This window comes from Mesoplodon mirus, assembly GCF_964341445.2.
Source record: "Mesoplodon mirus genome assembly, contig: SUPER_3_unloc_1, whole genome shotgun sequence".
NCBI lineage: Eukaryota > Metazoa > Chordata > Mammalia > Artiodactyla > Ziphiidae > Mesoplodon > Mesoplodon mirus.
The window spans coordinates 4924675-4996763 of NW_028295818.1; the positions used below are offsets into that span (position 1 = coordinate 4924675).

Consider the following 72089-nt stretch of genomic DNA (forward strand, 5'->3'; position numbering starts at 1 on the left):
TTCAACATCTCCCTCTGCAGGACCCAGCCTTGCCCTCCCAACCCGCCAAGGTCAGCAGGCAACATCCCCAGTTAATCACCAGGTGTGGTGAGATATCTGGAGTGGCCTTGGTACCCCCCAGTTCAGGCCTCCTGGGGAAAGGGTGAGGAGGACAGAGGCACCGGGGCTTCTTCTCATGCAAGAAGACAGCTCACTTGGCCCAGCGCTGCTGCGTCCCTGTGGGCACGCGGTAGCCCTGGTATCCAGTAGGGGACACTGCAGGATCCACACCTGGCCGGGATTTTCCCAACCCCTGGGGACCCCTCAGCCTCTGTGGAGCCCCACTGAAAGGCCTGGGTCACCTCATGGCACCATTTCTCAACCTGAGGTTCTATAGATTTTTCATAGATGTGTAAAAATTGAATACAACACACACAAAAAATGAAGGCAATTCAAGGCAATGCTCATTTAGGATGAATTGAAGGACCAGGATTCCAAATTAATTATGACCTTAAAATTAAATAACAAATACATCTGGTTTTATTACACTCTGAAAGGCAGTGTCTTCTGTAAACTTTTCATGTTGGGATATAGCAAAGCTATAAAATTTATGATTCTATTACCACAGCATCAGGATATTTTTATTTTTATTTTTTTTCCTTCCCTCTTGCATCTCCCTCCCTCCCACCCTCCCTATCCCACCCCTCCAGGCGGTCACAAAGCAGTGATCATCAGGATATTTTTTAATTAAAAAGCACTGGCAAGTTTGGCTGGGGTGTTAAAGAAAGAAAAATGAGTATTAGGGGAAAAGGGAACATTACGGTTCTCTGCCCACTTCCACTGTGCTGGTCTCATGATGGGCCGTGTTGTGTGTGGGCTGGAGGGACAGGGTCACTACTCCCACCTGTGTCATCAGACCTCCCACTCCTCACAGTGCCCAGGTGAGAGGGACCCACACTTTTCACCCTGGAGCCCCAGGGCCTCCCCTTTCCTCTGCATCACTTTCACTGTTCAGGGGACCAGTCACTTGAACGCCGCCCAGCCAAATGCCCAGGTTAAATCGCCCCTGTAGGACATCTCTCTCTTATACCAGAACACACTTGGCAAAGAGCAGCAAACAGGCCTCAGTGCCCTGAGGATGTGAGCCCTGTGGATGTCAGGGCCCAAAGTCACTTCCAGGGTCTGAGTAGCCCCCTGGGCCCCACACACCGACCCCAGGGAGCCCACCTCCCCACTGATTCCAGTCCCTGCCTTTGTGTGGCAGGTTCTGGTCTGACACCTGTGAAGACCGTGACCTGGAGGCCTCAGCCTGAGACTCAGAGGGGATGGAGCTTGTGCAGCGTCTGGCAGCTTAAATGAGACACGAGGCCTAGGAAGGAGGGCCGCCTCTCTGCTCCCCCTCCGCTCCTGGGTCAGCTAGTGAGTGCCGGTTACTTCCTGTCAGAGCTGTACAGATTTAGCATTAATTTTAGATATATGTTTTATTTTTAACACTGGAGGCTCTTACATCAAGCAAAATTGATCTCCTCCTTGGTTTATTTTTTAAACATTTCTATGTAAAATAACACACAAGTATAGAAAAGCACTCTCCGCAAAGGGAGGGCTCAGTGAATTACAATGGGCGCTCCACTCTGGGGAGCAGTAGTTTTTCCCTCTGTAAAAGCCCAGATGCTTCTGAGAAGCTCCTCTCAGCTTCCTTACTCTGGCCCCAGACCTCGACAGCGGAAATCCCAAAGGGACTGGATTCTCCCAGCCCTCCAGCGCCCTCCACTACTTTCTGATTGTGCTGCCACACTAATTTTGAGTTATTTGTGTGTAAATCACTGCACTTGGAATATACACGGAGTAACTGATTTCATTCTTAGAACCGAATAAGTTAGCACTTATTCTTCTCCCCTTCTACAGGGGGCTGTGAGGGTGCTGGGGATGTCCTGTGTATTGAACTGGGTGTTGGTAATAGATGTGTTTATATTTACAAGACACCATAAAGCTCTACACTTAAGATCTGTGCCCTGTACAATACACCAAGTAAACTTCAATTAGAAAGAGATGCAAAAAAATTTCCCCGCAAAACAAACTTCAGGCCCAGGTGGCTTCCTCTGATTTCTACCAAACATTTAAGACAGAAATGATGCCCGTCTCCTACACACTCTTCCAGAGAACAGATACAGAGGGAACACACCCACACTGCTTTCATCAGACCAGGAGAATACTGATGTCATACCAGCAGCAGATATTACAGGACAGGAGAAATTACAGGCTAAACACTTCTGAATGTCAATGTCAAAATCCAAAAGCAAATGTTAGCAGTCTAAATCTAGAGGTTTTCAGAAAGGAAGGAAACTGGGATTTCATGGCAGTATTTCCAGTGGTTGATGTGGACAGGATCACTGGGTGTTTGCGTGGAGAGAAGGGACAGTGCCATCGGGTTAGTGGAATGAACATTTGGTGACAGAGATTGGGAGGGCCTGGGTCATCCTCAGAGACAGTCCTGGGATGGGATCTCTAGGCTGTGGCTATGGAGGGGTCCCTCTAGGAGGACATGGGCCTCTCTCCTGTGCCACTGCAGGGTCTAGGGATGGATGAGGAGTTTGTAGGGGCTGGATTTTGATGAGGAAGGATGAGCAGGGAAGGTGCGCCCTCAGAGCCGGTGCAGCCACGGCCCCTCCCCAGCCGGGCTGTAGCCCAGGCTACTCAGACAGTTGCTCACATCAATAGTCAGGCGACAGTGGGGCACGCCAGCTTCACCCACTAAACCACCAAGCACAGCCCAGCAGGCCACTGTCCTCATTAATCAGCACTAACTGTGCATCCAGGGCTGGTTGTTGAAGACCAAGCTAATTTGTTAGAGATGTGCCATGTGGGCAGCTGGCTTGGAGAGACCAGGCCTCTGGGCCACGTGGAGACAAGCCAACCACTGGTCAAACCACCAGGAGGCTCACCCGGTGTGTGAAGATGCTGAGGGAGGAGGGTCGTAGATGGGACCCCCTGATCCTTCAAGGGACCCTCTTTCAGGGATATTTAACAGCTGTGGAGTCAGGGATCAACATGTAAGGGAGGCAGCTGGATCAGGCATGGGCCCTCCTGTTGGCTCAGACCCCTCCTGTCCTTGGAGCAACCATGGGGCAGGCAGGAGGATTGGGGGGATGGAGGGAGGGGAGCCCTGGGCTCAGGAGTCCAGGGCACCATCTAGAGGATTCAGGGGTTCAGTGATTTCTGTCCCAGGGAACCAACTACATTCCTGTCCCACATCCATCTGTCATCAGCTTTGCGACTCTGGGAAAGTCACTTAAAATCTCAACATTTTAGTGCCATGTACCATAAAATATGGATCACAGCACCTGCCGTGAGTTCCCCACGGGGCTGATGTGGGGATCACAGGAGATGATAACAGATATTCTTCACAAGCTCTAAAGCATCACACCCATAACCTTCCCTGCTCCCCTGCCCTGTGGCATCCAGGTCCCCTCTCTGGAGGCAACACTACCACACTTCTTGCTTATTCTTCCAGACATTTACTATTTGAACACTTAGGTAGCACTTATGAAGTACCCATCATTTTTCGTCAGGGTCTACCTGATTTGTTGTATTAAGCTTCATCATATAATACTAGTAAGTGGGCCCTATTAACATTTCCATTATCACAGAACAAGGAAGTGAGCACAGAGGGTCTGCATAACTTTCCCAGGTTCACGTGGCTTCTGGTATGATTTGAATCCAGACCATCAGGCACCAGCCCCCACTCTGTTGGTCACTGTGCTGTGCTCCCTTTCTATATTATCTCACTAAATAAAGTCATGTCCCCGTGCAGTCAGCCTGCTGGCTAGTTTAAGTGCACACCACATTGCAACACCCTCTTCTCAAGCCCAGCTTTGATTCACTTGGCTCCCCTAAGAGGCTGGTGAACAAAGAGAACAGACGTGTGACCTGGGAATGAATTGACACCTCCTCATGGTCTTCTCCCAGCAACATATCAATAGTTCTCTCAATTTTTCTTGTGTTTTCCAGGATCATGACTTGGGTACCAAGAAGAAAAGGAAGATTATAAAGGAATCAAACACAGGATGCACAAGAATACCTTCTGCGATCAAGATAATCTGTTGGCCATCCGCAGCGGTGGTTCAGACACATCAGAATCAGCATCTGGCCAAACAACAGGGTACAGACACAAATAGCACCCCCACTAACCACTCCACCGAAGGTACTGTGGAAATAATACCAGTAAGTAGATTCAGGAGTAATGGCTGTAGTTTGTACAGCAGAGCCTGGATCTGGCTGAGGGAGGATTGGGCAGGGAAGGTGCCCACTCAGAGCCCATGCAGCCACTGCCCGCTCTTAGCCAGGGCTTAGTCCAAGCTGCTCAGATGACTGGGCAGTTTCTAGTCAGTGAGACCCTGGGGGGCTGTAAACTTCATCTGTTAAGCCACCAAAACACCAGCCCAGTAGACCCTGTTCCCAGATAATGAATATTAACTGCTCATCATCCAGGTTTGGTCAGTTGAAGATGATGCTAGTTCTCTGTGCAACTGTCATGTGGGCAGTTGGTTTGGAATGTCCTGGGTTCTGAGTCGTTAGGGAGTCAAGTAGACTACTGGTTATTCAGGGTGGTCACCTGACCACCAGGAAGTCTCACTGCAAATCAGCTGCTAGAATCCAGTGCTGAGGGGGAAGGGAGGGGAGATGCACACATATTTGGATATCCCGCTCCATCAGGGGGTCTTCATTTGGGGGAAAGGCATTGTATTTGGGGTCAGGGATTGAAACGTAGAGCCAGGAGGTGGGTCCCGATTTGAGCCATTCTCTTGGGCCCGGTACCTCCTCCGAGTATCAGCTGTCTCCCTGCAGCATCCTTGGGGCAGGAGGATGTGGGAAAGGGAGTGAGGAGAGCTCTTGGTTTGTGTATCCAGGGCATGATCTCATGTCCACGTGTTCAGGAATCTCTATCCCCAGGGAATCAACTCCCTCCCCTGCCTCAGACCCATCACTCCTCAGTGTTGTGACTCTGGGCAAGTTACTCAATCTCTCTAAATTTCAGTGCCCTGAACCGTAAAATATGGGCCACAGCCCCTGCTCTGTCCACCCCACAGTGCTGATGTGAGAATCCCAAGAAATAACAGATTCTCTCCACTACTGAAAGTTGAGTATTGACGTTTCTCACTATTATTGTTGAGGAGTCTGTTTCTCTTTTCAATTCTGTCAGTTTGCTTCACGTATTTTGGAACTATCTTGTTAAGTGCAAAATGTTTATAATGTTTCCTCCTTGAGAAATGGACCCTTTTGTCACTCTAAAATGTCCTTACTTGTCTCTAGAAAAAAATTGCCATAATGTTTTTTTTTGCCTTATATGATAAAGCCAGTCTAATTCTCTTTTGGTTAATATTTGCTTGATATACGTTTTCCCATCTTTTTTCTTTAGATCTCTTTGTATCTTGAATTTAAAGTGCAACTCTGTAGATGGCATATAGCTAGATCATAGCTTTTTATCCATTCTGCCAATGTCTGCCTATTGGAGTCTGTAAACTATGTATGAATACATTTAATTTAATCACTAATCAGGTAGCATTGAAATCTGTCATTTTGCCATCTGTTTTCTGTATGAGTTATATCTTTTTGTTCTAATATTCCTCCATTGCTGCTTTCTTTTGTGCTGGGTATTTTCTAGTGTACCAATTTAATTCCCATGTTGTTTCTTTTACTATAGATTCTGGGTTATAGACTTAGTGGTTTCCCTGGGGACAATTAACATCTTAATTTATAGCATTCTAATTTGGATTAATACCAAATTAATTTCAGTGACTTAAAGAGACTTTACTCATCTGTGGATCTGTTCCATGTACCCTTCTGTATACTGTTATTGTCATATAAATTACATATTTTATACATTGTGTGTTCAGCAATGTAGATTATTATATTCTTGTAAGTGTCCTTTTTAAGCAGATAGAAGAAAATAGTACATTGTTTATATGTTTGTACTATATACATCTTATGTACTTATATTTACACTTTCTTTTATATTTACATATGTAACAATTTCTTCATGTAGATTTGCGTTACTCTGTTGTCTTTTCATTTCAGCCTAAAGGACTCCATATTCCTTATAGGCCTGATGATAGCAATGGATTCTCTCAGGTTTTATTTATCTGGGAATGTCTTAATGTCTTCTTCATTACTGAAGGGCATCTCTACTAGAGAATTCTTGGTTGACAGTCAATGTCTTTCAGCACTTCATTTTTTTTTTTTTTTTGGCCACGCTGCAGACAGCTTGTGGGATTTTAGTTCCCCAACCAGGGATTGAACCCGGCCCCTCTGCAATGAAAGCGTGGAGTCCTAACCACTGGACTGCCAGGAAATTCCCTGTTTTAGTACTTTTACTACGTCATCCCACTGCCTTCTGTTCTCCATGATTTTTAATGAAAGTCGACCCTTAAACTTAGTGGGGAGCCTTTGCCCGTGATTAGTCACTTCTTTCTTGTTGCTTTCATGATTCTCTCTTTGTCTTTGACCTTGAACCATTTTATTGTGATGTGGGCTTATTCAACTTGATGTCCATCGAACTTCTTGAATATTGATTGTGTTTTCCATCAAATTTGGTGAGATTTTGGCTAATACTTCACATGGCCTCCCTTTCTCTCTCTCATGTCTTTTTGGGACTCTTCTTTATGCATGTGTTGGTATGCTTGATAGTATTACCCAGGTCTCATAAGGCTCTGTTCATTTTTCTTCCCTATCCCCCCCTTTTTTTAACTTACTGTTCATCAGACTGGAACTCAGTTAACCTGTCTTCAAATTCACTGATTCTGTCTTCCTCCTGCTCACATCTGTTCAGCCCTATTGTGGGTTTGTGTCCCCCCAGTTATATATTAAATCTCTAATACCCAGTACCTGTGACAGTGTCCTTATTTGGAAATAGGGTCTCAAGTTAAGATATGGTTATATGGGATTACTGTGGGCCCTAACCCAATGGCTGTTGTCTTTATAAGAGCAGGGAAGTTTGGATACACAGACACAGAGGAAAGAAGGCCCCGTGATAATGAAAGCAGAGATTGGAATGATACAGCTGCAAGACAAGGAAAACCAATGAGTTCCAGAAAATACCAAAAGCTAGAAAGAAGCGAGGAAGAATAATTTTCTAGATCTTTCATAGGGAGCATAGCCGGGCCTACAGCTTGACTCCAGACTTCCACCCTCCAGAAGTGTGAAACAGTAAATTTCTGTTGTTTTTAAGACATGTGGTTGGTAGTAATTTGTTACAGCAGCCCTGGGAAACTAATCTAAGCCCCTCCAGTGAAATTTTTAGTTATTACTGTCCTTTTCAACTACAGATATTCCACTTGGTTCTCTTTTATAATTTTATCTTCTTTATTGCCATTCTCTACTTCGAGGAATATAATTTTCATACTATTGTTTAGTTTTTAAAATATGATTTCTTTTAATTCTTTGAACATACTCAAAAAATGTTCCAGGGTTCATAGCAGCACTATTTACAATAGCCAAGACATGGAAGCAACCTATATCTTCATCAACAGATGACTGGATAAAGAAGATGTGGTGTATATGTGTGTGTATATATATATATATATATATATATATATATATATATATATATATATATATATATATATATATATATATATATATAATGGAATAATACTCAGCCATAGAAAAGAATGAAATAATGCCATTTGCAGCAACATGGATGGACCTAGAGATTATCATATTAAGTGAAGTCAGACAGAGAAAGACAAATATCATATGATATCACTTATATGTGGAATCTAAAAAAAATGATAGAAGTTAACTTATTTACAAAAATAGACTCACAGACATAGAAAACAAACTTATGGTTACCAAAGGGGATAGCAGGGGGAGGGAGTAGAGATAAATTAGGAGTTTGGGATTAACATATACACACTACTATATATAAAGTAGATAAATAGGAAGGACCTACTGTATAGCACAGGGAATTATATTCAATATCTTATAATAACCTATAATGGAAAAGATTCTGAAAAAGAACACACATATATATATATATATATAAACTGAATCTTGTTGCTGTATACCTGAAACTAACACAACATTGTAAATTAACTACACTTCAGTTTTAAAAAATGGTTTAAAAAATAGCTGATATAAAGTATTTGTCCATTGTCAGGAGTTTCATGAAGATACTGTCTACTAGGGCTTTTTTCCCCTTGTGTGTCAGCCTGTTTTGGGGGGTGGCGAGAACACCCCCAGGCTATGTGATTCTCTCGCCGCCCTCAGTATATTATCATACTAGCTGCTATGATTTATTACCATGACAGCACACGAAGCAAAATAAGCTAAGGGTAAAAGTGCATGAAGGAGGTCCAGAGGAAACCAGGCACAGGCTTTTAGGAATCCTGCTCCAGTGGAGTCACACAGGCACACTGAACTCCTCCAGCAAAACTTGTGACAGCACATGTGAAATGTTGTCTTCCAGGAAACCTCATTAGAGACTGTGTGCCCAGAGGTTGTTACTGGGGGCTGGTCATTTAGTCATCCTCTGCCTAGCACATACCTAAACTCAAGAATTTCAGCAGGAAAGAGATGTTCAACATAAAGCACAGTGTTTGCAACAACAGCTTGGGCACAGTGAGCCACTTTGACTGGAGAATGGTGGGGACTGTCTTGATTCCAAGTTCCCAGTCTCGAGCCAAGGGCCAACCTAGCAAGCAGGCCTTTCTAAGGAAAGCAGTCTCAGCCCTACTATGTCAACTCTTTTCTGGACCACGTAGGACACTTTTTTTACTTTCTTCTTTTTTTTGGTGGGGGGGCATAAACTGGACATTTAAATTAATATCACATGGAAACTCTGAGAATCAGATTCTCACCCTTCCCCAGGATTTGTTGTTATGCTGTTTTTTTGTACTTGTTTTTTTTTTTTTGTTTTTTTTTTTGCAGTACGTGGGCCTCTCACTGTTGTGGCCTCTCCCGTTGTGGAGCACAGGCTCCGGATGCGCAGGCTCAGCAGCCATGGCTCAAGGGCTCAGCCACTCCGCGGCATGTGGGATTTTCCTAGACCGGGGCACAAACCCGTGTCCCCTGCATCGGCAGGCGGACTCTCAAGCACTGCGCCACCAGGGAAGCCCTTGGTTTGTTTTTTGTTTTGGGTTTTTTTTTCTTTTGTTGTTTTTTTGCTATTGACTTTTCTGGGGGAATTCACTAAAGTGTATTCTGTGTCGTGTGTGACCACTGTCGTCCCTGTTTGGTTACTTGGTGGTCATTTGTTGACTGGATAGAGATTTCATTAACAGCCTGGAACCAAGAAGTCACCCAATCTTTACTGAGGGGCTCTGTGAGCATGGGGATTTTTGTCTTAACACTCAGCCAGGCAGTGGAAATCCCCACCTAAGCCTTCACTTCCTGCTTGTGCAGAATGGCAAGGTCAGCCAGAGGTGAGAGCTTAGAACCTTCCCAGGTCTTTCCTGAGCATGTGCACAGCCCTGAGTATGTGAGCCAATTCCTCATAATAAATCTCCTTCTATCTCTTTTTGTTTCTCTAGAGAACTCTGACTAGCTCAGGCTCCGCATGACCTCTACAGCCAAATGCATACTTCTTAGAATGTGTCAACTTTACAACATGGCTGCACCCTTCCTTCATCTCATCCAGACACATCTAGAGTCACTTCTCCTGACCCTGTCCCTACCGCCATCTGCCACACTTAGGCCCAGTGCAAATTCTATTATTTACTTGGATGAACAACCAAAAAAATTTTTTTCTGTTGTTGACATATGCTGTTACCAACACCTAGAGCATTTCCCCCCTCATTTCTCCTTCTAGCTCATTTCCATAAATCCTAAAGATATCACCCTCTGGGGTCAGGTTTCTGTGTCCTAAATGCTTCCCCCAAGCCCAAACCCTCACTGGGGATTTAACTCAATTTGTGCTCCCAAGGCACCCTTCTAATTCTCACACCGTTGTGTTCAGGGACTGGTAGAAAAAGGTGAAGGTGGGGCTTTGGAGGCACAATTGAAGAGACTGACATCCAAAAACATAAGCTGTGTGAGAGCATTACTGTTCTAGCGTTAGGGACCCCAGGAAGTGGCCAATATATGCTGTAATGGTGGATAATCCACAGGACTGAAAAATTAGATCATTGCATGGAATTGAAAGATTGTTAGGAAGAAGTTGGGTAAGTAAATGTCCCTTTAGCTATTCTTGGCATTAATTGTTTACAGTTCCTTTATGGAAAAAAATCGGAGGTTAAATAAACATTTAACCTAGCTCCTCTTCATTAATAAATACATGTAATACACATCATCAAGTAGATCCCAGTAGGTTTAGAACTGTGCTGCATATAAATATTTTTGAATGAGTAATTCTAAACATCCTTAACTGGATTTATTGAGTTTTGTTGGCAGTCCCAACTTTAAAAAGCCCCTTCAAGTACCCAATATTGTCTACTCCATATCTCCTCAGGGATCCATTGCTCCCCGATGCTCTGGGCAGCGAGTAGGTAGCCTGAAGCCCAAAGGTCTTTCTCTCACTTCCCTGTGGACCTTGAGCACAATGCAAGCACCAAGCTGCTGTCCCATGCTGAGCACTAATAATTAGCCTCATCTCCAGGCTGGAGACCAGAGAGAGAGAAGCCAGTCTGCCTTGACCCAGAGCCCACGAATCTCTCTGTGATTCCTGAGAGTGGGTTAACATACTTGTGGGTCAGGAGTGTGAGGACACAGCCTGAGTGTTGCTGCAGCCAAGCTGCTCCCTGGTTGCCCACATTGTTGCTATTTCCAGTACAGGTGATGGTGGCCATCTGTCCTGGGCCCTTGGATGCTGAGGGTGGCTAAGTCAGCCCTGCCTGGGCCAAAGACCCTAGAGGGAGAGAGGGAAGAGTGAGCCAAGTGAATGAGGGTACAGGGCAGAACTGAGGGGTCCCCCACAAATATTCCACCCAGAACAGGTCAGCCCTCACCTATGCAGAGAGGGAGGAGAATGATGAGGAGAGGGGTGCAGGTCATGGGGCAGGTGCTCAAGAGCTGTGCTGCCTGAGACTCCAGTGGGTGCTCCCCTAAGTCTCTCTTATTCTGAGGCACCCATTGGAGGAAGGAGTTCCTACATTCACATGTGTCCCTGTTCCCCGACACGCTCAGCCCTGGACAATGTCTCTGTGGCAGGTTAATGGCCCCTCCAAAGATGTCTATGTTCTAATCCTTGGATTCTACCCAAATGTTGCCTTATATGGGGAAAGGGAATTAAGGTTGCAGATGGAGCTAGGCTGCCTATCAGCTAACATTAAAATAGGGAGAATATCCTGGATTATCCAAGCGGTCCCAACATCTTCACAAGGGCCATTAAAAGTGGAAGTGGGAGGCAGAAGAGTCAGTGTCAGTGGGATATGAGAATGACTCCGTTGGCCATTGCAGGCTTTGAAGATGGAAGGGGGGCCAGGAGGCAAGGAATGCAGACAACTTCTGGAAGCTAGAATGAAGGAAACAGACTCCTACAGCCTCCAGAAAGGAATGCAGCCCTGCTGATATTTATTTTAGCCCAGTAATGCCCACATCAGACCTCTAACTCAGAGTCAGGAAATTCATTATTCTTAGATTATATATTATATTGCTGCTTAGGCCAAATTCATTCCTAAGCTACTCAGTAACGTGAAACTTAGGTACTATGATACACTGGAGAAAGTTTATCTATAAGCCTTTGGAACAATAAAGCTTTCTCCTAGGAATATATTTTGTTTGTTTTGTTTTTTTGCGGTATGCGGGCCTCTCACTGCTGTGGCCTCTCCCAATGTGGAACACAGGCTCCAGATGCACAGGCTCGTGGCCATGGCTCACGGGCCCAGCTGCTCTATGGCATGTGGGATCTTCCTGGACTGGGGCACGAACCCGTGTCCCCTGTATCGGCAGGTGGACTCTCAACAACTGCACCACCAGGGAAGCCCACTTTCCCCTAGAAATATTTGATACCCAGTTTCCTTCATCTAATTTATAAAGGACTAGTAGGCTAATAAAGTCAGATGGTGTCCTGGTCACAATATTTCTATTCATCTTACAAAAGCAACAATTTTTTCTAATCAGTAGATTAAGAAGCCCAAGACCATATTTTTAATAACGACTGAATTCAGTGATTTTAACATGAATACCTTTATTGAATCACATTTTAAATTTATAATTCTAGACATTATAGTTTTGTGAATAAATAATATTTGTATTGCATTTATAAGAAATGTTCAGAAAGTTCTCATTACTTTGAATTTGTTCCAAGTGATTTTTGTAGCTCTCTAGAAATGTACTACCATAAATGTATTATCATAAATCAAATTCTAGCTTTAGAAAAGAATGTGTTATCTTTAATCATGGAGACCATATCCTATATTATATTTATCATTATTAGCAATACAGCTAGGTAGGACGTTACCTGGATTACAGTATATTTAAAAGAATTGTTTTAATTTTGTTTCTTATAAGATGGGTTCAAATTGCAAACCTAAATTGATTAACCTATAATCAAAGCAATTATATTGTTTTTAAACATATCCTTTTTGATGTATTTGAAGCCCCCTAACTACCCCACCTCAAAAAAAAAACACTCTAGGAGTATAAGAGAACAAAAGTTTCACATATTGTTTTTTAAATAAATAAATAAATAAATAAATTAATTAATTATTTTTGGCTCTGTTGGGTCTTTGTTGCTGTGTGCGGGCTTTCTCTAGTTGCGGTGAGTGGGGGTTACTCTTCATTGTGGTGCACAGGCTTCTCATTGCGGTGGCTTCTCGTTGTGGAGCATGGGCTCTAGGCGTGTGGGCTTCAGTAGTTGTGGTGTGTGGGCTTAGTAGCTGTGGCTCGCGGGCTCCAGAGTGCAGGCTCAGTAGTTGTCACGCCCAGGCTTAGCTGCTCCATGGCATGTGGGGTCTTCCCAGACCACGGCTTGAACCCGTCTCCCCTGCATTGGCAGGTGGATTCTTAACCACTGAGCCACCGGGAAGTCCCTCATATTGTTTCTTAAGTCTATTTAAAGATAGTTTTAAGTGGAGAGAGAAAAAAAATGTGTCTGCTTTCAGGAAAAACATGATAGCTTCATTTAAACAACTTATTCAAGACTTTCTTCTGATGATGATACAGCTAACACAATAATGTCACTCTTAGACATGCACAAGAGAATGAATTAAACAGAAATGCTAACAAAGCCCTTAATTTACCTTCTTTGTGGAAAAAGTGACAAAATATTACATTCCTGAGCCACCAACTTTTAAATCGCAAAGCTCTCCTTACTGCAGCTCCACCAGAAAAAATTCAGATTCCCATGCAGGTACAAAGAACAAACTATTTCATACATAGGTTGTTTCTTTCATACAAAATATTACACACAAATAAATTCCCATTTAATTTTGCCACTTTTATGTCTTTGTTGTCCTTGAGAAAAAGGATGTTACAAAAATAAAGTAGGTATGATTTTCCAAGTAGAATTTACTTGTTCATAGATATATATATTCTCCATGTGACTAATGACCAACCTTTTTAAAAAAATTTATTTATTTATTTATTTATTTATTTTTGGCTGCGTTTGGTCTTCATTGGTGTGTGCAGTCTTTTCTCTAGTTGTGGTGAGTGGGGGCTACTCTTCATTGTGGTGCACGGGCTTCTCATTGCGGTGGCTTCTCTTGTTGCAGGGCATGGGCCCTAGAGTACGTGGGCTTCAGTAGTTGTGGCATGTGGGCTCAGTAGTTGTGGCACATGGGCTTAGTTGTGCCACGGCACGTGGGATCTTCCTGGACCAGGGCTCGAACCCGTGTCCCCTGCATTGGCAGGCAGATTCTTAACCACTGCACCACCAGGGAAGTCCCCCAACCTTTACAATTAGAGCAGCATTGCTTGGAGTACAGAATATTCAGGCATGTTTAATCATAAAGTCCTTGTAACACATTTGAGAGGTAAATTGTAAAACAAAACTCTCACTGTCAGTTCTCCCGCCTGGAGAAGAGAAGCCTCATGTTAAGTTAGTGGTAGTATTGAAAATAGCATAACACACTTGGAGTCTCATCCATGTCCAGTCAAGAATGGTTTTAAACTCTGATCGTGCATCTAGGAAAAAAATTTCAGATGTACAGATGCAGAATGAGAAAATAAATTTACAAATTGTGGTTTTCAACATCCCATCATGCTTTCTTCTCTATGTTAAAGGTAAAAGAGACTTTTGACAGAGATCCATGTGGTTCTTGGTGAAGACTCTGGCCCACCAGGTAAGCCAGCTTATGGGCATAATGGCAAGGAGCAGGAACTCGGATGATACCCTTTAGGAGAAAGATCAACTAAAAATTTTTTTTTACCTTTATATCTACTTTCCCTAAGTTTAAATTTTTATGGATATCCAAGGTTCAAAAAGTAGATTCAATTTTGAACAGTTTCACAGATCTGAAGGAAAATCAGTATCAAAAAATACCATAGCCATTATGGAGAACAGTATGGAGCCTCCTTAAAACTAAAAACAGAGCTACCATATGACCCAGCAATCCCACTCCTGGGCGTATATCCAGAAAAGATGAAAGCTCTAATTCAAAAATATGCATGTACCCCAATGTTCATAGCAGCACTATTTACAATAGCCAAGACACAAAAGCAACCTAAATGTCCATCAGCAGATGAATGGACAAAGATATGGTAGGTGTATACAATAGAATAATACTCATTCATAAAGAATGAAATAATGCCATTTGCAGTAACATGGATGGACCTAGATATTATCGTACTAAGTGAAGTAAATCAGAGACAAATATTATTTGATATCACTTACATGTAGAACCCAAAAAATAGCATACAAATGAACTTATTTTTATTTACAAAGCAGAAACAGACTCACAGCGACAGAAAACAAACCTATGGTTTCCAAAGAAGAAAGTGCAGGGGGGAGCAATAAATTAGGAGTATAGGATTAACAGATGCACATTACCAAATTAAAGAAAAAGAATACTTACTAAAAAAGTGTAATACATGTGGCATAGTATGTAAGTTAGACTCTGTACTGCATCTGGGCTCAAGTAAAGCATGTCATGGATGACATTATAATGAGTGGGAGTGCCAGTGCCAGTGCCTTCTTTCACAGACTGACTCACAATAAAAAAGTCATACCTAGAATTATAGAACATAATTGGTATCAAGCTTATTTTAGAAGAAAAACAATGTAGCAAACCTAGTCTTTGAAGTAACAATTTACAGAAATCTATGATACAGAGTTTCCTTTATATTTAGAAGCCTGGCTAAATTTTGAGCAATGATTTGCTAAAGCAAATCCACAAAGGACAGTGAAATCATTGACAATAACACTCATGGGATTTAAACTCACAAGCATATGCACTGATGCCTAGAGGCAGCAAACATCAAATTATCATGTTCGACATGGTCATAGGTAATGTGATTCAGAGATTTAGGGAAAGATCGGAATATCCATCTCTGCAAATCACCAGAATATATTCAAACTAAGTTATATAAGTGGTAAGGTTAACCAATTTATTGTAAATATTGAATGTTTATGTCATTTTATGTTAATTGTACTTTTCATTTGCTTTGTTTTCTTCAATCCTTTCATGCCTTCTACTAGAAAAATCAATGTTTCTGCCTTCAAATTTAATTCATTTCTCCCTATCAGTTGGTATGAATGTCCTGTTTTATTTCTTGCTGTGGTTTTGCATAACTTTCTTATTTGCATAATTCACTTAGAAGTCTAAAGTTAACCAGAAGTTCTAGCCTTCTTCCTAACAACTGAATCATAGAACGATCAATAAATATTTGTCTGTTTTTAAAATTCTCTGAAAAACAAAATGATTGAAGACAGAAAAAATTATCATCTAATATACCTATCATTTTTAACCTTCTTTAGGTCAATTCTTCCTTTCTCGTCCAAATCATGCAAACCTTAAAAAACTCTGTTACTATTTAAATAAAAAGGAATCTTTAAAATAAAGAAAGATGGCTTACCATTCCATCCTAGTCACCTCTAAATCAATAACTGTTCCTGGAGATGGATTGTCAAGTCTTCATCCTTTTCAATAAAAAATCTGATGTTTGTTTCTTCACCACGATGAAAGTTAGTCTGACACTTAAAAGATTAAAATCAATGTCACTCTGTTTGCTTTGCATTATCTCAGAAGCATTCAGAGTGTCAAAAACAGCCCACACATAGGAGCCATTAAAAGGAGTCTGCAGATGGTATCTCTCCACACACCCCAATTTTACTGTCTTAGCTCCAAGAGCCTGATTCAGGAAGTAAAGGAGGAGGTTTCTATTCATAGCCATTCAGATCCTAGGGGAAGCGTCCCTTCCTCCCAAAGTCAGGATTACTAGTACTGTCTGTGCTGGGCGCCAGGCTTCACTGACAAACAGGTGAAGCCAGAGAAGGGAACTGAGAGGAATCCCCAGTCCTGGGACGTACAGAACTCCAGGATAAAGGATCTGGATAGTACAAACCATTGACAGGCTATGTTCATGGATTTTTAGGAATATCTGAGGTTAGCAAGCCCTCCTCCATCAAGGTTTGGAAGGAGATTAGAAAAAGAGAAGAATCATGCGGTTCCATATGGGGAAACAACCTGCTACTGCAAGGCTTCAGTTCTGCTTTCTCCTCTGACATGGGCATGGAACACAAAGTGGGAAGGGTCTGTTTTTTTCTCCCCACCCATCCACTGAAGCCCTCTGTATCCAGCTTTCCAATTCACACATCACAACTGTTGTAGATATTTCCCCCTGCCCCCGGAAACTAAAATGTAAAGCTTACAAAATCTGCACTTAATGAGTAATATACCCACTTGTGTCCTCTGTAAGCATTTTCTAAGTAGGACTCCATCTGTTTTAGTTCTTGGTCAATCAGTGCTTGAAACTGTCCATCTCCCACTCCAACTCGATGCACAATGGTAGAATGTGGCAGAGATGAATTTTGTTCATACCAGAGCTTCAAGGCAGCTGAAAGGAAGTCAGAAACACATATAAATAAACCATAACTTGGAACAAAGTGGCCACTGTTTTTGACAACTTCTATGTTCATTTGTCAACATGGTAGCTTTCAGGACACTGCTTAAATCTTCAATCTAGTCCATACTTAACAACAGTATGAAAATTTTGAGCCAGATAATTCTTTGTGGTGGTCAGGGACAGGGAGTGTTGCTGTCCCATGCATGGTAAGACATTTAACAGCATCCCTAGCACTCTATCCCCATTGTGACAATGAAAAATGTTTTCACTCATTGCCAGATGTCCCAGGTGGGGGGACAGTATCTCCACCAGTATAGACTCAAGCCCTCCAGCTTCCACCAGGCACTGACTATGCAAACAGGTTGTCAGCCCATTGACAAGCTCCTGCCCCGATTGCTGGATGATGCATTGAGAGAACCACCTGTATGGAGAAAAATAAGCCATTAGTTTGGAAAACAAGATTAATTCAGAATCAAAATGATGAAATTAATCCATGACCAAAAAAAATTCACTATCAGTGGTTGAGGACCCAATTAAAGATCCATTCTTCATCCTGCTGTAGAGATCCAAGTATTGGTCTCTTCACATATCTTAGGCATTTTGTAACATTTTGCATGCACACAAAGAGTAAGAATGGAAACATTTGTTAACATTAACTACAAATTATACATGCTTTGAATACATATGACTCATATTGTTTCAGCTCCTGGGGAATTCCACAAAGTGCAAACCCAGTGTTTTTCTGGAGACTCCTACTTCTAGTTCAATGTCTTAAACAATGGTTCATCCATATGAATCTGCTTTGGAGGGAGCAGTTTGCTTCAAAACAGTAATAGCTATTGTGACCACTGCTCAATGTATCAAGTAAAATCACCTGTTTGTCTAGAGTTTCTATCCCCTTATTGCGTTTTTGTTTACTTCAGAGTATTAGGATGACCTGATAGGGTATGATGTATGTTTGCCTCTTCATCTGAATCTGTACTCCGATGGATGGGATCAGGTATTTTGGCTTTACATTTTCACTGCTGCATTCTCAGTATTTACACATAGCAAGTGCTCAAAAATATCTATTGCATGAATGCAAGCTTAACTTTTTACCTATTATCACAACATTTTCTACTAAAAAAGGCAGAGTAAATCCATGTTACTGTATTTAGAGTATGACTGGAAAAAAAAGATCCTTAAAGGATACTGTGGAATTATACTTGGTGGGCCACAAACAACATTGAACATAGTGGTGGTTTGTGACTGTCCCACATACCATAATGCACAAGAGAAGAATATGCAAACCCATCTGCACTATGGGTTTTATTTTCTACTCTAAGCACAGAAAAAAGAAGGTCCCTGGAGAAAAGGAGAATCATAGGCTATAGAAGCACATCTCCTTATTCAGGTACATTATATACAAATGTATGAAGACAAGATCTTATGATACCTACAGGCCACTAGGTATGTTCCCATAGGTGTCTTCACCCACGTATATCCTAAGTGCTTCCTCATGTGTCCCTATGCAGAGGCTCACTGATCAAATCCTGCGGTTGGCAGAATTCTACCTGTCCTCATCCTTGGAACTTGTGAACATACTGAGATCTAGCCCCTGTGATGATGTTATATGGCACAGTTGACTTTAGGATAAGGAGAGTCTCCAGATGGATGATATCCGACCTCATGAGCTCCTTTAAAATCAGCAAGTTTTCTTTGGCTGATGACAGAAGAGGAAGATGGAGAGATTCAAAAGAGAACAAGAGCACAGTGTGAATTGGCGGGTTGGAAGTTGGAGGGGAGGCAAGGAGCACATCAGAAGGAATGTGGATGGAAAGCTAGAAGCTGAGACTAGCTGTAGGTGACAGCCAGCAAGGAAGTGGGGTCCTCTGTCCCACAATCACAAGAAAATTGGCTCTGCCACATCGGCGTATGCTGGGAAGAGGATCCCAAGCCTCCAGGTGAGAATGTGGCTTCTGTGACACTTTTAACTTAGCCTTGGGACTTCCCTGGTTGTCCAGTGTTTAAGAATCTGCACTTCCTCCTCAGGGGGCATGGGTTCAATCCCTGGTCAGGGAACTAAGATCCCGCATGCTGCGCAGTGCAGCCAAAAAACAAAATCTTGGCCTTGTAAGGCCCTGAGAGCCACGCAGTGCCCAACATCTGACCCACAGGACTGTCCATGGTCATGTGAGTGTCGTCTTAAGCTGCCATATTTTGTCATAGTTGTTAGGCAGCAATAGAGAATGATCAGAGGCTTCCATACAGAATGTTCTGGGAGCCTGACTTTGCCAGAAGATCAGGAGAGCACATCTCTAAGAACAACTTGCCCATGGAGCTTGCCAACAATGTGTGTTAGGTCCGCCTCTCCTATCTGGCCTCCAGATAGCTCCCCACTAAACACTGTCTGCCAAAGCTTACCCACCGCATCAAGTCTGGATCGATGCTTGCCACAAATCCTGCGACTGACTTCCGTCGATGTACAATACCATGGAAACAATCGATAATGATGAACATTGCATTCTGCAACTTAAATTTTAAACCAGGTAGCAGCTTGAGTTAGAACACAAAGCAAATTTCCAATTAAATAGGACCTTAACAAATTCTACCAAAGACAGATGAAAGCAAGAGAAGGCAACAAAATCCCCACGTACTTCTATATCCACCTTCCAGAGGGCACCTCCTAGCTTGCAGTTCATCTGTAGGGAAATCTTTGTAGTGATGGTCTCTCTAAGGTCCGTTTCAACACACACTGGCTTGGAATCGGGTAACTGACACACAGATATCTTTTTATGCCTTCATAAATTTCTTTATTTTCAGTGGGCAGCAAGAAAAGGACCTTGAAAGAAAGCAAACATGACATTCCCCAAAATGCAAGAACACAGTGATGTGAGAAATGGATGCGTGTCGAGGAAGCTATATAGGTGGAGCACTGACAAAGTAGAGACTATTTATTAAATAGATATCTGAATCCATGAGGGTGAAGGGTCTAGAATCACACTGCATTCAACAAGTGTGAGTGTGAGTGTATGGAAGAGACAGGCTGCGAGACAGGCATTTGGCAATATGCATCGATCCTTTAAACTTGCAAAACCCTTTCATCCTAGTCATTCCATTCCCAGGAGTCATTCCATTTCCAGAAGTTTATCATGAAGTCAATATGGGTGGGTTAAAAACACAGACTGATCTATACCGTCCTCAGGACAGTCACCGTTGATGGGATGATGGCTCTGTGTGGGCACTTCCCAAGCATTCTACTTGATTCACTTAATTCTCTCACCAATCGACTGAGATAAATACTATTATCTGCCCCCACCAGCAAACAAGCTTGGGGGCTGTTATGGAAACTGCCTGATTTACAAGCAGCAGAGCAAGTTTCCAAACCCTCGCCAGGACCTTCAGTAGGACACTGAGCAGTTAGGAAGAGAGGCTACTGCTTGCCTTGTTTCTGACTAATGGGAAAAATCATCAGTATATTCTTTTGAACATAATGATGCTTATAGAAGTTTTTGGCAGACGTTCTTTATCAGATTAGGATAATTCTTTTCTCATTGTAGATTAAGTGAGTTTTTCTTTTCACATGAAGAAGTATGAGATTTTATTAAATGCATTACCTGCATGGACTAAGAAATATTCACCACACTATAATTCACCACACTAACCAGTTTTTTTGAAAAATATAAACAACCTATTTCGAACTTAGTGGCCCACTCTAGCCCATGGTGTTCTCCTAATATTTCCTTAACCACCAGCAAATCTCTAATAATGAACTCTTTTTATTCCTAGTGTTGTTGAGACTTACTCTTTTTCTTTATTCTTGACAGTATCTAATTTTAACTTTTCCAAAGCTTTAGATTTATTTGCAGATTGTTTTCTATTTAGTTTCTCTTTTTACTGTTGATTTCATTCATTCTATTTTACTTTGGTTGACTTGGTTCTTGGTGCATTAAAATCCAGACTTCATTCCCAGTGTATTCGTCAAGGGCTGTTGGTCTCATTTCTAGTTTGCTGTGTCACCCACGTTTTGATGCCTAGTACTTATTTATATAGTCCCTCGGTTGTAAGAGTTTAATAAATTTCCATTATTCTCTCTAATATCACTGTTACTTAAAAAAATAATGGTTTCTTCAGGTGTACGTGGTTTAATGATTTCTAATTGTAATGTACTGTGGTCAGTGTATGTGGTCGATAGGATCCTGGTCCTACATTATTTGGCTAGGTTTCTCCAAGCCCAGTGTGATCAGTTGAAGACAAAGACAAAATGAACTTATAGATGCACTTTTAAAGAGCACCTAATCTTTTGAGTCCATATTTTATACACACACACACACACACATGCATGCCCACGTGCACGCACACATCTCCCTGTCTCTCCTTCCTCTCTCTCTCTCTCTCTCTCTCTCTCTCTCTCTCTATATATATATATATATATATATATATATATATATATATATATATATATGTGAGTAGGTTAATAGGTCAAGCTTTTAGGTACAAGTTTAAAATCTTCTAGATTCTGTTTTTTTTTTAAATCTGCTGATCTGAGTTTCCTGAGAGTGGTCAGCTAATATTGTCTCCTAAAATTTCAGCTTCTGGAATAGCATGGACCTGTCTCCTCTTAAGAGCTATTCAAGCTGATGAAGATATAGAAACATGCCTGTTTCAGGCTCAGCCAGTTTAACAAGGCAATAAAGAATGATAGGATTAAGATAGGAGAGAAGTAGGGACCCAGAGAGGTGATCCCAGCAACTGAGGCTGCATTCTCTCCTGAGGTATCTGTCCATCCCAGTAAACATGGCTGAGAGGTTGGGAGGCTCTGAAAAGACTAACAGCCTCTCCTCAAAGAGGGAGAAGGACAGAAATCAAAGACCAGGTCCTGCCAAGGAAAGGGTACTCGTGTTAAATCTTGAGCCTACCACTCTAAACAGATTCGATTTATAATACTATGCTTTAAAGACATGAAGCTATGAGAATGTTCCAGCTGATGGTGGGTGTGTACCACCTTGGTATAACCATTTAGAAATCTGATTAGCAGCATCTAGTGACAAGGAACATTCTTCTCCCAGGTACATCCCAGCAGAAATGCATACATATGAGCACTAAAGACAAGTACAAAAGTAGTCATGATAGTAGTCATGATTATTTGTAGTAATAGCAAAACTACAAATATCCCAAATGTTTGACAATAGGATGCATTAAGTTAAAAACAATGGGTTACTATCTAGAGCAAGAGAACAAAAAACTACAGCTACACCCAACAAAGATAAACCTCAATGCTGAGCCAAAGAAAAACCAACACAAGACTGAAGCCACATGGCTCTTTAGGTAAAGTTCAAGAACAGACAACATTAAGCTATGGTGATAAGAAGTCAGGGAAGTAGTTTCTTTCGTAGGATAGTGAGTGTGAAGGGGACAAAGTGAGCATCCAATGAGATTAAAAGATTATGATCCATTAAATAAGAATCCATGAGTCTGTGTTTACATAAGTAAGAATGAAGAGCTCTTCCTTATAATAAAATATCAACTAATAAATATAGAAGGGATATTGGAAACATAGACATCACTATTTGGTGAGACTATGTTAACTAACAACTGTTTCAGACAAGAATCCTTAATGGATGCTAAAATTAATGAGTGAAACTTCAATGAGAAACAGAACATTTGCATAGTCTCAAAGTGTCGCACCATAATAACTTTAATCAATTACAAAGGGATAAAACAGTAACTTTATAATGGTGAAACCTACCAGACCTCAACTTAATCAAATGAGCAAAATTACAATGACCAGTTAATACAGCAGAAACTAACACAACACTGTACATCAACTAAACTCTAATAATGATAAAAAATTATTACATGGAGAGCTGATGACTTAAACCATGAAAAGAAAAAAAAAAGACCAGTTAAATCAACATCATGGTCTTCCAAATATGATGGATTTAGTAAACCATAGAATACTTCTGTGATATTCTGCAAGAATGCATTACCTGAATCTAGTCATAAGGAAATGGGCAAACCTATATTGAGGATTGTTCCATAAAATAACTGGCCAGTACACTTCTAAAATGTCAAGGCCATAAAACCCAAAGACAGATTGAAGATACTTCCCAGATTAAAAGAAGACTGAAAAAGCCTGTTGGTTAGATGCCTCAGGTGACCCTTGATGGACCAAAGAATTTATTTTGCTGTAAAAAGGAATGATTGGAAGAATTTGGATTAGGGGTATAGATCAGATAAATGGCTCAGGAAAAAACATATATATACACATGTAACTACTATGAATAATGACACGTGTATATATATACATATATATGTATATATAGTGAGAAGGAAAGAATGATTATATGTAGGTAGATATAGAGAGGGAGAGAATGATTATAGGAATGTGCTAAAATTTACTGGTTGGGAAATCTGGATGATGGTTATTGAGAGATTTGTACTGTCTTTGCAACTCTTCCTGTAAGTCTGAAAATATAAAGTGAAAAGAAAAAAGTTTTAAAATATTCAGGAAAATAGATAGTGGAGGTTTTAGATTGGATTGGTGTGTACTCATTTTTAAACAGAAAATTTGTAAAAGATTCTCTATTTAAAATAACAGGGACTATGTTCACAGTTGCCATTTTTACTGCCAATATCTGATTTTGAGGAATAGGTTATTAATGTTATGTGTAAGAGGGCTATTTTTATTCTTTTAGCCTTAAATTATTAATACAGTGCTAGATTGCTTTTCCTTCCTGGTTTTAAAATTGTCTATAGTTTACCTATGCTTTTATTTCCTCTATTTCTGCCTTACTCCACCAGCTCACACGTTTATAGGAATTAAATTCTTTACTATTCCCAAACTATGTGAGTACTTATGAACTCTTGGTAGTGTTACCACCAATTCATATTAATATTTGGGAAGTTAATGTTTAATTTGGGATATAATATAAATATTTGACTTGATGTCTTCCCATCACATTCAGTGGATTACCTTACACAGCCTGGTTCTGGCCCCCACCCAGCGCCACACAGCGTTTGAAATTTGTGAGCCACATGGCTTCACCCCTGCTTATATACGAGAATTCCCCTCTGTTCCTGGTCTAGGGAGACTTACATTTGTGCCAGAAGATGTTTTACACATAATTTCCAGTTCCTATTTTATTGGTCATTCCCAGTTGTTTGGAATGCATAAGATTGTAGGCATGCTCTCCCCACCATTTGAAAAGATACCTTAAAATATTTAAGGGACTGCCCTGAATAAAAGATATTGTTCCAAAAAGCAAAACTAGGATAAATTAGTAAAAGTGGGGCAAATTCCCATTCAAGTTTCAGATAAACTTTCTTAAGAGAAATTCCCACAATTAGAAAGGCAGTCTTTCACTTTCTAGGCAGATGCTAAATGAACAAAGAAAGTCATGTGATGAGTTGGGATGCAAACCACCACCAAGGCCTCTTGAACTCCATTCTAACACGTGATGCTTTGCTGAGTCCCACCAGAGGCTTCCTTGACCTAGCTGAGCATTTAAGGCTACAGCACCAGAGAAGCATGAAGCATGGCATTCAATCAAAGTAACAGGAAGCAAGACACAGATTTAAGAACAGGATTTCAAAAGTAAGACATTTCATTTGAGTATAATAATGGCTCACAGAAGGTATCCTTCAGAGTAGCCTACAAGGTTGCTTGGTAGAAGCTGAAAGGAGAGGAAAGTCTAGGCTCTATGGAAAAGACAAGAGGAGGAATATCCTGGTTTCAGGATCAAGAAACAAAGATCCCTTTTAAGAGCATCCTGGGGACTTCCCTGGTGGTCCAGTGGGTAAGACTCCACGCTCCCAATGCAGGGGGCCCAGGTTCGATCCCTGGTTGGGGAACTGGATCCCGTATGCCACAACTAAGAGTCCACATGCTGCGACTAAATGACCCTGCATGCCACAACTAAGAAGCCCACATGCCGCAACTAAGACCTGGCACTGCCAAGATAGATAGATAGGTAGATAGATAGATAGATAGATAGATAGATAGATAGATAGATAGATAAATATAAAGAACATCCTGGATGATGAGGGAAGAATGGGAGATGAGTTTGGGAAAAGAATCCAAGGAAGAAAGGAAAAAGATGTTGCTTTAGTAATTCAGATACAACGTAGTGACAACAGATGGGAGAAAGGAAAAATCCCAAGAAAAATACCAGACAAAAGAAAGAACACTTACTGGAAGAGAACAGATCATAGACTTTGCAGGTTACAGCTGGAGAGAGAAATGATGAATGTGTGCCTACCATAATCCATATTACTTAATATTTGTATGGTGTTTTTTAATCTGAGACTTAAAAGATAATTCTAAGTCCTCAAGCCTAAAAGAATGAGCATAACATGGTGATATTAAGTAGTAGCTTAAACCCCAAAGTCTGTATTCAGCTACATTATAGGGGTAAATTTATATTTTCTGGCTGGTTTAGGAAACCAATGGCAACATCCAAATTCTAAAATACATACAAATGCAGCTCACTAAGGACGGGGCACACATCAAATAGACACTTACAATCTGTGTTTTTTGTGAAGCATGTTTTTCAAAGGTGCTTATATAAGAATGGACTGTATCATCTGCTTCAAGCCTAGAAAATAAGTATTTCATCTATACTTCAAAAGTAATGAACAGTGAAACATGTCACATTTTATACAGCCAATGAAACATGATATAAAACAAGGCAAGATAAACTGCCAAGGTAAGTATTTCAGTTGAAGGTTTTTAAGACAAAAACAAGTTCAATTTTTGGAAACAAGACTGGGAAGTAGTTTTTGCTATTCCCTCCTCCCCCGTCCACTCATATCAAGTTGCTAATTCTCATGTCTTCAAGATGTAGCCCAATAGCCAGAAATCCATAGATCACAAAAGCCTGATTTAATATGTGTGGGCTGGAGCAGACTTTACTTTTTTGCTTACACACTTTCAGAGTTTGGATAACGTGACAGATTCCTACAATTTAAGAAGTTTTTCCACTTTCAAATTGCCAGCAATCGATTTTGAAATTGTAGATAATTTCTGCTCTACTTACAGTTTTGCATTTCTGACAATTATGCCCATTTTGGGTGTGATTTTCTGTAGATTCTGCTGAAAGGTAAGGGCTGTTCCATAATTTCCCTTAGTGTAGAGTATTAGCCAATGATCCAGTGACATTGCTCTAAGTACAGGTACCCTTGTGTTTCTTGACCAATCTTCATTATGGTTGTCAAACTGGAAGAGAATTCCAAGACATGGTATAAAACTTCATTAAAAAAAAAGAAAACCAACATCATCTAATATGCAAAGGCAATTATCCATTTACAATCCTTTCCACTGTAAATCTGTGCTATCTCCCATTGAAACATTACCATTTTAAACTTCAGCCATGACAAGATTTTTTAAGTACTTTAAAAATAAGTTTATTATAACTAATGAATACAAAAGCTGACATGTTTTCAAACATGTTTGCAAAAAAAGTAAAGCCCTCCCTTGTTACCCCTCCCCACAAGATACAGAGTAAGAACTTGGACAGAGTTTTACATGAAATCTAAACATGAAATTCTCATTTGTCAGTTGATCCTGAAAAGCTCCAACACATTATATTCTAGGTAAAGGTCCATTAAAATTAAGAAATCAACAAACCACTTGCTTTCTACTGTCATTATAATGCTCATTCAAAATGCTGAAGGACAAGAACAGGTAACATAAGATTGCACGTGACAGATATTCAAAGTTCACGGATCTATGAAATCACAAACAACTGAGATGAGAATCCTGGGGTTGGAATTAAACGCTGACTTAAAAAGGCAGTCCAGGTCTTCCCTGGTGGTGCAGTGGTTGAGAGTCCGCCTGTTGATGCAGGGGGCACGGGTTCGCACCCCGGTCTGGGAGGATCCCGCGTGCCGTGGAGTGGCTGGGCCCGTGAGCCATGTCTGCTGGCCCTGCGCGTCCAGAGACTGTGCTCCACAGCGGGAGAGGCCGCAGCGGTGAGAGGCCCACGTACCGCAAAAAAAAAAAAAAAAAAAAAAGGCAGTCCAAGGAAATCTATGTACATTGTAGTCTTTCACATCTGGTCTAATGTCAGCTATTTTTCCTTAAGATATAGGTTAGTCACACTAGAATACCATGGGTTATTATGATTTTAGGTATTTGACTCTTAAGGATACATTTGGAAGATCATTTTACTATGAGAGAATGTGCACAATACTAATAAAGATATAATACAGAGTCTACTATATGCCAAGCATGTTACCTGTATTCTTATTAAATGATGGCTTGTCCTCTCATATGGAAATGACAGGTAGTCTGAAAACAGCAGTCATAGTTATGACATGACCGAGTTAGTTCCCCTTTGGGTTGTTACTAATTTGACCCAACTTTGACGTGACAATTCTGCAGCTGTCTTACAATTCTTCTTCCTTGATGAATTCTTACATCTTGCAAAATTCTTCCAGAAAAGAATAAAAACTCTGTCTCAAGTTCCAAATTCCAGTCTCGAAGCTCATTTTGCACAGTATTATTTCTGAAAGAAAAAATATTTCCACATGCTCAAATCCAAGAAAATATGCAGAGGCAATTATCCATTTGCAAAACACAAGTCAGTGTTCCTCTCATCTAAAGTTCCTTATTGCTTGTGTTTTGTGTCAAGATGCTACAGGTAAACTCCCTAAGACTCAATCTTGTCTTTGTTCTCACATTTGTGCAGACACTTAGAATCTATTTCATTCTTAGCCCCTCTTGGCCTCCTCTGACACTGCAATGACAGAAAAAAATAGAGTTGCACCTCCCCACTCCCCAAATATCACTTTCTTCCCAATCGTCACTTTTTTTTTTTTTTTTTTTTTTTTTTTGCGGTACGCGGGCCTCACACTGCTGTGGCCTCTCCCGTTGCAGAGCACAGGCTCCGGACGTGCAGGCTCAGTGGCCATGGCTCACGGGCCCAGCCGCTCCCCGGCATGTGGGATCTTTCCGGACCGGGGCACGAACCGTGTCCCCCACATCGGCAGGCGGACTCTCAACCACTGTGCCACCAGGGAAGCCCCAACTGTCACTTTTTAATTGAAGAATCTGAGATGCCAAGTGATCCACACAGGTCTCCACTTCACACACACAGAAAAGTAGCACTTACCCTGTGCAGCTTGCAGGATCTTAGTTTCCTGACCAGGGATTGAGCCCAGGCCCTCAGCAGTGAAAGCATGGAGTCCTAACCACTGGACAGCCAGGGAATTGCCACGCACTTACTCCCTTAAAGCATCCATGAATGTTAGCAATTTATGCTGCCTTCTACCTGGATCCATCCTCATATAGGTGGACTACTCTCTCATCATTCTGTAGTCTTTATGCAGGTCATCCGTTAAGCCTTAAAAAAAAAAATCCGAAAGATAACACTCCAAACTAGCAAGAATAGATTTCTATTAGAGAAAACTTAACTGTTGTATCCGGAAGAAGAAGAAAATCAGAGAGAGCAAGTCTGGGTCATGTGGAGTCTTGTGAAAATCCTGTAAAGTAATATTGGTGACTTTAAAGAAGGGCTCTCTTTTATGAAAATGGTATAAATCCACAGTACCTGTCAGGTGGCATAGCTCAGGAACCAGCATTATAGGTTGATGGAGTGTGTCCTGTCGGCTCATTTTCCATTTGCCCTTGGTGATCAAAAGTGGCTGATTTAAGGTAGTGACCACTGTACCACAGTGCTGTTCAACAGAAAAACGAACACTGGCATGCCTATTAGCAAAACCTTAGTAACATCAAATAAATAGGTACAAAAGTGCATTTTCGGATCACAAATGGAGGCCTAGAGGTGTGGTGATATTGTTTCCCCCAGTTTAAGAAAGCCTCCAAAACACTCTTAATATTCTCTTAATTTGATGTCCCAGGGATCACTTATAAACATAGATGGCCAAGGAGAGTAGAACACCCACAAAACATAATGGAATCATTGTGCTACCCTTTTTATTATAGATGTAGATGGGTGAGACTTGTGTAGTATGTTTTTCTCACCACAGTAATGCCTTGAAAGTTTCTAAAACATATTGAGAATTTTCAAGAGGATTCCTCTACTAATGGGGGACAAAAAAACCTGGCAACTTTTTAGAGTGGCAATTCCAGATCTATTCCCAACATTCCTCTTACTTTATTTCCCCTAAACCCTTAGTCTCTGCTTCCAGTAGGGAAAGGCATCTTCTAAGACATCACATACAGAAGTTCCTATCCCTAAGGCAGCAAATTCTTGTACAACAGAGTGACTTTACTCCCCAACACAAAGTGGAGATTCTTTGTAGATCTTCCTAAGCTGCTTATTAGCAAGGTCCTCATCAATAAGTTAACCACATGAATTCTGGTATCATCTGTCATTTAAGCATCTGAGAGCTTCAAAAGGAGTTCCAACTTTGGGCAAGAAGACTTCAAATCGAGGTTTCATGGCTCTTTTCTTTTCAAGCTGGGTGGCTACTATTAATTCTCATGCTATTGTTGCAGATTATATATTTTTTCCTTCAAGCACTGTAGTTATTTGAAGGCAGCTAAGATTCACCCCCTATTTCCTTGTCCTAGACCCTTCTTTAAGGAGGGCACTTGTGCAGGTATATACATGCATGTAGAATCATGGCATCATTTTAAGCTTCATCCACAGCTCCTATCACCCAGTTTATCAAAGCCTTTGGACATGCTCTTCCTCCTATAGAGAACTTTAGAAATCACACTTCCCATTTCTTATAGCTTTTGTAAAAAATAAACAAACCTCTAGGGAGGGTGGGAGGGAGATGCAAAAGGGAGGGGATATGGGAACATATGTATATGTATAACTGATTAAATTTGTAAAAAAATATAAAAAATAAATAAAAATAAAAATAAAAAAATAAACAAACCTCAATTAAATAGAGTCAGGAGACCAGAGGGGGAGCTCTCTCATACCCTGCCATGATAGCAGAGCCCAACAGGAAGAAGAAAGACTTCTCTTCTTCCCAGGCAAGACCTTGGCCAATGAAAAGCCATGGTCTCTTTGTTTACTAAAGCCCTTCCAACTTTCTTTTCTCTTCTATGAAAGGGTTCTCCTGTCCTCCTCAAGTGGGACTTGCACATGGCTCACCAGGGTTGCAGACCCCAAATTGCAATTCTCCACTGATCCCAAATAAACCCATCTTTGCTGAAGAAGAAACCTGCAGTCTATTGTTTTAGGTCCAAAAAACAAATCAGTCCTGTTGTCCCTATTTCCATTATTTGAAAGGTAGGATTGTGCCTACTTTCTAATGCCTCATCTATGAATTCAGCAGTTTTTCCCAGATCTCATTATGAGACTCTTATGAGACTCAGCTCCTACCAGGGCATCCTGAGACTACCCTAGTCATTCAAATATTTCAGCACATCCATTTCACTCAAGTAAATCTGCTGGAACCATTTTCTTATGTTTACATGTAAGACTCTATATATCAACACATGCTGAGAAGGTAGTTTGCCTTAATGTGACACACTCTCTCAAATTATTACTAATTCCACTACTCTCTGATTCTAACATGCATGAATTATCTATTACAACCTATGTGTATGAACTACTATGTGTCAGTCATGGTGTAAGGTATAAGAGATATGTATTGCAAAGAGCAGAATCATAGCTCTCCTAGTCCTATGAAACTCATAGTCTATTGGGGAGGGGAGAGATTTATAAAAATAACCCAAATATATAATTACAAATTGGGATAAGTGTTATGAAATACAAGTACATAACAGAAAAGGGTGACCTCACAGAGGCCTGATGTTGCAGGTCAGTGTATGCATGGGAGGGAGGGGTACTGTTGGGATATCCAGAATGGCTCTTTTTTAAAAAAAATTATGAAGTATTGTTGATTTACAATACTGTGTTAATTTGTGCTATATAGCAAAGTGACTCAGTTATACATATGTATATTCTTTTTCATATTCTTTTCCATTATGGTTTATCACAGGATATTGAATATAGTTCCCTGTGCTATGCAGTAGGACTTTGTTGTTGTTCCATCCTATATATAATAGTTTGCATCTGCTAATCCTAAACTCCCAATCTTTCCCTCCCCGACTCCCTCCCACTTGGAAACCACAAGTCTATTCTCTGTACCTGTGAGTCTGTTTGTTTCATAGATATGTTCATTTGTGTCATATTTTAGATTGCACATATAAGTAAATCATATGTCCATCGACAGATGAATGGATAAAGAAGTTGTGGTGTATACACACACACACACACAAGTGAATATTACTCAGTCAGAAAAAAGAATGAAATAATGCCATTAGCAGCAACATGGATGGACCCAGAACGGCTCTTCTTAATCAAAGATCTTTGAGATAAAATTTGTAGGATGAACAAGCAAACATCAGCCTAGGTGGAGGAATCAGCACACATAAACTGAGAAGGAGAGAGGTCCTTAACTCTCTCACAGCCTCACCTCCCTTACTTCCCCAGCTTGCATTCCATAGCCTGTCACAATCACGTCCTCACAAATGCCATTCATTCCTTCACTATGCCTTGATCATGCTACGTTGGCAAGTCTCAAACCCTGGTAAAACCCAGCTGTCTGTTCTGCCCATGCAACCAACAACCAAACCCTGCTGACTGGTTCTAGAGTTAGTCTGCCACAATCTAAAAGGGGTGTTCTGTTCAGATTCCCTAGTTATGCTTCCTACCCGTTCAAAAAACCAGCATTTCACACTTTCTCATCTCTTCTCAAATCTGCTATACATCTCCCTCATCGCTGCCCATCAACTAACTCAGCCAATGGTCTTGCTTCATACTCACTGAGAAGTGAATGTCTGAGGATTCAGACAGGAATACACTTATATTCTGCCCAGTGTTTGCCTTCTCTCTACACATATGTATGTTCTTCTTGCCCTCTGATTACTATGGAGGATGTGTCCTGCTCCAGAAAAGGGTCTGTAATCTCTACTACAGCTATGGATTCTAACCTCTTCTTTCCTTCAGGGATTTTGTTCCTATCATTACCCCTCATTTATCTTGCCTTCCGTATTAACAATTTCTCCTTCTCTAGTTATACCAGGATAAACACACACTGTAGTATTCTCTGACTTAAAAAAATCCTTCATCTACATAGCATTTCTCTTCCCTTCTATGCAAACATTGCTAAATTTTTCCTTCAGTACCCTCCACCTGGACTTCAATGCCCACCATTACACAATTTGCTCTTGGCAGTGAACTCCATGCTATGAAACTCAATATACTCTTCACTGTGTATTTTTCCCCCAGCTCTATTGAGGTATAATTGGTATACAAAAATCTGCCCATAATGTGTACAGTTTGGTGAATTGGGGCATATGTATACGCTCTCATTTAACCTCATCTTAACATTCTACAGAGACGCATATCTTTCTTTCCTGAAATATTACATTCTCTTGGTCATCTATATATTCTGCCTAGGTGACTGCATATCAAAATCCAAGACTAGGTAAGAGCTAATAATTCCCAAAATGAAAACTCCAGGCTTTACACCGTGGGACTCCAGACTCATCAGCATGCCCAAAGAGCATACTTTTTTTACCCCCTTTGGCAGAGAGATGATACTGAACTCACCACATCTGTACACGAAAGAAAAGAGTGTCCACTTAGGTAGGTTCAGGCTATAGGACTGAATTTTAACAAAGAAATATGAGTGAAAGTAGTGCATTAGCCTATCACTTTCAGTCTAAGGGACCTAAGAGCCAGTATGCTGCTTCTACCTCTTTTCTTCTAACATGACAACCTTGGAGTCCTCTTGTTGAGATGGTAGAGCCACAAAATGGTAACAGATGAGATCACTGAGTCTCCCTGACTCTCATTAGACTTTATTCAAGCCAGAAATAAACCTTTTAAAATTAACTTACTGATATTTCAGGTTGCAATTCCATCTGTGCCTATCTCATCCCAGAACAATCTTATTACACTTATTACAACCAAGCCTTCACTATGTCCTCTCCATTTTCACCCACTTCTCCCATCCTGCTCCAGGCCACCATCATCACTTAAGTCAACTGATTTAATAACCTCCTCACTGGTTTTCCTGCCTCCATTTTTACCCCCGTACAGCCCATTCTCTGTATATTAGACAGAAATCTTACAAATATCTACATAATATGATTTTTTTTTCTGTATGCGGGCCTCTCACTGTTGTGGCCTCTCCCATTGCGGAGCACAGGCTCCGGATGCACAGGCTCAGTGTCCATGGCTCACGGGCCCAGCCGCTCCGTGGCATGTGGGATCTTCCCCGGACCGGGGCACAAACCCGTGTCCCCTGCATCGGCAGGCAGACTCTCAACCATTGCACCACCAGGGAAGCCCTACATAATATGATTTGACAATAAAATCCAATTTACTTCTCTAGAGAACACTCCAGCCTAGTTTGGGCTCTGGGTACACCATGCCCACCCCAAAAATAGTGCCTTTGTTCTACCTCTTCTCCCTCATCCGTACCTAGCTCGCTCCTTGCTGCCATTTACATATCAGCTTCACAGAGAAGATATCCATGACCTTGCAGACTAATAGCCACCAGATGTTCTCCATAGTACCACCCAATTTTAATTATCTCCATATCCCTTATAACTATTAGAATAGTTTTCTTCTCGTTTGTCATCTCTCTGTCTGCCATGAGAATGCAAGTGCCTTAAGAGCTGAGAACTAAATAGTCTTACTAATGTATACCCAAGATATACAATAGGCACTCACTAAATGCTTTTGGGATTGAATGAACAAGTAATAAGTGTGGAACACAAATGAGGATAATGTCATAATAACCCTCCCTTGAAGGGATGTCAGAGGGTTATGTACCTGCAATTGTTCCAAGTAGCTATGTTTTGACTCCCAGTATAATACAAGCTTTCTTAAAAAAAAGCATCCATCTATAAGTTCTTTCCATTTGCCACAAATATCTGCCATTCCTTCAATTACCTTTCTCTCATCTGCTAAAGCTAGAAAACCAACCTCACCAACTGGCCTGAGTTTATTTGTGAGCACTCAAATTAAAAATAGAGGAGGGAGGGCTTCCCTGGTGGTGCAGTGGTTGAGAGTCTGCCTGCCGATGCAGGGGACATGGGTTCATGACCTGGTGTGGGAAGATCCCACATGCTGTGGAGCGGCTAGGCCCGTGAGCCATGGCTGCTGAGCCTGCGTGTCCAGAGCCTGTGCTCTGCAATGGGAGAGGCCACAACAGTGAGAGGCCCGCGTACCGCAAAAAAAAAAAAATTAAAAATTAAAAATTAAAAAAATAGAGGAGGGACTTCCCTGGTGGCACAGTGGTTAACAATCCGCCTGCCAATGCAGGGGACACGGGTTCGTTCGGTGGTCCGGGAAGACCCCACATGTCGCAGAGCAACTAAGCCACCACAATGAGAAGCCCGCGCACCACAATGAAGTGTAGTCCCTACTCGCCGAAACTAGAGAAAGCCCGCGCACAGCAACGGAGACCCAACACAGGCAAATATAAATAAATAAATAGAGGAATCCATGAATTATGAGATTTAGCACATAACAGACATCATCTCAGATTGTAACTGGTCATTTTTTCTCCTTTTTGAACCAAGTTCTGTAGGGCTGAAACTCCTACATAAAGTTCTCATTTCTGAAGTCTTACCATATTTTATTTCTACCTAACAATCCATCTACATGGTCAAAACATCCATAGCCACTTCTAAGCCTGACAGGGAGGGCCATCTTGGAGCCATTCTAATTATGTGACATTACCCTATACACAAAACACTGAATACATGGATAACAGATATAAGCCACGCTATAATACCCCAAAAGGAGAATATATACAAATACATATATATGTGTCTAACTAAGACTTGAGAAATATACTTAATTGTATAACATGAAAAATTTTAAGACAAATATGTTTGAAGAAATAAAATTTCATAACTCCCTGTAATAGTCTACAAAGGAGGTTTCACTGCCATCCGATCTTGTAAATGTAGAGCTGGGAGACTTCTCCCAAGTAATACCATCCACCCTATAGGTTCTGTTGTCATACCTGTGGAATAAATGTAATATGTGGTATTATTCCTGACGTTATTGCATGAAACCATGTAAGAAAGAAGTGGTTTAAAATCCTACAGGTAATTGCAGGATATATATAGCTTTGTTAAGATTAATTCACATAACATGCAATTCACCCATTTAAGTGTGCAGTCCAATGTTTTTTAGTATACTTACCGAGTAATGCAATCATAACGCGATTTTAGAATATTTTCATCACCCAAAGAAGAAACACCTGAACCATGAGCAGTCACTCCTTGTTTCCACCCAATTCCCCCAGTCCTTAAACCACCACTAGTTTACTTAGTGTCCCTATGCATTTGCCTACTCATCACATTTCATATAAATTGAGTCAAATAATATGTGATCTTCCCTGACTGGCTTCTTTCACTTAGCATAATATTTTCAGGGTTCATTCATGCTGTAGCATGTATTGCTACTTCATTCCAGTTTATTGACAAATAATATATCATTGTATAGATATACCACATTTGTGTTTATCCGTTTACCAGTTAATGAACATTTGGGTTGTTTATGCTCAAGCTATTATGAATAGTGATGTTGTGGACATTCATATACCAATTGTGGTGGATATGTTTTCATTTCTCTTGGGTATATAAGCTGGAGTGGAATTGCTGGGTCGTATGGTAATCCTATATTTAGCACATTGAGGAAATGCCAGACTGTTTCCCAAAGAGGCCATACATATACCAGCAGTGTATAATGGTTGGTTTCAATTTTTACACATCCTTGCCAACAGTTGTTAACATCTTCCTTTTTAAATTTTAGCAATCCTAGTAGATAGGAAGTGGCATTTCATTGTGGCTTTAATTTGCATTTCCCTCATGGCTAATGATGTTGAGCATCTTCTCATGTGATTATTGGCCATTTGTATATTTTATTTGGAGAAATGTCTATTCAGATCCTTTGCCCATTTTTTAAAGTTGAGTTTCTTTTATTGAGTTGTAAATATTCCTTATGTATGTAGATACAAATTATTTACTACATGTGATTTGCAAGTATTTCCCCCTGTTCTGCCAGTTGTCTTTTCACTTTCTTGACAGTATACCTTAAAGAACAAACATTTTATTTGGTTAAGTCCAATTTATTTGTTTCTTTGGGCATTACTTGTGCTTTTGGTGTCTTATCTAATAAGGTTTATGCCTAACTCAAAGTCAAAATTTACTCTTATGTTTTCTTCTAAGAATTTTATATTTTTACCTCTTTTAGTTAGGTCTATTTTGAGTTAATTTTTTAGTGAATTTGAGTTAATTTTGTGTATCCTGTGATGAAGGGGCAGGTGAATATCCAGCTATCCCAGCAATACTTGTTGTAAAGACTGTTCTTTCCCTGATTGAATTATCTCCATACCCTTGTTCAAGTCAACTGACTATAAAAGTGAGGGTTAATTCATGGATTCCCTATTCTGTTTCACTGAGTTTTAGGTCTATACTTACACCAGCGTCACACTGTCTCGGTTACTGTAGCTTCATAATAAGGTTTGAAATTAGAAAGTGCGAGTCTTCCAACTTTGCTCTTCTTAAAGATTGGATTTAAGGTTACTTAGCCAAAACATCCTCTTATCAATTTAAGATTTCTGGTGTAGAGGGAGATTAAAAATAAAAGCTTCCTTCGAATGGAAATTTTCTAGTAGATTGTAATTAAGCACCAATTTTTAAAAATAGCTAGACAGAGAAAGGAAAAGAGAAATTTGGAAGATGCGTACTCTCTTGAGTGCAAGTGAGCGTTCAGAGCCAACAACTGAGTTAACAGTAGGCCTCACAAGAGCCTCAGAGTTTACAACTGACACATGTTCCTCTCCCATGCTGTACAACCAGATGAGAAAAATTATCCAGTGATTCTTGCCATTTTCATGCTATTTCTACTTCTGAATGTCTACATTTAATCATTCAAAAACCCTAGGAACATCTCTAATGAAAAAAAGTCAAAGTGATTGGATAGGTTTCCAAAAAGCAGACATACTTTGTAAGAACAGATGACCCAACTAATTTTTTAAGAATTTCTCTTTTGCATCTTCTCCTCTGGCTTTTTCACGAGTGTGTGATATTAAATCATAAGCAGTTTCCATTCGGAGCAGTTTATGGCTCACATCAGCACAGAGGGTAAGACCAGTTTCATATGGAAGAATGGAAGTAATATAGCCAGGCCAGATTTCCGATCTGCAAATAAGTTAGATGTGGGTGTCAAGATCCCAGCTCTGGACGTAAATCCAGGTATTAGGGAACCTAAACTCACTGTCTAAAATTGAGGCTTTTAGAGTCAGTTTTAATCTCTTATTTTTAATAATCTCTGGTCTTTTGAAGGATCTTCAAACAGAGATTTTTACCAGATACACTAGTTATAAGTAATACATCATCTTTGTTAAACCATTTTTATTATCACCTATGGGCTTAAACTATTATCTGTACTCAAATGTGAGGATATATATGATACATACATATGTAAATTATATACACGTATACCAAGGAGTAATACATACACAGAGACACAAGTGTGATGACTGACAATATTTTCAGAGAAATTACCCAAGTAATCAACCAACATACCTGCTCAATTTGAAGACCCATAAAGGACTTTGGGGCATTAGTGTGAAGAGGGCTTCCTTTTGCGTTTTGTGTATGTGTGTTATTTGCTTTGACACTGTGGTTAGGCTAAAGTAGCACTATTCTGGGTTTTCATCTTTGGCAACTATTTTCTCACCAAGAAGCTTTTTTATTGGGTTGATGCCAAATGAGTATTTGCCTGATTCTTCCTGTCCTGATTCTTTAACTATTTTCCTAGTTTGGACAGCCACAATTTCGTTAGTATATGTTAATTTCACCCTTCAACGTGGACACACTTGAAGCGAAGTGAACTCCCACCACACTGATGGTAGACTCCATCTGAGCATGCTCAAAAGAGCACAGAAGTTTGTCCATGGGGAGGGTAGTATCAGACGCTGATTGACAGTATCTGTGTTGTAGAACAACTTAAGGGAAAACACATACGGTTCTTACCCTTTGCTGCTCCTGATAATAGGCAATGGCAGGCTCTGGATCACAATGTTTGAACCCAGCAGGAATAGTTTTGCACTCTATGTGGCATGACTAGGATAAGGGGTATATGTATCTTATCTAGCTTGTATCTTCTTTTCTATGCTACACAAATACAAGGCTGTCACTTTCTGAGACAATAAACTTTCTCTGGATGTGACAGATTCAAAGCAGATGCCAAATTAGAAACATTTCTGAATTAGGTGATTTGGGTGCCTTGACCAGGTTTAAGAAACAAAACTGTTTTTCTTCTTGGTTTCACATTTAAACAATATGTGTTAGTCTAAACTATATGACCAAAAAATAGAACTACTAAAATAACAGGCCCTGGGCTTCCCTGGTGGCTCAGTGGTTGAGAGTCTGCCTGCCGATGCAGGGGACACGGGTTCGTGTTCCGGTCCGGGAAGATCCCACATGCCACGGAGCAGCTGGGCCCGTGAGCCATGGCCGCTGCCCCTGCCGTCCGGAGCCTTTGCTCCGCAATGGGAGAGGCCACAACAGCTAGAGGCCTGTGTACCGCAAAAAACAAAACTAAATAAATAAATAAATAAAATTACAGGCCCTTATCATTATTATTTTGATATAATAAATAATAGAGGGATATTGTTTTACTACTAATTACCAGCATTTAGTAACGACAAGCTAAACATTAAGCCTTTAGGAAATTTGTGAACTCCTTCATTTCTTCCAATAAGTCTGTCAGATTGGTACCAGTATTTATCACCATTGATGAAGAAACTCAGTTTCAGAGGAAGACACTGAGGCACAGAGAGGTTGAAAGGAACTTGTCCATAATTGCCCTAGCTGCTATGCTAGTCTGCTTCATCAACCACTATCACCACTATCACATTTACTTAATTGGGCTCTAGATTCAGATAAACAACTTTTCCTGGTTGCAAGGAAATCATTTAACAAGCCCAGATTGCAATGCTTGAAATGCAAGTCTGAGCCCAAATCTTAGAACCCCAAACCATGTGATCACTAAAAATACTGAGTATCTATTCTGCGCTGTATAATAGGAGTTTGCTTTTAAAATAACAGGTCCTATTAGGAATAAGTGTACAAATGACATTCTAGGAGGGAATATATCCAACAGGTGTTTTCAATTCCTTTAGTGGCAATGAAAAAGTATGAAGGCATTTCCTGCAATATTAAATGAGCTGATTTGCTTTTGGTGGGTGAACACTGAACTTTGCTTACAAAACTTAACCTGAAAGCATTTTCTAAGTATACTGCTATTACTCTACTAAAAGTTAGCCTTGTTATCTCCTTTAACAAACAAGAATGGTAAGACACAGTCTCAGTTAGTATAGTATGGATAAATCATTTTTGGTGTTGGGTAAACTTGTACCTTAATGAGTGTCTTCAATTTTGGGAAGACATGAATTCAGAATTGCCATTCTCTATGCACATTATTGCCATCTAAACTAATTCCAGCAAGACATAGCTATAGTTAGGTAGATCCTTTCATAAAATGATGCAGTCACTCAGGAATACTTTATAACGTAAAATGACTGGACAGTCAGTAACCAATGAATTATCCTAATGCTGATTCATCTGAGAGGTCCTTTATTCCAATGACTGCTGTTGCTATCCTTCTCTTTTCCTTTTGGGATTAAGAACTATGCACAAAGTCTTACTTACTCTAAGGTTCACCTTGTACCTCTCCTGTCACACAACTCATCATTTTCCCCATCATATGCCACCAAATGCCAAAAAAAATCTGAGCACTCTGCGGTCATGGCACAGGTATTTCTAAAGAGATGAACACTTGTTCAAAAATCATTAATCTGAGAATAAATATATGGGGAAATGATTGGAATCAACTGAAACTATGAGAGGCCAGCAGGGCAGATATGTGTGTGTCTGTATGTGTCTTAAAGAATAATGTTCTCTATGAGAAAAAATGCTTTAGTGCCCCAAAACTTAATCCAATTAATATCCTGGAATATATTTCAAGACCACTTGTATATATGTGCATGTACATAATTTCAGCATTGTATATTGTTTGTGTTATGTTCTCCCTTCTATTCATGGGAATATGTTGCCTTTAAAGCTTAACTTTTCTTGTCGATTTTGTACATGGATGAAGGTTCACACAATAAGATAACTTCAAGGATTTCTTTCTCCAATACCATTGATATGAATTCCTATTACTTAATTTCTTTTTCATTGATTTGCAGATGACAGTCCAAGATAGTTCTGCCAATGGAAATCACAGGACTACCAAGTATGGCAAAGACTTTGGAACAATTAGAGTGTGTTTTCATGGTCTGCATCAGAATTCTACAGATGGCTTTTGGCTGAATTGGCAGTGAAATGAGAATGGAAAGTTAGTGTATCAGTTACTTTTCAGTTTGGTATTTTTTCTTTTCTAGTATTCTACTATGTATTAGAAATTACATAAAAATCAGGAGAAGAAAAATGGTTAAGAAAAATATAACCTGTCATGTTAACGACATTCAGCACTTACCTAGACTCACAGGTACCACGAGAGAACATGAGAGCTGGCTTGTGAGAGCTCACTTTGTTCTAATTCCCTCATTATATTCATGAAAAGCTTTGAGGCTCAAAGAAGGAAGTGACCCTGCCAGAAGCATACCATGAATCAGTGATGAAAGGGAGACTCCTTGGCTTCTGTAGAGCCATGTCTCTGTGCACAAGGTGTTAAAGAAGCATTAGTTAAGTGCCCCTTTACCTAACAACGTGGAGCTTAATCATTGGGTTTGGGCTTCTTGTCTCTTCTTTTCTTTTGCTTTCTCTTTTACATCCTTGGGGGCCTTAGGTTTTAGTTGCTCTCTTGAACTGGATTTAGAAGACATTTATTTTCACTAGCCCTTATTTTTTTGGGATTGTTGGCTGAATTTTTAAGAAGTTGGGGAAGGATACTGAACTGCCAAAAGTTAACAGATTATTGGCAAAGAAATAACAATAATTATAATGCCAATTTCTCTGGGTATTCCCTGTGTACTTTAGGGGTAGAAATAGTATTTGAAAAGTGATTTCAAAACGTGCAAATATTACCTGTGGGACATAACCTACTGGTTAAGACCACTAACTCTGAAATTAATTTGCCTGGATCTTTTTCCCCCAGCTTTACCACTTATTAGTGGTGGGACTTCAGGAGTGTTTCTTCTTTGTTTCACTTCCTTTTTAAAAAACAAGGGGTTAATAACCTCACCCATTCTACAAAGCTGTGGCATGGAGTTAATACATGTAGAGTGGTTAGGAATCTATGCCACTCTTAAGTCTTTTAAAATCAACCTTACTATTGTTGTTACTATTATTATTATTTCGTTAGCTGTCCTTGAAACAGTTTGCCAGCAGTACTCACTTGTTTTTCTTTTTGTTGTATATTCTCTAAGCATTCTACCAAACCCTAAGTGGCTGGTTTCAGATATTTTACACCTCTTTACCTGTTTGTCACAGCAAAAGTAAAAGGACTTTGGCTCACCTTGATCAAATGAACCAGAACTTTGGTTTTCTCCCATTCATACACACTGGTAAACAGATGTGAAAAAGCGACTCCATGGGGCTTTCAGTCTGGAGCCAAACATCCAGGCTCTGTGTAACTCAACACTATTATGAACACATGTGGGTCCCTTAGGTCCCAAAAGAATCTCAACTAAGCCCATCATTATTTCAGGAATATGAAGAATGCTTTTTGTGAAGTGGTTGAACATAACAGAAATACAAGAAAAGGCAGAGATGTTTCGTATCACAGCTTTTTGAGAAATGCTCAGAGCTCTAAGATGTAGCTGACAATTTCCGCATCAGGTAAAGCTTTCAAAGTTACCAAAAATTTCACCATAAATATGTTTTTTCATCAATGGCAATAATGTGGTGACTCTATTGCTCAATTCCACACAGCATCAGCATTAAATACATGAAAAGGGTAAGTTAAAATATCTGTATGATTGCTTCTGACATAACACTGAGAGCTCTTTTATTTAGGTACTCCATCAGTTATAATGTGGAACATTAAGACAAATTATTTCTAAACACTAACAAGCAATGTAGCAATAAGTGGCAGACAATCAAGGGGAATTTTGCCATAGCATGGTGTTTATTTTGGTACAAGCAAGAATGCAAATCCAAAGGATGTAATTTAGAGGAAACTCTTCCTGTCTATTCTCTAGGAACTAGAACAGGGAGAATGAGAAGATGATTGTGGGTAAGTCAAACCGTTTTCTCCTAATTACAGCTGAATAACTGGGAGCAAACTCCCATGGAAAGTTGTGATCTGCTTGAAGAGAACTAGGAGGGTGCCCTGGTTAGGGTCTTCCATATACAGTTATTCAAGCTCAGACTTGATCGTCTGTCAGGGATGTTACAGTAGGGAGAGTTTTGCTGTAGCTGTGAGACCAGCAAGATCACTTCCAACTCTAAAACCTACAATTTGAATCACCAACACCAGCCGTCATTAAGCACGACCTCAAATAACTCCAAATCTGTTCATCTACTCACATCTTCTTTACCCAGTCAACAGACCTCAAGTGATTACTACATGCCAGACACAGTTCTAAGACACAGAATAAGAGATAAGAAAAGTAACAACCTCTGTCACTGCGGGGCTTGAGTTCTTTGGGAAGAAGTTCATCTAAATACAAAGAGACACCAAAGATAATATTTGTTTTTATTATTATTCTGTGAAAGAAGTAAGGTAATCTGATAAATTGGGACTGAGTTAGGCTCGTAGGACAATCAAGGAAAAAATATCTTTAAGAGATGAGTGCCAAATAGAAAGGAATCATTTATGGACAATTTTTCTGTAAATATTATTTCCAAGACATGGGAACAGCAAATACAAAGGCCTTGAGGGAAGATGAAGCTTAACTACAATCAAGGAACAAAAGGAAGCTACAAGGTAAGGTCAGGAGATAACCACACAAATTTATACCAGCTGGTCCCTAACTTCAAGTCTACGTGTATATATTCTTGAGGTGAGTTAAGACATATATATCATCCAAAAAACAAAAACAAGTTGACTCCAAAATTACCCTGGAAATTCTGAGTGAGAGTCTTTACAAAGGCACAACCATATTAAAGATCACAGCCATCATTCTCCAAACTCCACTCTGGCCGTCACTTGCAGGCATTTAACAGGGGTGGTTTAATTTCCTCTCTAAAATATTGTGCAGGAAGAACAAACATCCTGGCATGTCTGCACCGTGCACCTAGTGTCTCACAATTGAAAAGTAGCTGGAGCTCACCCTGCTGATGGCTTTGCCGGTTTTTGTTTTGTTTTGTTTTGTTTTGTTTTTACCTTTTATTAAGAGTCCCATCTCTTTTAAGAACTGGGATATATTTTTTGAGGGAAATAAAGTATAGGAAAATTCAATGGACAGAGATCATACTGTACTTGACTTTTCTGTTCTTTGCTACATTTGTCGAGACAAACGTCTGTTCTTAGCCTTTTTTAATGGCTCTGTTAAATATAACGGACACACGGTACACTGCACATACTTAAAGAACACAATTTAAGTTCTGAACTATGCATATACCCATGGAACTGCCAACACAATCAAGAAAACGAACATATCCATCACTTGCAAGTGTTTTTATGCCTCATTCATAAAGCCCCTTTTCCCCCCTCACATTCCACCCCTCCACATCCCCAAATGGCCACTGATATGCTTTCTATCGTTATAGATGTGTTTGCATTTTTCTAGAAATTTATATAAAGGGATTCACACAGTGAGGACTCTTTTATCTGGCTTCTTTTACTCAATGTAATCATTTTGAGAGTAATTCATATTTTTGTGGCTATCAATAGTTTATCACTTTGTTTTGCTGAGTAGTGTTTCACTGTATGAGGATACCACAGTACGTTTATTCATTCGCCTGTTGATGCGTGCTTGAGGTTGTTACAATTCTGTCTATTAAAAATAAAGATGCTATGATGATCCATGTACAAGTCTTTGTATGAACATATACTTTCATTTTTCTTGCATAAATATCTAGGTGCAGAAAGGCTGGATCATACGGTAGGTGTATGTTCAACTTATAAAGAAACAGCCAAACTGTTGACTGAAGTGACTATGACACCTTCCTTCCCACTGGCAGTGTAAAAGACTTCCAGTTCCTACACTGCCTCACCAATAAGTGGTGTGGTTGGACTTTTCTAATTTTAGACATTCAATAGGAATGTAGTGGTATCTCCTGGGGCTTTCACTTTCATTTAGCTAATAATTGATTACAGTGAGCAACTTCCTGTGCTTATTTGCATCCGTACACCTCCTTGGCAGGATCTCTTTTAAAATATTTTTACCCATACTGTTAATTTTTAAAATTTTTTCTAATTACTGAGTTTTGAGAGTTCTATATGTGTTAGAGATACAAGTCTTTTCATGTATATAATTTGTAAATATTTTTTCCAACCTGTGGCTTTTATTAATAATGGCTTCCAAAGATGAAACCCAATTTATCACTTTTTTTCCTTTATGGATCTTGTTTCTGGTATCATCTGTAGGAAATCTTCACTTAACTCAAGGTCAAAAAGATTCTGTCCATGTTTTAGAGATTCATGTTTTCATCTACATTTAGTTAATTCTTTATATGGTGTGAAGTAGGGATCAGAGGTCATAATTTTGCATATGGCTATCTATGCACAATATCCGTGTACTACATGCTTCCAGCATCATTTGTCAAAAAGACTATCCTTTCTCCTCTAAATTGGCTTTGAACCTCTGTTGAAAATTCAATTGTCCTTATATGTGTGGATATGCTTCTGGGATCTACATTCTATTTGATTGACCTATTATATCTGACTCTTGGTTATAATATATTCTTCCACTGATTTCTTTTCACTTGCTCATGTAAATAGTCTCCCAGTAATATAGCCTTTCCATTTGACTGGACATATCTAGGTATACCTGAAATGCATTTGATAAATCGATGGAATTTGCACTCAAACTAGGGTTACTTTCCAAAAACACTTAAAATGTTGAGGTGTATAAACGATGTATTCTACAGCCTTCCTGCCTCAACCAAGTGTATGTTAACACATCCCCACAAGCTATTTTGCATGTGTATGGGGCTGTAGAGTCTGGGGAGTATGAGAGCGGTATGTGCTGTCTATCCCAAAAGATCATCATAGGAGGCAAAGGAAACATTAAGGAAATAGATAGGAATAGTCAAATGCCAAATGTCAAAATATTTCTCATGTGTTTTTAATGTTTAAATTGAGATAAATAAGCAAATTATAAAATACAAAACTTCAGAGAATATTTCAAAATGCTCTTTTTTGCCAGATGCAACAAGATACTAGGAATAAATAGAGGAATTTTCTGGAAACAGCTTGTCTTTCCTTTTTTTATCACCATCGAGTGATGGGGTTGTATTTTATTCAGTGTCTTGTACATGTGGGTGCGAATAAAAAGGAACTTCTCTCAAAAAGAGAAATGAGCAAAGAATATGTGTTGTCAACTTGTCTAAAGCATTTTTTCATGTTCTGACTCATTTTTCTTTGTATTGGCATTTCAAGGGATTTTGGTTTTTAATTTGACTATTCAAAAACCTTGATAACTTCAGTGAAACTCCATGAAGATAATATAAACAACTGTAATGGAAAATGAAAAGATGATAATAGCAACCAGCACTGTGATATTTCTTGTCAGTGTTCTTTACTAATTAAATAGTAACAAATCCCATATTAATTTGTCTTTTCGAACTTTGGCCTTTACTTTGGTGGAATAAGTTCCTTTTGCTTTATTATCTGTTTGCAATTAAAAACAATTAATGACCATACTTTGATATGATCATCTTAGAGTTGTATAGAGGGAGGATAGTTATGCAACTACTTATATATCTATGGGTTCAAAGAAGTTTAAAGGCTTGATATTTGAATCCTGTGGAATGCAGCCTCCTTTCCCAGAGGGAAATGAACATATACATGTACTTAATGTAGTTTAAAATAAAGCAACACCTGTTCGTAGAGGCACCTTCTATTTCAGGCATGTTTAGGCATAGGGAAGGGGAACAACAGCTATAAAATATAATTCTTGTCTATAAGGAGTTTACAGTTTAGGGGGGTTGAGGGCTCTCAGTGACTCAATGAGGATGAGCCTGATGCACGTGGCTACAAGGTCACTCTTGAATAAAGTCTGCTTTAGGAAAGACCAGCCTACTCTTATTCTGTTAACCTCTTTAATGTGGTGTCCAATAAACCTGAATATCAAGCTCAAATGCCACTTTAGAAATGTTTCCAGGGGTGCTAACAGCCAAGAAGTCAATATGATTCCTATACACTTGACACAACTCACCAGAGGTCTTGAATTCGGTGAGCATATTGACCTCTTTTAAGAAGGATCACCACTTAAACTTCAAATGCTAAACTTCTAAGAGAATGAAGTAAGTAATAAGTGATATTCAGGTTCAGAGGTGGAAGAGAAAAGAGGTCTCACCTTGAGTAGAACATTTTGTTGGATTCTCCAAAGTGGCAAACAATAAGGAGAACATTAACCAACTAAGACTCTGAATAAGTTGATAATTAAGATGAAAGCCTCAGATGGAGGTCATAATGTCCCCTAGATTTAAGGATACACTTAGGCTGAAAGGGAAACTATTGAAAAAGATATAGAAAATGCTAAATATTTCACAAAAAATTTATTAGAATAAAACAACTTAGCAAAGTTTGCAGAGTAAGAAATCAACATATACACATCACTTGCATTTCTGTACATTAACAATGAACAATCTGAAAAAGAAATTAGGAGAACAGTTCCATTTACAATACCATCAAAAAGAAGAAAATAATTAGGAATAAGCTTAACGAAAGACATGAAAGACTTGTACACTGAAATCTACAGCATTGGGCTTCCCTGGTGGCGCAGTGGTTGAGAGTCCACCTGCCGATGCAGGGGACACGGGTTTGTGCCCCGGTCCGGGAAGATCCCACATGCCACGGAGCGGCTGGGCCCGTGAGCCATGGCCGCTGAGCCTGCGCGTCCGGAGCCTGTGCTCCACAACAGGAGAGGCCACAACAGTGAGAGGCCCACGTACCGCAAAAAAAAAAAAAAAAAAAAAAAACAAACAAAAACTACAGCATTATTGAAAGAAATTAAGGAAGACATAAATAAATGGAAAGATACCCCATGTTCATGAACTATTGTTAAAATGTCCATATTATACAAAGCTATCTACAGATTTAATACAATGCCTATCAAAATCCCCTATTTTTGCAGAAATAGAAGAAACGACCCCAAAATTGATATGTAACCACAAAGGACCCTCAATAACCAAAGCAAACTTGAAGACCTCACACTTTCTTTTGAAATGAAGTTTTCTTGTTATTGTGGGTTAAAAATCCAAAGTCCTAAATGTCCATAAATTATCCTCCCAAATTTATATTTTGGTTCATTCTCAGTGACAGGGCTTTCGGTACCTGAGCGGCATTGAGGGTTCCTTCAATATCTGTAGCTTGGACTTCTGTCACTGACATGGTGTGGGTATCTCAGAGCCTTGGTTGTTTTATCAGTTTATCACGTCCCTCATGAACAATGCTCAGGAAGGCCCCACGCTTGCTTGGTTTCATGCTCTGCTACTGCTGTCTTGAAATTCTTAATAATTTTATCTTTGAACTTACGTTTTGTAAGGAACGTTTATGGGACGATAAAATGTACGCATGAGCAGAGGAGACACGTGCAATATGTGTGCCTGCCACCATTCCTGCTGCCCCTGCACATCTAGTTTTTACCCTGCTTATGGTGTGCTTTCCATGACATGCTGACTTGCTACCATTTGGAGTCTTACTGAGTTCCACCAGAGTTCTGTGCTACTGGTCACATCCAAGACTAAGTGAACATGTTAACAGCTTCGGGAAGCCATGCTTTCCATCTGAATATGAAATTACTTCTAACAGAGAAAGGAAGCAGTTCTTTTTTAAGAAACAAGAATGTCTAAGGAATCTTATCATATCCTTTCTTACTCGTGTTACCTCCCAATATTAGCCAAACACATCTGCTGAAAAAGATGACATATATGAAAAAGAGAAGAGAGAAAAATATGCTAACGGATTCCTAATTACCCAAATGCCCCATATCTGTTTCAGTAAGTATCATTATATATTATGGAAATTTTTCTCAGTGACAGAGAAAGACATCCTGGCTGAACATCCCTCTGCCCATGACACAGAGATGATGGTCTACAGCTACCTTGAAGGCGTTGGAGCCCACTTTACCCGTCACTAATATTAATGGAGGACAAAACTTCATATTCCGTTTGCTCTGTATTTGTTACAGCACTTCTTCCCTTCATTAAAATGGATGGCCCATAATTCAGTCTGTAGTGTGTGTATCATTGGAAATTGAACAAATTTTTGTTGGTTTTATTAATGCCATAGGTTTCTAGGGAGGGTCTACTCAATAACTAAGTCTAGTTTCACAGTTACAAATAAATTATGATGTAACTTTGCATAAATTAAGTTCATCATAAAGGAAGGATACTGAGAGCTGCTACTACCCCTTCACTGAGGGGCTCTTGTAAAGCGCTAAATAAAACAACAGAGGTGTATATGAGTGCATATATTTTCTATATTTGTACACACTTAAAAAGAACTCTTACAAAATGCATTATAAAAACCTTGATGCTGTGTGTCCCTAGTTCCCAGCTCTCTCATTAAAACTATTGAAATGAACAAAATGTTATCTATTAGGATAGCTATCAGAGTACTCCAAATACTACTTCTGCCCTGAGCAGGTAGTCAACGTTAGGAATCTGGTACCATCCAGTCACCTCCCACTTCCTTCCCCAAAGGAGAGGGAGGTGAAGGTCCCATCCCATGCCATGGTGTTCTCTGCCCCAACCGCATGCTGCTCCCTGCTGCTGGAGAGGCCAACAAAAGAAGTGCTGGGTGAAGACCACCAGCCCAAATCACCAGGCTCACTGATGGCTGGGAAGGAGCTGCAGCGTGAAAAGTCTTCACGCATCCCATCAAAAAGCTCCTCTTCCCTGGTATCTACCAGCAGTAGGCCCTGCAAGGGGGATTCCCCTGCCGCTTTTTCTGCCGCTGCCAGGGCTGAGGTCACTCCCATCAGGGATCGAGGCACTGACATGGGATCAAGGTGAGCTGTCCCCTCCTAAGCTTCTGCGCTTAGCTGCTGCCAAAAACCCAGGCACCTTGGAGAAGAACACTGACTGTCAGTGGAACAAGATCCTGAATCATATTAAGGACGGTCAAGGAAGACTGCAGTGCCCCTCAGCCTGCCCCTTCTCTCTCCCCACCTGCCTCACACACTGCAGACTCCCTGCCCACGGCCACTCACACTTTGCAGGTCCCTGCTGCTACCACCGCCTTGGCCGACCTATATTCCACGTCCCTCATCCTGTCTGCCCCTCCACCTTCCCCAACACCTAATATTGATCAGGAAACAAGATACACAGTCCCTAAGCTGCCAGTCCTGCTGATTCTCTTCCTCCTTCAGCTTCTGATCCCATTTTGGGAATTCCACTAAAGAAGAATGAAGGACCTTTTCATTCAGTCACAGCCACACACCTCTTATTTCTGAACTCCCCACACCTCCTAGCATCCAGGCTTTCTCCTTCCAGCCACCATTCCACGAAAAGGAACCCCCAACACCTGTTTGTGTAGATTCTAGCCCCCCTTTATACTTACTTACCCCTCTTCCAGTCCCTACCATCAATCCCCCTATTTTAACCGGGCGGCCAATAAGTTCTATGGGAATCCCTTCCACCAGCATGGCCACGGCATCGGGAAGTTTCACCTTCCAGTCTACTGCACACTCTGATTTATACATGGACACGACAGCCTCTTCCCAAGCTGTAATTTTTAGGTCTCTCCCAGGTTTCAGGGTGGAGCAGAGGCACCCTGCAGGGGTAAGAGTGTCCATCACCGCACATCTGCCGATGGTGCCCTAGGCCACCCCAATTTTAACCATCCTTTTGGCCCCCAAACCAAACCACAGCCCATATTTGGGACCACTCATGGGCAGCAGAGGGCCTCTCCCCCTGGTGTTCCTGTTTTCCCAGCCCCCCCATTTACGGCTTCAGCAGAAAAAGCTCTGACAAAGAACCTATGGACAACATACCTCCTTCCCAGGTTGTCATTTTTCATTCGACTCCTGTTTTCTCAGTCCCACATTTATGCCTTCAGCCAACAGAAGCTTTGACACTGAACCTAGGGACACCACACCTCCTTCCAGGCTGTTATTTTCCAGTCGGCTCCTGATTTCCCCAGCCCCCCATTTACCGCTTCAGCAGGCAGAAGTTCTGACAGTGAACCTATGGAAAACACACCTCCTTCCCAGGCTGTCTTCTTACATTGGGCCCGTGTTTTCCACAGCCCCCAATTTAGGGCTACAGCAGGCAGAAGCTCTGACACTGAACCTATGGACAACACACTGCCTTCCCAGGCTGTCATTATCATTGGGCTCCTGTTTTCCCCAGCCCCCCATTTCCAACTTCAGGAGGCAGAAACTCTGACACTGAACTTAGGCACACCACACCGCCTTGCCAGGCTGTCATTTTCGACTCGGCTCCTGCTTCCCCCAGCCCTCTATTTATGGCTTCAGCAGGCAGAAGTTCTGACGCTGAACCTAGAGACACTACACATCCTTCTCAGGCTGTCATTTTCCATTCGGCTCCGGTTTTCCCAGTCCCCCATTTAAGGCTTAAGCAGGCAGAAGCTTTGACACTGAACCTATAGATAACACACCTCCTTCCCAGGCTGTCATTTTCCATTCGGCTCTTGTTTTCCCAATGCCCCATTTACAGCTGCAAAAGGCAGAAGCTCTGACACTGAAACTGTGAACACCACACCTCCTTCACAGGCTGTCATTTTCTCTTTGGCCCCTGTTTTCCCCTGGCCCCCATTTAGGCTTCAGCAGGCAGAAGGTCTGACATTAAACCTATGGAAAACACACCTCCTTAGGAGGCTGTCATTTTCCATTGGGGTCCTGTTTTCCCCAGCCACCCATTTCCAGCTTCAGGAGGCAGAAGCTCTGACACTGAAATTATGGACACCACACCCCCTTCTCAGGATGTCATTTTCTATTTGGCTCCTATTATCCCCAGCCCTTTATTTACAGCTTCAGCAGGCAGAAGCTCTGACACTGAATCTATGGACAACACACCTCCTTCACAGGCTATCATTTTCCACTAGGCTCCTGTTTTCACCAGCCCTGCCTTTACGGATTCAGCAGGCAGAAGCTCTGACACTGAAACTATGGACAACAAACCTCCTTCCCAGGCTGTCATTTTCCATTCGGCTCCTGTTTTCCCAGCCCCCCATTTACGGCTTCAGCAGGAAAAGTTCTGACAAAGAACCTATGGACAACATACCGCCTACCCAGGTTGTCATTTTTCATTCAACTCCTGTTTTCCCCAGTCCCCCGTTTATGGCTCCGAGGGCAGTAGCTGTGACACTGAACTTATGGACACCACACCTACTTCCAGGCTGTCATTTTCCAGTCGTCTCCTGTTTTCCACAGCCCCCCATTTACGGCTTCAGCAAGCAAAAGCTCTGACACTGAACCTATGGACAGCACACTTCCTTCTCAGGCTGGCTTCTTACATTGTTCTCCTGTTTCCGCCAGGCCCCCATTTCCGGCTTCAGCAGGCAGAAGCTGTGACACTGAACCTACGGAAAACACACCTCCTTCCCAGGCTGTCATTTTCCATCTAGCTCCTCTTTTCCCCAGCCACCCATTTAGGGCTTCAGCAGGCAGAAGAACTGACACTGAACTTACGGACAACACACCTCATTCCCAAGCTGTCATTTTCCATTAGGATCCTGTTTTCCCCAGTTGCCCATTTACAGCTTCAGGAGGCAGAAACTCTGACACTGAACTTATGGACACCACACCGCCTTCCCAGGCTGTCATTTTCTATTTGGCTCCTATTTTCCCCAGCCCTCTATTTACAGCTTCAGCAGGCCGAATCTTTGACACTGAAGCTATAGAAAACACACTTCATTCCAAGGCGGGCCTTTTCCAATGGCTCCTGATCAACCCTTCCCCCCATTTATGGCTTCAGCAGGCAAAAGCTCTGACACTGAACCTATGGACGACACACCTCCTTCTCAGGCTGTCTTCTTACATTGTTCTCCTGTTTCCGCCAGCCCCCCTTTTCTGGCTTCAGCAGGCAGAAGCTCTGACACTGAACCTATGGAAAACACACCTCTTACCCAGGCTTTCAATTTCCATTTGGCTCCGGTTTTCCCCAGCCCGCCATTTGTGGCTTCAGCAGGCAGAAGCTCAGGCAGTGAACCTATGGACAACACACTTCCTTCCAGGCTCTCATTTTCCACTCGGCTCCTGTTTCCACAAGCCCCCCATTTCTGGGTTCAGCAAGGAGGAGCTCAGACACTGAAACTATGGACAACAAACCTCCTTCCCAGGCTGTCATTTTCCATTCGGCTCCTGTTTACCCATTCCCCCATTTACAGCTTCAGCAGGAAAAGCTCTCACAAAAAACCTATGGGCAACATACCTCCTTCCCAGGTTGTCATTTGTCATTCGACTCCTGTTTTCTCAGTCCCGCATTTATGCCTTCAGCCAACAGAAGCTATGACAATGAACCTAGGGACACCACACCTCCTTCCCAGGATGTCATTTTCATTCAGCTCCTGTTGTCCCCAGTCCCCCATTTATGGCTCCGAGGGCAGTAGCTGTGACACTGAACCTATGGACACCACATCTCCTTCCAGGCTGCCATTTTCCAGTTGGCTCCTGTTTTCCCCAGCCCTCCATTTACCACATCAGAAGGCAGAAGTTCCGACACTGAACCTATGGAAAACACACCTCATTCCCAAGCTGTCATTTTCCATTAGGGTCCAGTTTTCCCCAGCCGCCCATTTAAGGCTTCGGCAGGCAGAAGCTCTGACACTGAAACTGTGGATAACACACCTCCTTCCCAGGCTATCATTTACCTCTCGGTTTCTGTTTTCCCCAGCGCAGATTTACGGCTTCAGCAGGCAGAAGCTCCCACACTGAACCTAAGGACAACACACCTCATTCCCAAGCTGTCATTTTCCATTAGGGTCCAGTTTTCCCCAACCCCCATTTACGGCTTCAGCAGGCATAAGGTCTGATACTGAACCTATGGACAACACACCTCCTTCTCAGGCTGTCATTTTCATTGGGCTCCTGTTTTCCCAACCCCCTATTTACGGCTTCAGCAGGCAGAAGCTCTGACCATGAACCTGTGGACACCAAACCTCCTTCACAGGATCTCATTTTCCATTCGTCTCTTGTTTTCCACAGACCCCCATTTATGGCTTCAGCAGGAAAAGCTCTCACAAAGAACCTATGGACAACATACCTCCTTCCCAGGTTGTCACTTTTCATTCGACTCCTGTTTTCTCAGTCCCGCATTTATGCCTTCAGCCAACAGAAGCTGTGATACTGAACCTATGGACACCACATCTCCTTCCAGGCTGTCATTTTCCAGTTCGCTCCTGTTTTCCCCAGCCCTCCATTTACCACTTCAGCAGGCAGAAGTTCTGACACTGAACCTATGGAAAACACACCTCCTAGCCAGGCTATCATTTTCCAATCGTCTCCTGTTTTCACCAGACCCACCTTTAAGGATTCAGTAGGGAGAAGCTCTGACACTGAACTTACGGAAAACACACCTCCTTCCCAGGCTGTCATTTTCCATCTAGCTCCTTTTTTCCCCAGTCACCCATTTAGGGCTTCAGCAGGCAGAAACTCTGACACTGAACCTATGGACAACACACCTCATTCCCAAACTGTCAGTTTCCATTAGGGTCCAGTTTTCCCCAGCTGCCCATTTAAGGATTCAGCAGTCAGAAGCTCTGACACTGAAACTGTGGTTAACACACCTCCTTCCCAGGCTATCATTTACCTCTCGGTTTCTGTTTTCCCCAACGCCGATTTACAGCTTCAGCAGGCAGAAGCTCCCACACTGAACCTAAGGACAACACACCTCATTCTCAAGCTCTTATTTTCCATTAGGTTACTGTTTACCCCAGCCCCCCATTTACGGATTCAGCAGGCATAAGGTCTGATACTGAACCTATGGACAACACACCTCCTTCCCAGGCTGTCTTCTTACATTGGGTTCCTGTTTTCCACAGCCCCCCATTTAGGGCTACGGCAGGAAGAAGCTCTGACACTGAACCTATGGACAACACACTGCCTTCCCAGGCTGTCATTTTCATTGGGCTCCTGTTTTCCCCAGCCCCCCATTTCCAACTTCAGGAGGCAGAAACTCTGACACTGAACTTAGGCACACCACACCGCCTTCCCAGGCTGTCATTTTCGATGCGGCTCCTGCTTCCCCCGGCCCTCTATTTATGGCTTCAGCAGGCAGAATTTCTGACGCTGAACCTAGAGACACCACACATCCTTCCCAGGCTGTCATTTTCCATTCGGCTCCTGTTTTCCGCAGCCCCCCATTTACAGCTTCAGCAGGAAGAAGCTCAGATACTGAACCTATGGAGAACACACCTCTTCCCAGGCTGTCACTTTCCATTCGGCTACTGTTTTCCCAGCCTCCCATTTATGGCTTCAGCAGGCAGAAGCTCTGACCATGAACCTATGGACAACACACCTGCTTCCAGGCTGTCATTTTCCATTCGGCTCGTTTTCCCAGTCCCCCATTTAATGCTTAAGCAGGCAGAAGCTTTGACACTGAACCTATAGATACCACACCTCAATCCCAGGCTGTCATTTTCCATTCGGCTCTTGTTTTCCCAATGCCCCATTTACAGCTGCAAAAGGCAGAAGCTCTGACACTGAACCTATGAACACCACACCTCCTTCACAGGCTGTCATTTTCTCTTCGGCCCCTGTTTTCCGCTGGCCCCCATTTAGGCTTTAGCAGGCAGAAGCTCTGACATTAAACCTATGGAAAACACACCTCCTTCGGAGGCTGTCATTTTCCATTGGGCTCCTGTTTTCCCCAGCCCCCCATTTCCAGGTTCAGGAGGCAGAAACTCTGACACTGAACTTATGGACACCACACCTCCTTCCCACGCTGTCATTTTCTATTTGGCTCCTATTTTCCCCAGTCCTCTATTTACAGCTTCAGCAGGCAGAAGCTCTGACACTGAAGCGATGGACAACACACATCCTTCCCAGGTGGTCATTTTCCATTTGGATCCTGATCACCCCTGCCCCCCCCCATTTACGGCTTCAGCAAGCAAAAGCTCTGACACTGAACCTATGGACAGCACACTTCCTTCTCAGGCTGTCTTCTTACATTGGTCTCCTATTTCCACCAAGCCCCCATTTCCGGCTTCAGCAGGCAGAAGCTGTGACACTGAACCTACGGAAAACACACCTCCTTCCCAGGCTGTCATTTTCCATCTAGCTCCTCTTTTCCCCAGCCACCCATTTAGGGCTTCAGCAGGCAGAAGCTCTGACACTGAACTTATGGACAACACACCTCATTCCCAAGCTGTCATTTTCCATTAGGATCCTGTTTTCCCCAGTTGCCCATTTACGGCTTCAGGAGGCAGAAACTCTGACACTGAACTTATGGACACCACACCCCCTTCCCAGGCTGTCATTTTCTATTCGGCTCCTATTTTGCCCAGCCCACTATTTACAGCTTCAGCAGGCCGAAGCTTTGACACTGAAGCTATAGACAACACACTTCCTTCCAAGGCGGGCATTTTCCATTTGGCTCCTGATCACCCCTGCCCCCCATTTACGGCTTCAGCAGGCAAAAGCTCTGACACTGAACCTATGGACGACACACCTCCTTCTCAGGCTGTCTTCTTACATTGGTCTCCTGTTTCCGCCAGCCCCCCTTTTCCGGGTTCAGCAGGCAGAAGCTCTGACAATGAACCTGTGGACACCAAACCTCCTTCACAGGATCTCATTTTCCATTTGTCTCTTGTTTTCCACAGACCCCCATTTACGGCTTCAGCAGGCAGAAGCTCAGGCAGTGAACCTATGGACAACACACTTCCTTCCAGGCTCTCATTTTCCACTCGGCTCCTGTTTCCACAAGCCCCCCATTTCTGGGTTCAGCAAGCAGAAGCTCAGACACTGAAACTATGGACAACAAATCTCCTTCCCAGGCTGTCATTTTCCATTCGGCTCCTGTTTTCCCATTCCCCCATTTACAGCTTCAGCAGGAAAAGCTCTCACAAAAAACCTATGGGCAACATACCTCCTTCCCAGGTTGTCATTTGTCATTCGACTCCTGTTTTCTCAGTCCCGCATTTATGCCTTCAGCCAACAGAAGCTATGACAATGAACCTAGGGACACCACACCTCCTTCCCAGGATGTCATTTTCATTCAGCTCCTGTTGTCCCCAGTCCCCCATTTATGGCTCCGAGGGCAGTAGCTGTGACACTGAACCTATGGACACCACACCTCCTTCCAGGCTGCCATTTTCCAGTTGGCTCCTGTTTTCCCAGCCCTCCATTTACCACTTCGGCAGGCAGAAGCTCTGACACTGAAACTGTGGATAACACACCTCCTTCCCAGGCTATCATTTACCACTCGGTTTCTGTTTTCCCCAGCGCAGATTTATGGCTTCAGCAGGCAGAAGTTCTGATACTGAACCTAGAGACACCACACATCCTTCCCAGGCTGTCATTTTCCATTCGGCCCCCGTTTTCCGCAGCCCCCCATTTACAGCTTCAGCAGGAAGAAGCTCAGATACTGAACCTATGGAGAACACACCTCTTCCCAGGCTGTCACTTTCCATTCGGCTACTGTTTTCCCAGCCCCCCATTTACGGCTTCAGCAGGCAGAAGCTCCGACCATGAACCTATGGACTACACACCTGCTTCCAGGCTGTCATTTTCCATTCGGCTCCACTTTTCCCAGTCCCCCATTTAAGGCTTAAGCAGGCAGAAGCTTTGACACTGAACCTATAGATAACACACCTCCTTCCCAGGTTGTCATTTTCCATTCGGCTCTTGTTTTCCCAATGCCCCATTTACAGCTGCAAAAGGCAGAAACTCTGACACTGAACCTATGAACACCACACCTACTTCACAGGCTGTCATTTTCCATCTAGCTGCTCTTTTCCCCAGCCACCCATTTAGGGCTTCAACAGGCAAAAGCTCTGACACTGAACCTATGGACGACACACCTCCTTCTCAGGCTGTCTTCTTACATTGGTCTCCTGTTTCCGCCAGCCCCCCTTTTCCGGGTTCAGCAGGCAGAAGCTCTGACAATGAACCTGTGTACACCAAACCTCCTTCACAGGATCTCATTTTACATTCGTCTCTTGTTTTCCACAGACCCCCATTTACGGCTTCAGCACGCAGAAACTCTGAAAGGAACCAACGGACAACACACCTCCTTCCCAAGCAGGCATTTGCCATTAGGTTCCTGTTTTCTCAAGTCCCCATTTACGGCTTCAGCTGGCAGAAGCTCTGACACTGAACCTAAGGAAAACACACCTCTTACCCAGGCTTTCAATTTCCATTTGGCTCCTGTTTTCCCCAGACCCACCTTTAAGGATTCAGTAGGCAGAAGCTCTGACACTGAACCTACGGAAAACACACCTCCTTCCCAGGCTGTCATATTCCAGCTAGCTCCTCTTTTCCCCAGCCACCCATTTAGGGCTTCAGCAGGCAGAAGCTCTGACACTGAACCTATGGAGAACACACCTCATTCCCAAGCTGTCATTTTCCATTAGGTTCCAGTTTTCCCCAGCCGCGCATTTAAGGCTTCGGCAGGCAGAAGCTCTGACACTGACACTGTGGATAGCACACCTCCTTCCCAGGCTATCATTTACCACTCGGTTTCTGTTTTCCCCAGCGCCGATTTACGGCTTCAGCAGGCAGAAACTCCCATACTGAACCTATGGACAACACACCTCATTCCCAAGCTGTCATTTTCCATTAGGGTCTAGTTTTCCCCAACCCCCATTTACAGCTTCAGCAGGCATAAGGTCTGATACTGAACCTATGGACAACACACCTCCTTCTCAGGCTGTCTTTTTACATTGGGTTCCTGTTTTCCACAGCCCCCCATTTAGGGTGACAGCAGGCAGAAACTCTGACACTGAACCTATGGACAACACACTGCCCTCCCAGGCTGTCATTTTCATTGGGCTCCTGTTTTCCCCAGCCCCCCATTTCCAACTTCAGGAGGCAGAAACTCTGACACTGAACGTAGGCACACCACACCGCCTATCCAGGCTGTCATTTTCGATGCGGCTCCTGCTTCCCCCAGCCCTCTATTTACGGCTTCAGCAGGCAGAATTTCTGACGCTGAACCTAGAGACACCACACATCCTTCCCAGGCTGTCATTTTCCATTCGGCTCCCGTTTTCCGCAGCCCCCCATTTACAGCTTCAGCAGATAGAAGCTCAGATACTGAACCTATGGAGAACACACCTCTTCCCAGGCTGTCACTTTCCATTCGGCTACTGTTTTCCCAGCCCCCCATTTACGGCTTCAGCAGGCAGAGGCTCTGACCATGAACCTATGGACAACACACCTGCTTCCAGGCTGTCATTTTTCAACTCGGCTCCTGTGTTCACCAGCCCCACCTTTAAGGATTCAGCAGGCAGAACTCTGACACTGAACCTATAGACAACAAACCTCCTTCCCAGGCTGTCATTTTCCATTCGGCTCCTCTTTTGCCCAGCCACCCATTTAGGGATTCAGAATGCAGAAGCGCTGACACTGAACCTATGGACAACACACCTCATTTCCAAGCTGTCATTTTCCATTAGGGTCCAGTTTTCCCCAGCCGCACATTTACGGCTTCAGCAGGCAGAAGCTCTGACACTGAAACTGTGGATAATGCACCTCCTTCACAGGCTATCATTTACCACTCGGTTTTGTTTTCCCCAAAACCGATTTATGGCTTCAGCAGGCACAAGCTCTCACACTGAAGCTATGGACCACACACCTCATTCCCAAGCTGTAATTTTCCATTAGGTCATAGTTTTCCCCAGCACCCCATTTACGGCTTCAGCAGGCATAAGCTCTGATACTGAACCTATGGACAACACACCTCCTTCCCAAGCTGTCTTTTTATATTGGGCTCCTGTTTTCCACAGTCCCCCTCTTAGGGCTTCAGCAGGAAGAAGCTCTGACACTGAACCTATGTACAACACACCATCTTCCCAGGGTGTCATTTTCCACCCAGTTCCTGTTTATCCCAGCACCCCATTTAGGGCTTCAGCAGGCAGAAGCTCTCACACTGATTCTATGGACAACACACCGCCTTCCCAGGCTGTCATTTTCCATTTGGCTCCTGTTCTCCCCAGCCCCCCATTTAAGGTTTCATCAGGCAGAAGTTCTGACGCTGAAACTATAGACACCACACATCCTTCCCAGGCTGTCATTTTCCATTCGGGACCTGTTTTCCCATTGCCCCATTTATAGCTGCAAAAGGCAGAAGCTCTGACACTGAACCTATGAACACCACACCTCCTTCGCAGGCTGTCATTTTCTCTTCGGCCCCTGTTTTCCCCTGGCCCCCATTTAGCCTTCAGTAGGCAGAAGCTCTGACATTAAACCTATGGAAAACACACCTCCTTCGGAGGCTGTCATTTTCCATTGGGCTCCTGTTTTCCCCAGCCCCCCATTTCCAGCTTCAGGAGCCAGAAAGTCTGACACTGAACTTATGGAAACAACACCCCCTTCCCAGGCTGTCATTTTCTATTTGGCTCCTATTTTCCCCAGCCCTCTATTTACAGCTTCAGCAGGCAGAAGCTCTGACACTAAAACTATGCACAACAAACCTGCTTCCCAGACTGTCATTTTCCATTCGGCTCCCGTTTTCCGCAGCCCCCCATTTATAGCTTCAGCACGCCGAAGCTCAGATACTGAACCTATGGAGAACACCCCTCTTGCAGGCTGTCATTTTCCATTCGGCTCCCGTTTTCCACAGCCCCCCATTTACAGCTTCAGCAGGAAGAAGCTCAGATACTGAACCTATGGAGAACACACCTGCTTCCAGGCTGTCATTTTCCATTTGGCTACTGTTTTCCCAGCCCCCCATTTACGGCTTCAGCAGGCAGAAGTTCTGACCATGAACCTATGGACAACACACCTGCTTCCAGGCTGTCATTTTCCATTCGGCTCGTTTTCACAGTCCCCCATTTAAGGCTTAAGCAGGCAGAAGCTTTGACACTGAACCTATTGATAACACACCTCATTCCCAAGCTGTCATTTTCCATTAGGATCCTGTTTTCCCCAGTTGCCCATTTACGGCTTCAGGAGGCAGAAACTCTGACACTGAACTTATGGACACCACACCGCCTTCCCAGGCTGTCATTTTCTATTCGGCTCCTATTTTCCCCAGCCCTCTATTTATAGCTTCAGCAGGCCGAAGCTTTGACACTGAAGCTATAGACAACACACTTCCTTCCAAGGCGGGCCTTTTCCATTTGGCTCCTGATCACCCCTGCCCCCCATTTACGGCTTCAGCAGGCAAAAGCTCTGACACTGAACCTATGGACGACACACCTCCTTCTCAGGCTGTCTTCTTACATTGGTCTCCTGTTTCCGCCAGCCCCCCTTTTCCGGGTTCAGCAGGCAGAAGCTCTGACAATGAACCTGTGGACACCAAACCTCCTTCACAGGATCTCATTTTCCATTTGTCTCTTGTTTTCCACAGACCCCCATTTACGGCTTCAGCAGGCAGAAGCTCTGAAAGGAACCAACGGACAACACACCTCCTTCCCAAACAGGCATTTGCCATTAGGTTCCTGTTTTCTCAAGCCCCCATTTATGCCTTCAGCAGGCAGAAGCTCTGACACTGAACCTATGGAAAACACACCTCTTACCCAGGCTTTCAATTTCCATTTGGCTCCTGTTTTCCCCAGCCCCCCATTTGTGGCTTCAGCAGGCAGAAGCTCAGTCAGTGAACCTATGGACAACACACTTCCTTCCAGGCTCTCATTTTCCACTTGGCTCCTGTTTCCACAAGCCCCCCATTTCTGGGTTCAGCAAGCAGAAGCTCAGACACTGAAACTATGGACAACAAATCTCCTTCCCAGGCTGTCATTTTCCATTCGGCTCCTGTTTTCCCATTCCCCCATTTACAGCTTCAGCAGGAAAAGCTCTCACAAAAAACCTATGGGCAACATACCTCCTTCCCAGGTTGTCATTTGTCATTCGACTCCTGTTTTCTCAGTCCCGCATTTATGCCTTCAGCCAACAGAAGCTATGACAATGAACCTAGGGACACCACACCTCCTTCCCAGGATGTCATTTTCATTCAGCTCCTGTTGTCCCCAGTCCCCCATTTATGGCTCAGAGGGCAGTAGCTGTGACACTGAACCTATGGAAAACACACCTCCTAGTCAGGCTGCCATTTTCCAATCGTCTCCTGTTTTCACCAGACCCACCTTTAAGGATTCAGTAGGCAGAAGCTCTGACACTGAACCGACGGAAAGCACACTCCTTCCCAGGCTGTCATTTTCCAGCTAGCTCCTCTTTTCCCCAGCCACCCACTTAGGGCTTCAGCAGGCAGAAGCTCTGACACTGAACTTATGGACAACAAACCTCATTCCCAAGCCGTCATTTTCCATTAGGATCCTGTTTTCCCCAGTTGCCCATTTATGGCTTCAGGAGGCAGAAACTCTGACACTGAACTTATGGACACCACACCCCCTTCCCAGGCTGTCATTTTCTATTCGACTCCTATTTTGCCCAGCCCTCTATTTACAGCTTCAGCAGGCTGAAGCTTTGACAATGAAGCTATAGACAACACACTACCTTCCAAGGCGGGCCTTTTCCATTTGGCTCCTGATCACCCCTGCCCCCCATTTATGGCTTCCACAGGCAAAGGCTCTGACACTGAACCTATGGACGACACACGTCTTTCTCAGGCAGTCTTCTTACATTGGTCTCCTGTTTCCGCCAGCCCCCCTTTTCCGGGTTCAGCAGGCAGAAGCTCTGACAATGAAATTGTGGACACCAAACCTCCTTCAGAGGACCTCATTTTCCATTCGTCTCTTGTTTTCCACAGACCCCCATTTACGGCGTCAGCACGCAGAAGCTCTGAAAGGAACCAACGGACAACACACCTCCTTCCCAAGCAGGCATTTGCCATTAGGTTCCTGTTTTCTCAAGCCCCCATTTACGGCTTCAGCTGGCAGAAGCTCTGACACTGAACCTATGGAAAACACACCTCTTACCCAGGCTTTCAATTTCCATTTGGCTCCTGTTTTCCCCAGCCCGCCATTTGTGGCTTCAGCAGGCAGAAGCTCTGACACTGAATCTATGGACAACAAACCTCTTTCCCAAGCTGTCATTTTCCATTAGGGTCCAGTTTTCCCCAGCTGCCCATTTAAGGCTTCAGCAGGCAGAAGCTCTGACACTGACACTGTGGATAGCACACCTCCTTCCCAGGCTATCATTTACCAGTCGGTTTCTGTTATCCCCAGCGCCGATTTACGGCTTCAGCAGGCAGAAACTCCCATACTGAACCTATGGACAACACACCTCATTCCCAAGCTGTCATTTTACATTAGGGTCCAGTTTTCCCCAACCCCCATTTACGGCTTCAGCAGGCCTAAGGTCTGATACTGAACCTATGGACAACACACCTCCTTCTCAGGCTTTCTTCTTACATTGGGTTCCTGTTTTCCACAGCCCCCCATTTAGGGCGACAGCAGGCAGAAGCTCTGACACTGAACCTATGGACAACACACTGCCTTCCCAGGCTGTCATTTTCATTGGCCTCCTGTTTTCCCCAGCCCCCCCATTTCCAACTTCAGGAGGCAGAAACTCTAACACTGAACTTAGGCACACCACACTGCCTTCCCTGGCTGTCATTTTCGATTTGGCTCCTGCTTCTCCCAGCCCTCTATTTACGGCTTCAGCAGGGAGAATTTCTGACGCTGAACCTAGAGACACCACACATCCTTCCCAGGCTGTCATTTTCCATTCGGCTCCTGTTTACCGCAACCCCCCATTTACAGCTTCAGCAGGAAGAAGCTCAGATACTGAACCTATGGAGAACACACCTCTTCCCAGGCTGTCACTTTCCATTCGGCTACTGTTTTCCGCAGCCCCCCATTTACAGCTTCAGCAGGAAGAAGCTCAGATACTGAACCTATGGAGAACACACCCCTTGCAGGCTGTCATTTTCCATTCGGCTCTCGTTTTCCGCATCCCCCCATTTACAGCTTCAGCAGGAAGAAGCTCAGATACTGAACCTATGGAGAACACACCTCTTCCCAGGCTGTCACTTTCCATTCGGCTACTGTTTTCCCAGCCCCCCATTTACGGCTTCAGCAGGCAGAAGCTCCGACCATGAAACTATGGACAAAACACCTGCTTCCAGGCTGTCATTTTCCATTCGGCTCCACTTTTCCCAGTCCCCCATTTAAGGCTTAAGCAGGCAGAAGCTTTGACACTGAACCTATAGATAACACACCTCCTTCCCAGGTTGTCATTTTCCATTCGGCTCTTGTTTTCCCAATGCCCAATTTACAGCTGCAAAAGGCAGAAGCTCTGACACTGAACCTATGAACACCACACCTACTTCCCAGGATGTCATTTTCCATCTAGCTCCTCTTTTCCCCAGCCACCCATTTAGGGCTTCAACAGGCAGAAGCTCTGACACTGAACTTATGGACAACAAACCTCATTCCCAAGCTGTCATTTTCCATTAGGATCCTGTTTTCCCCAGTTGCCCATTTACGGCTTCAGGAGGCAGAAACTCTGACACTGAACTTATGGACACCACACCCCCTTCCCAGGCTGTCATTTTCTATTTGGCTCCTATTTTGCCCAGCCCTCTATTTACAGCTTCAGCAGGCTGAAGCTTTGACATTGAAGCTATAGAAAACACACTTCCTTCCAAGGCGGGCATTTTCCATTTGGCTCCTGATCACCCCTGCCCCCAATTTACGTCTTCAGCAGGCAAAAGCTCTGACACTGAACCTATGGACGACACACCTCCTTCTCAGGCTGTCTTCTTACGTTGGTCTCCTGTTTCCGCCAGCCCCCCTTTTCCGGGTTCAGTAGGCAGAAGCTCTGACAATGAACCTGTGGACACCAAACCTCCTTCACAGGATCTCATTTTCCATTCGTCTCTTGTTTTCCACAGACCCCCATTTATGGCTTCAGCAGGAAAAGCTCTCACAAAGAACCTATGGACAACATACCTCCTTCCCAGGTTGTCACTTTTCATTCGACTCCTGTTTTCTCAGTCCCGCATTTATGCCTTCAGCCAACAGAAGCTTTGACACTGAACCTATGGACACCACATCTCCTTCCCAGGATGTCATTTTCATTCAGCTCGTTTTCCCCAGTCCCCCATTTATGGCTCCGAGGGCAGGAGCTGTGACACTGAACCTATGGACACCACACCTCCTTCCAGGCTGTCATTTTCCAGTTGGCTCCTGTTTTCCCCAGCCCCCCATTTACCGCTTCAGCAGGCAGAAGTTCTGACACTGAACCTATGGAAAACACACCTCCTAGCCAGGCTATCATTTTCCAATCGTCTCCTGTTTTCACCAGACCCACCTTTAAGGATTCAGTAGGCAGAAGCTCTGACACTGAACCTACGAAAAACACACCTCCTTCCCAGGCTGTCATTTTCCAGCTAGCTCCTCTATTCCCCAGCCACCCATTTAGGGCTTCAGCAGGCAGAAGCTCTGACACTGAACCTATGGAGAACACACCTCATTCCCAAGCTGTCATTTTCCATTAGGGTCCAGTTTTCCCCAGCCGCCCATTTAAGGCTTCGGCAGGCAGAAGCTCTGACACTGACACTGTGGATAGCACACCTCCTTCCCAGGCTATCATTTACCACTCGGTTTCTGTTTTCCCCAACGCCGATTTACGGCTTCAGCAGGCAGAAACTCCCATACTGAACCTATGGACAACACACCTCATTCCCAAGCTGTCATTTTACATTAGGGTCCAGTTTACCCCAACCCCCATTTACAGCTTCAGCAGGCATAAGGTCTGATACTGAACCTATGGACAACACACCTCCTTCTCAGGCTGTCTTCTTACATTGGGTTCCTGTTTTCCACAGCCCCCCATTTAGGGCGACAGCAGGCAGAAGCTCTGACACTGAACCTATGGACAACACACTGTCTTCCCAGGCTGTCATTTTCATTGGGCTCCTGTTTTCCCCAGCCCCCCATTTCCAACTTCAGGAGCCAGAAACTCTGACACTGAAGTTAGGCACACCACACCGCCTTCCCAGGCTGTCATTTTCGATGCGGCTCCTGCTTCCCCCAGCCCTCTATTTACGGCTTCAGCAGGCAGAATTTCTGACGCTGAACCTAGAGACACCACACATCCTTCCCAGGTTGTCATTTTCCATTCGGCTCCCGTTTTCCGCAGCCCCCCATTTACAGCTTCAGCAGGAAGAATCTCAGATACTGAACCTATGGAGAACACACCTCTTCCCAGGCTGTCACTTTCCATTCGGCTACTGTTTTCCCAGCCCCCCATTTACGGCTTCAGCAGGCAGAGGCTCTGACCATGAACCTATGGACAACAAACCTGCTTCCAGGCTGTCATTTTTCCACTCGGCTCCTGTTTTCACCAGCCCCACCTTTAAGGATTCAGCAGGCAGAAGCTCTGATACTGAACCTATGGACAACACACCTTCTTCCCAATCTGTCTTCTTATATTGGGCTCCTGTTTTCCACAGTCCCCCTTTAGGGCTTCAGCAGGAAAAGCTCTGACATAGAATATATGGACTACATACCTCCTTCCCATGTTGTCATTTTTCATTCAACTCCTGTTTTCTGAGTCCCCCATTTATGCCTTCAGCCAACAGCTTTGACACTGAACCTATGGACACCACACCTCCTTCCAGGCTGTCATTTTCCAGTTGGCTCCTGTTTTCCCCAGCCCTCCATTTACCACTTCAGAAGGCAGAAGTTCCGACACTGAACCTATGGAAAACACACCTCATTCCCAAGCTGTCATTTTCCATTAGGGTCCAGTTTTCCCCAGCCGCCCATTTAAGGCTTCGGCAGGCAGAAGCTCTGACACTGAAACTGTGGATAACACACCTCCTTCCCAGGCTATCATTTACCACTCGGTTTCTGTTTTCCCCAGCGCAGATTTACGGCTTCAGCAGGCAGAAGCTCCCACACTGAACCTAAGGACAACACACCTCATTCCCAAGCTGTCATTTTCCATTAGGGTCCAGTTTTCCCCAACCCCCATTTACGGCTTCAGCAGGCATAAGGTCTGATACTGAACCTATGGACAACACACCTCCTTCTCAGGCTGTCATTTTCATTGGGCTCCTGTTTTCCCAACCCCCTATTTACGGCTTCAGCAGGCAGAAGCTCTGACCATGAACCTGTGGACACCAAACCTCCTTCACAGGATCTCATTTTCCATTCGTCTCTTGTTTTCCACAGACCCCCATTTATGGCTTCAGCAGGAAAAGCTCTCACAAAGAACCTATGGACAACATACCTCCTTCCCAGGTTGTCACTTTTCATTCGACTCCTGTTTTCTCAGTCCCGCATTTATGCCTTCAGCAAACAGAAGCTGTGATACTGAACCTATGGACACCACATCTCCTTCCAGGCTGTCATTTTCCAGTTCGCTCCTGTTTTCCCCAGCCCTCCATTTACCACTTCAGCAGGCAGAAGTTCTGACACTGAACCTATGGAAAACACACCTCCTAGCCAGGCTATCATTTTCCAATCGTCTCCTGTTTTCACCAGACCCACCTTTAAGGATTCAGTAGGGAGAAGCTCTGACACTGAACTTACGGAAAACACACCTCCTTCCCAGGCTGTCATTTTCCATCTAGCTCCTTTTTTCCCCAGTCACCCATTTAGGGCTTCAGCAGGCAGAAACTCTGACACTGAACCTATGGACAACACACCTCATTCCCAAACTGTCAGTTTCCATTAGGGTCCAGTTTTCCCCAGCCGCGCATTTAAGGATTCAGCAGTCAGAAGCTCTGACACTGAAACTGTGGTTAACACACCTCCTTCCCAGGCTATCATTTACCACTCGGTTTCTGTTTTCCCCAACGCCGATTTACAGCTTCAGCAGGCAGAAGCTCCCACACTGAACCTAAGGACAACACACCTCATTCTCAAGCTCTTATTTTCCATTAGGTTACTGTTTACCCCAGCCCCCCATTTACGGATTCAGCAGGCATAAGGTCTGATACTGAACCTATGGACAACACACCTCATTCCCAGGCTGTCTTCTTACATTGGGTTCCTGTTTTCCACAGCCCCCCATTTAGGGCTACGGCAGGAAGAAGCTCTGACACTGAACCTATGGACAACACACTGCCTTCCCAGGCTGTCATTTTCATTGGGCTCCTGTTTTCCCCAGCCCCCCATTTCCAACTTCAGGAGGCAGAAACTCTGACACTGAACTTAGGCACACCACACCGCCTTCCCAGGCTGTCATTTTCGGATGCGGCTCCTGCTTCCCCCGGCCCTCTATTTACGGCTTCAGCAGGCAGAATTTCTGACGCTGAACCTAGAGACACCACACATCCTTCCCAGGCTGTCATTTTCCATTCGGCTCCTGTTTTCCGCAGCCCCCCATTTACAGCTTCAGCAGGAAGAAGCTCAGATACTGAACCTATGGAGAACACACCTCTTCCCAGGCTGTCACTTTCCATTCGGCTACTGTTTTCCCAGCCCCCCATTTATGGCTTCAGCAGGCAGAAGCTCTGACCATGAACCTATGGACAACACACCTGCTTCCAGGCTGTCATTTTCCATTCGGCTCATTTTCCCAGTCCCCCATTTAACGCTTAAGCAGGCAGAAGCTTTGACACTGAACCTATAGATACCACACCTCAATCCCAGGCTGTCATTTTCCATTCGGCTCTTGTTTTCCCAATGCCCCATTTACAGCTGCAAAAGGCAGAAGCTCTGACACTGAACCTATGAACACCACACCTCCTTCACAGGCTGTCATTTTCTCTTTGGCCCCTGTTTTCCGCTGGCCCCCATTTAGGCTTTAGCAGGCAGAAGCTCTGACATTAAACCTATGGAAAACACACCTCCTTCGGAGGCTGTCATTTTCCATTGGGCTCCTGTTTTCCCCAGCCCCCCATTTCCAGGTTCAGGAGGCAGAAACTCTGACACTGAACTTATGGACACCACACCTCCTTCCCATGCTGTCATTTTCTATTTGGCTCCTATTTTCCCCAGTCCTCTATTTACAGCTTCAGCAGACAGAAGCTCTGACACTGAAGCGATGGACAACACACATCCTTCCCAGGTGGTCATTTTCCATTTGGCTCCTGATCACCCCCGCCCCCCCCCATTTACGGCTTCAGCAAGCAAAAGCTCTGACACTGAACCTATGGACAGCACACTTCCTTCTCAGGCTGTCTTCTTACATTGGTCTCCTATTTCCACCAAGCCCCCATTTCCGGCTTCAGCAGGCAGAAGCTGTGACACTGAACCTACGGAAAACACACCTCCTTCCCAGGCTGTCATTTTCCATCTAGCTCCTCTTTTCCCCAGCCACCCATTTAGGGCTTCAGCAGGCAGAAGCTCTGACACTGAACTTATGGACAACACACCTCATTCCCAAGCTGTCATTTTCCATTAGGATCCTGTTTTCCCCAGTTGCCCATTTACGGCTTCAGGAGGCAGAAACTCTGACACTGAACTTATGGACACCACACCCCCTTCCCAGGCTGTCATTTTCTATTCGGCTCCTATTTTGCCCAGCCCACTATTTACAGCTTCAGCAGGCCGAAGCTTTGACACTGAAGCTATAGACAACACACTTCCTTCCAAGGTGGGCATTTTCCATTTGGCTCCTGATCACCCCTGCCCCCCATTTACGGCTTCAGCAGGCAAAAGCTCTGACACTGAACCTATGGACGACACACCTCCTTCTCAGGCTGTCTTCTTACATTGGTCTCCTGTTTCCGCCAGCCCCCCTTTTCCGGGTTCAGCAGGCAGAAGCTCTGACAATGAACCTGTGGACACCAAACCTCCTTCACAGGATCTCATTTTCCATTTTTCTCTTGTTTTCCACAGACCCCCATTTACGGCTTCAGCAGGCAGAAGCTCAGGCAGTGAACCTATGGACAACACACTTCCTTCCAGGCTCTCATTTTCCACTCGGCTCCTGTTTCCACAAGCCCCCGATTTCTGGGTTCAGCAAGCAGAAGCTCAGACACTGAAACTATGGACAACAAATCTCCTTCCCAGGCTGTCATTTTCCATTCGGCTCCTGTTTTCCCATTCCCCCATTTACAGCTTCAGCAGGAAAAGCTCTCACAAAAAACCTATGGGCAACATACCTCCTTCCCAGGTTGTCATTTGTCATTCGACTCCTGTTTTCTCAGTCCCGCATTTATGCCTTCAGCCAACAGAAGCTTTGACACTGAACCTATGGACACCACATCTCCTTCCCAGGATGTCATTTTCATTCAGCTCCTGTTGTCCCCAGTCCCCCATTTATGGCTCCGAGGGCAGTAGCTGTGACACTGAACCTATGGACACCACACCTCCTTCCAGGCTGCCATTTTCCAGTCGGCTCCTGTTTTCCCAGCCCTCCATTTACCACTTCAGCAGGCAGAAGTTCTGACACTGAACCTATGGAAAACACACCTCCTAGTCAGGCTATCATTTTCCAATCGTCTCCTGTTTTCACCAGACCCACCTTTAAGGATTCAGTAGGCAGAAGCTCTGACACTGAACCTACGGAAAGCACACTCCTTCCCAGGCTGTCATTTTCCAGCTAGCTTCTCTTTTCCACAGCCACCCACTTAGGGCTTCAGCAGGGAGAAGCTCTGACACTGAACCTATGGAGAACACACCTCATTCCCAAGCTGTCATTTTCCATTAGGGTCCAGTTTTCCCCAGCCGCCCATTTAAGGCTTCGGCAGGCAGAAGCTCTGACACTGAAACTATGGACAACAAACCTCCTTCCCAGGCTGTCATTTTCCATTCGGCTCCTGTTTTCCCAGCCCCCCATTTACGGCTTCAGCAGGAAAAGTTCTGACAAAGAACCTATGGACAACATACCGCCTACCCAGGTTGTCATTTTTCATTCGACTCCTGTTTTCCCCAGTCCCCCATTTATGGCTCAGAGGGCAGTAGCTGTGACACTGAACTTATGGACACCACACCTCCTTCCAGGCTGTCATTTTCCAGTCGTCTCCTGTTTTCCACAGCCCCCCATTTACGGCTTCAGCAAGCAAAAGCTCTGACACTGAACCTATGGACAGCACACTTCCTTCTCAGGCTGGCTTCTTACATTGGTCTCCTGTTTCCGCCAGGCCCCCATTTCCGGCTTCAGCAGGCAGAAGCTGTGACACTGAACCTACGGAAAACACACCTCCTTCCCAGGCTGTCATTTTCCATCTAGCTCCTCTTTTCCCCAGCCACCCATTTAGGGCTTCAGCAGGCAGAAGAGCTGACACTGAACTTACGGACAACACACCTCATTCCCTAGCTGTCATTTTCCATTAGGATCCTGTTTTCCCCAGTTGCCCATTTACGGCTTCAGGAGGCAGAAACTCTGACACTGAACTTATGGACACCACACCCCCTTCCCAGGCTGTCATTTTCTATTTGGCTCCTATTTTGCCCAGCCCTCTATTTACAGCTTCAGCAGGCCGAAGCTTTGACACTGAAGCTATAGAAAACACACTTCCTTCCAAGGCGGGCCTTTTCCAATGGCTCCTGATCAACCCTTCCCCCCATTTATGGCTTCAGCAGGCAAAAGCTCTGACACTGAACCTATGGACGACACACCTCCTTCTCAGGCTGTCTTCTTACATTGTTCTCCTGTTTCCGCCAGCCCCCCTTTTCCGGGTTCAGCAGGGAGAAGCTCTGACAATGAACCTGTGGACACCAAACCTCCTTCACAGGATCTCATTTTCCATTCATCTCTTGTTTTCCACAGACCCCCATTTACGGCTTCAGCAAGCAGAAGCTCTGACACTGAACCTATGGAAAACACACCTCTTACCCAGGCTTTCAATTTCCATTTGTCTCCTGATTTCCCCAGCCCGCCATTTGTGGCTTCAGCAGGCAGAAGCTCAGGCAGTGAACCTATGGACAACACACTTCCTTCCAGGCTCTCATTTTCCACTCGGCTCCTGTTTCCACAAGCCCCCCATTTCTGGGTTCAGCAAGGAGGAGCTCAGACACTGAAACTATGGACAACAAACCTCCTTCCCAGGCTGTCATTTTCCATTCGGCTCCTGTTTTCCCATTCCCCCATTTACAGCTTCAGCAGGAAAAGCTCTCACAAAAAACCTATGGGCAACATACCTCCTTCCCAGGTTGTCATTTGTCATTCGACTCCTGTTTTCTCAGTCCCGCATTTATGCCTTCAGCCAACAGAAGCTATGACAATGAACCTAGGGACACCACACCTCCTTCCCAGGATGTCATTTTCATTCAGCTCCTGTTGTCCCCAGTCCCCCATTTATGGCTCAGAGGGCAGTAGCTGTGACACTGAACCTATGGACACCACATCTCCTTCCAGGCTGTCATTTTCCAGTTGGCTCCTGTTTTCCCCAGCCCTCCATTTACCACTTCAGCAGGCAGAAGTTCTGACACTGAACCTATGGAAAACACACCTCCTAGTCAGGCTATCATTTTCCAATCGTCTCCTGTTTTCACCAGACCCACCTTTAAGGATTCAGTAGGCAGAAGCTCTGACACTGAACCGACGGAAAGCACACTCCTTCCCAGGCTGTCATTTTCCAGCTAGCTCCTCTTTTCCCCAGCCACCCACTTAGGGCTTCAGCAGGCAGAAGCTCTGACACTGAACCTTTGGAGAACACACCTCATTCCCAAGCTGTCATTTTCCATTAGGGTCCACTTTTCCCCAGCCGCCCATTTAAGGCTTCGGCAGGCAGAAGCTCTGACACTGAAACTGTGGATAACACACCTCCTTCCCAGGCTATCATTTACCACTCGGTTTCTGTTTTCCCCAGCGAAGATTTACGGCTTCAGCAGGCAGAAGCTCCCACACTGAACCTAAGGACAACACACCTCATTCCCAAGCTGCCATTTTCCATTAGGGTCCAGTTTTCCCCAACCCCCATTTACGGCTTCAGCAGGCATAAGGTCTGATACTGAACCTATGGACAACACACCTCCTTCTCAGGCTGTCATTTTCATTGGGCTCCTGTTTTCTCAACCCCCTATTCACGGCTTCAGCAGGCAGAAGCTCTGACCATGAACCTGTGGACACCAAACCTCCTTCACAGGATCTCATTTTCCATTCGTCTCTTGTTTTCCACAGACCCCCATTTATGGCTTCAGCAGGAAAAGCTCTCACAAAGAACCTATGGACAACATACC

General features: G+C 43.3%; 1 pseudogene across 1 annotated transcript; it reads right to left on the reverse strand.

Moving 5' to 3' along the window:
- Positions 1-14111: 14111 nt before the first annotated feature.
- On the reverse strand, positions 14112-48981 carry LOC309801620 (piwi-like protein 3; annotated as a pseudogene). The gene is made up of 15 exons: positions 48662-48981; positions 36858-37054; positions 34758-34869; positions 28449-28575; positions 28124-28241; positions 27290-27404; positions 25935-26113; positions 25421-25493; positions 19554-19738; positions 19325-19428; positions 17268-17338; positions 16755-16908; positions 15928-16048; positions 14928-15081; positions 14112-14246 (listed from the first exon to the last, which is right to left on the reverse strand). The product of its transcript is annotated as a piwi-like protein 3 (transcript).
- Between the last annotated feature and the right edge of the window lie 23108 nt (positions 48982-72089).